We start from the raw sequence: 72,089 nt of genomic DNA, 5'->3' as shown, positions 1-72,089 counted from the left end.
CACATCCAAACAACGTTAATGGCGACCAGTCTGTGCGACCAAATACAACAGCTAACCTGACAAAATCAGGACGCAACGTTCGCTTTCCAACCAAATTTAGTGACTCATCACTTAGGGGGGAGTACTGTGGCAGCACCAAAAAATATAATAAAAAGAACTGTCAACAAGGCACAAAGGAGACAACAATATCCGCAGTTCCCGCCAGTAGTAGTTTGGACAAAGACAAAGCAGCACGTGAATAAAACGAAAAAACACAAATTTTAACTTTAAGAATATTTTATAATAACTAAGTATAAGAAATAAATAAACTTATCCATTACCAATACGGAGTGTTCAATTCGAAATAAAACCCAACATAACAAACCACTACAGATCATGTTACATTTATGAATGCAGTTGACTCATGTAGTTACAAATGCATGTGTAACATAATGCGCGAGCCAAGCGATAAAGCATGTATGGTCGTTGCACTAACATGACACAAATTCTTTAAGGAAGAGTAATATATTTATAATAAATATTATATATGACAAATGATAAACACCCATTATGTGTATGTAATGGTTTACTATGTTTACTTTTTATTTCTTATAATTATTTATTACAAACTATTATTAAAGTTAAGATTTAAGATTTTTGTTTATACATTTATTCACGTGTTGTTTTATATTTTTCCAAAACTACTACTGGCGGGAACTGCGGATATTGTTGTCTCCCTTCTGCATTGTTGACAGTTCTTTATTTTATATATTTTGGTGCTGCCACAGTACTCCCCCCTAAGTGATGGAGTCACTGAATTTGGTTGGAAAGCTAACGTTGCGTCCTGATTTTATCAGGTTAGCTGTTGTATTTGGTCGCACAGACTGGTCGCCATTAACGTTGTTTGGAGTGTGGTATACCATTGATTTGTTGTGGATGTCAATGTTTGTATCGGGACATATGAAAGCAGCTTTAAGACGATCTACGCTGACTGTTTGTTCTTTGTTTTCGATCAGTATTCTAAACGTCTTGTCATTTCGCTCTAGTATTTGGTAAGGACCATCGTAAGGTTGCGTCAATGGTGGTTTTACCTTGTCATTTCGTATAAATGCATGCGTGGCTGAGCTTAGAGCCGGTTGGATGTGGTAGCCTCGGTCTATATGACGCGATATCAACGTTGCCTTGACGCTCTGCATTTGTTCTCTTAGCTTGGTTATGAAATCGTGTTGATTTATATTTCTGTGGCTAGGGTTGCTTACTATTTCGCCATATATCATTTCAGCAGCAGAAGCTCCAATGTCTGGTTTAAAAGTCGTGCGTAGACCTAACAATACTATTGGTAAAACTTCTGCCCAAGAAGTTGTTTGGTGGCACATTAAGGCTGCTTTTAATGTGCGGTGAAATCGTTCCACCATTCCGTTACTTTGAGGATGGTAACTCGTAGTTCGTAAGTGTTTGCAACCGATAACTTCAGCTAGTTGGTTGAACAATGAAGATTCAAATTGTCTTCCTTGGTCTGTTGTGATACGTAAGGGTACGCCAATACGTGCGATCCATTGAGTAATCAGTGCGTTTGCGATGGTTTCCGCTGTTTGATCTGGGATCGGAATTACTTCTGGCCATCGGCTGAAACGGTCGATGATGGTTAATATATATGTGCAGTTGTTTGATAGTGGTAGCGGGCCGACGATGTCTATATTTATATGTTCGATTCTGTGTTCAGCGAGTTCATATTGACAAATAGGTGAACGGTTGTGACGTTGCACTTTAGAACGTTGGCATGGGATACATTGTCGGGCCCAGTTTCTAATATCAGCATTTATAGAAGGTCAAAAAAATTTTTCAGCTATCATTTTTGTTGTGCCCCGAATGCTGGGATGAGACAACCCATGCGTAGCTTTAAAGATATGTAGCCGGTATTTCTGCGGAATGTAAGGACGAATTCGCCCAGTTGAAACTTCGCAATAAATTTTATCTGATATTGTTGGTAAAGATAAAAGTTTGATTTCGATGGAATTGTTGTATTTGACATCTTGCAGTTGTGGGCAACATCGTTGTAATCCAATTATACAATCGTAGTCGATTTTTGGGATGCTAATACTATCTATCCGCGAGAGAAAATCTGCTGAGATGTTGTCTTTTCCGCTGACATGAACGATATTCGTTGTAAATTGACCTATATAATCAAGCTGACGGACTTGACGTGGTGAAGCCTTGTCGGACTTTTGCTGGAATGCGAAAGTGAGTGGCTTGTAGTCAGTTATTAACACGAATTCACGACCTTCTAACGTATGTCGAAAATGTTTTATGCCCTGATATGCGGCTAACAACTCACGATCGTATGTGCTGAATCGTTTTTGTGTATCTGTTAATCGTTTAGAGAAAAAACCGAGTGGTTGGAACATGCTGTCTATCACTTGATGAAGAACTGCGCCGAGAGCTTTATCCGAGGCGTCTACTTGTAATGCAAGCGTAGCAGTTTTTGACGAATGAACAAATAGTGTCGAGTTTGTTAGTTCATCTTTACATTTTTGGAAGATTGTTTTGTTCATTTCGGTCCAGCATAACAGTGTGTTGTCGTTCTTCTTGTTTCCTTTTATCATTTGTTGAAGTACAGTTTGAGAATCTACAGCGTTTGGTACGAATCTGCGATAAAAATTAAGTAATGCTAGAAATCTTCTTAATTCTTTTGTTTTTGTTGGAAGCGGGTACTCGATGATGCTCTTCACTCGATCTGGTAGAGGTTGAATACCCTTTTCACTTATGAGATAACCAAGAAATTTTACTGTGTTTTGAGCAAAAACGCATTTTGATACGTTTATTATTAAACCATGTTTTCTGAATCGTTCGAATACTTGTTGCAAGTGTTGCCTGTGCTCCTCTTCGTTTGCTGATGCAATAATGACGTCGTCAATATAGGCAAAGGCGAATTCGAGATCTCGTAATACTTCGTGAATGAAGCGTTGAAATGTTTGACCTGCATTGCAAAGTCCGAATGTCATGTTAGTAAATTCAAATAATCCAAATGGAGTTATGATCGCCGTTTTTGGAATATCCCCCGGTTCAACTGGTATCTGGTGATATGCCTTAATCAGGTCGATGGTTGAAAAAACTTTTTGGTTATATAACATGTGTGCAAAATCATATATATGAGGAACTGGGTAACGATCTGGGATGGTGATTGCATTTAGGCGACGGTAATCTCCACAAGGTCTCCAACTACCGTCTGGTTTTTTTACCATATGTAAGGGGCTAGCCCAATTGCTACTTGATGGACGGCATATTCCGGCTGTGACTAAGTTTTGGAATTCTTCTTTTGCTGCTGCTAGCTTGTCTGGAGGTAATCTACGTGATCTCTCACATATTGGTGGACCTTTTGTTAATATGTGGTGAGTGACTTTGGTCACCTGGCGATTTGTCAGTGTTGGTTTAGTGATGTCGATGTATTCTTTTAGTAGATCTGCAATTTTGCAAGATGTGTTCACAGTTGATATTTTTTGCACACTTACCTTACGTTCGCTTGCGGCTGAAAAAAAGTTTGTCGATGTGTCGATCAATCGTTTCATTTTTATGTCTACTATTAATCCGAAATGATTTAAAAAATCTGCACCGATGATTGAAGTGTTTACATCTGCGATAATAAATGGCCATGTGAAATTTCTTCGTAAGCCAAGAGCTAGAGTTATCTCTATTTCACCAAATGTTTTGATCGTAGAACCATTTGCTGCGTAGAGTATTCTTTCGTTGTTATTGTTTGTATTTGAATTTTTTTGTTTGGCGGCAATAAGTGAAACATCTGCACCCGTGTCAATTAGGAAGGATTTTTTTGTCTTATTGTCATAGACGAACAGTCTTGTAGATGTTTCGTTTACAACTTCCTCTGCCGCCGTAGACGAAGTCGGTTTTAGTTTTTTGTGCCATATGCGCATGACTGCTTGCAATTTTTTGCATTTGACCCATATGTTCTATGATACCAACAATTTGTACTGCTCTTTTCTTCACTATCATCATGACATTGCCGGTTTCTGGATGTTGAACGTGAACGTTGATTTGTTCTTGAGCGGTGTTCGGTTGATAATTTCGAGACCATTTTCGTAAGTCTGGTCACTTCTCGTTGAAGCTGTTCGACTTGTGCATCACGTTGAATATGAGCTGCTGCAGGGGCGTTAGCTGCATTGACATAAGTTCCTTGCATTGTTGAATTTATACGGATTGTTTCGGTTATGTTGTCTGCCAATTCCGTCATCTTAGGTAGTTCCACTTGAATTGTGGCTAGACATGTCTGTACTTCTACAGGAAGACGTTGTAACCATAACCCTTTCAGTAATTGTTCGTCTTGTTTGTTTCCACTAATGCGTTGCAATTCGTTTAAAAGATGAGATGGCTTTTGATCCCCAAGCTGTAAACCACTAACTAATTTTTGTATGCGTTTTTGTTCACTATCCGCAAAGTTTTTTATTATTGCTTGCTTGATAGCTTCGTACTTCTGAGTTGCTGGTGGATTCTGTATTGTGTTATAAATCTGTTCTAACAGCGATGCATCCAGTGCTGCGATAACTGTGCCAAACTTTTGAGTATCGCCCTTTATGTTGTTGACTTGGAACCAGTAGTCCAACTGTATAAACCAAAGGTCAATGTTGTTTTTTATTAATGTTGGCATCGGCAGCTTTATTGCAGTGATTGTTGCGTTTTCGTTGCTTGAGTTAGTGTCTTCGGTTATCTTTTGCTCTTGAGTAGCCATTTTTTATGTTCGGCGTCGGCTTGGTCACCAATGTAGTGGTTTACTATTTTTACTTTTTATTTCTTATAATTATTTATTACAAACTATTATTAAAGTTAAGATTTAAGATTTTTGTTTATACATTTATTCACGTGTTGTTTTATATTTTTCCAAAACTACTACTGACGGGAACTGCGGATATTGTTGTCTCCCATCTGCATTGTTGACAGTTCTTTATTTTATATTTTTTGGTGCTGCCACAAGTATGCTAGAATATTAATGGATTATTTATAGTACATAAGAAATTTGAAACATTGTTAATACATAAGTTTTAAACGGTATAAATGCCGGAATATTTTGCCTAATAAACCAGACTTAATTCTAAGATCAAAGAACACACTTGTCTTCTTAATGATTAATTGGTCTCTAGTTCTGTACGGCATAATAGCTGATAAGAACAATATCCTATACGGCATAACTGCTGAAAGGATCTAATAAGCGGCTGGAGAGCTAAGATAATAGTCAAAGTAATTTCATTAATAAATATATATATATATATGGTATATAAATTACATGGCAATCCTGCCATTATTCACAATATACATTACATGGTGATCCTGCCATTATCCATTACAATAAACATTACTGCTTAATATTAAAGCTTTAAGCAGCTTTTTCGTCTTCTCGTCACTTACGCTTTCTCTATTTAGTCAGCCATCACTTTCGCTCAGATGGAAAGAATCCGCCTGTTTAAGTGGAAACTTTATCGCTAATGGCAAGCACTTCTCCATATCAACACTTTATAACAATACCAAGATAACTCGTGTTGACAAGTATTTTCTGTCACTCGCCCGTAGGTATCTCACCCGGCTACATGACCTCCCCCCGTCGTCTCTACTCATTTCACCCTCCCAGAAGACCTTGTTCTAGCATTGCGCTGTAAGCCCCACCAGTACCTGACCCACTACTTCGATGAAGTGAACCATAACCTCTTCACTATACCCTTATATAACCACGGCTTTCGTGACCCTAGTCACAAAGTATATGAGTAAAGCCGTAATCCCTCCCCCTTCTGTATCGCCCCTACTACCAAGTTCATGCCTTTGCTTTCTGGCTTAGATGAGCCTAAGTATTAAGCCTATTTTCTCATTCTTCTCTCACGTGATTACTGAAATAAAGTTTCCACATTGCTGTGGAAGTCTTCTCCTTTCATTCCTAAGAGGTGGTTTTAGTGGGTTCAAGTCTCACACTGTGGCTTTCGAAAAAAAAAACAGTACAAAACAATAATCGAAACTGAAGGAATTGAGGTGATGATAATAGCAATACGTTATTTATTTTATTAAATAAATATTTTATATATCTTAGAGTTAAATATAATTTTTTGTTTTACTTCTTAATATTAAAATTCTTTTTAATTTTTAAAATTATACATTTTAATATTTTCATTCCCAAAATAATTTTTTTAATACATGAACTTCTTTAATAATTATTTGTAGCACATCTTTTCAAATTAACATCTTTAAAAAAAAAGAAATGAAAAAATTACTTTTATCACATCCGACGCTCACCAAAATTGTCGAATAAAGAGAAGTCTGCAGATTTCGATATACACAAGCAGACATGTATGCAGATTTAACAAATAATTAAAAAGTTTTAATTATACCGAATATATGTCACAGACCGGAATTTGGTACGCAAACTTGAATATACACAGTGTGATTTGGTAGCACTCATACTTGGTGTAGAGACATGTAGCATCATATATGTCATGCTTTATGTATAGCATATTATGTAAGAATACAATTCTCGATTATTGCTTTAACATAGTCTAGTTTTGAATATTTTAAAATTTTCAACGAATATTTTATATAATTTAGGTGAGGATAAAATAAGAGTAATCTTTTATATATATATTAAACCTTTTTCATTTATTTAGGCTTGTTTTATTTACTATGAAAATTTCACCTTAAAATTTCAGGTCTAAAATTACCTGGTACTTAATTGGTTAATATAACTGAAAACTCTTAAAGGCTATCCTTTAAAAGTTTATACTATCTAGCACATAAACTAGTAGTTTTATATTTGAAGGTTTAAGCTTTTTTGAATATGTTGATTTGGCAGACTAGCAGTTAAGCTGTTGTCATAATAAAAGGTGAGATTTTTGATTTGAATCTGATCGTTTATTATTAATGTTTCAATTTATATACAAAATTGCAATACACAATATTAATAAATCATGAAAATTAAAAAAATGCATTAATTTGCAGTATACAAAAAGCAAATAAACTACATAATTAACATATTAACCAAAACTGTATTAATTTATAAAATATTTATTGATTGTTTCACTTTAATAAGGCCAAACACTTTCGTCAGTTCATTAACCACAAATAAGCTGATATTGCAACATTGCAAAGCGTTGGCCTATAAACAAACAAGTAGCACTTGAATTGTGCAAGTAATAACTGTTAAAACTGCAAAATAAAAATACCAATAAAAATATAACTACCAAACCTAACTAAATAATGATAACATAAAAATCCAAGGCGTAAATCTAAGGTGTAAGCCTTAATAATTATGTAAACGACCAGCGCCAAGTTAGCAACGTTGCTGGAAAACACAGGGCTGTATTTTCAAAAAATTTTTAAAAATGATATTTTCTTTAACATAAGGAATTAAACTAAAACAAATGGCATTATTCTTATAGAGTTTTGAAAGATCTTTCGATTGGCATTTACCAATTTGAGACACGATGCGTATTTTTCAAATTATAGAGAAAATAAAATTGACCAAAATCGACTTTTTTTGAAAAAATTTATTTTTAGAAAAATCTAGAACAGGTTCAAGTTGCACGGAAATACATCTAATAGAGAATTAATCAGGCTATCAATAGCAAAAAAAATCATAAAAATCGAGTAGACCAATTTTGAGAAATTTGATGTCAAAGTCAAATTTTCAAACTCGTCAAATTTCAAGCTTTTTAAAAAATGTAAAACGCAAAAGTATGAAAAAAACTTTCACAAAACCGGATAAATAAGCACCATTTCAATATCTCAACTAAAACATCAAAATATTATTAAAATAAGTATAAATTTTGCACATGTTCCGATATAAGTGCATTTTATTTAAATTTCGAAGGAGGTACAACCTGCACGCTTAAAGTTCCTAAAACTAAATTGATCACTCTTTCAAACAAAACTAATTTCACAAAAATCGAGTAGAACGTTTTTTAATTATATATGTTTAAAAAAGTGGATTTTTTACGAAAAAAATGTATGTTAACTAACACCATTCTAATAACATATTAAGGTGAAAACCTGTACAAGGCTAAAAATTCACCACCATTGTAAAGTTTATTAAAGAACTCTGTTAAAAGTATCTATAGGCGGTTGTATTCTGTGGTAAGGGAATGATAATAAAATTTAATTTATATAATAATAATATTTTAAATTCAATATTTAAATTAAATTCAAAAATATATTGCATATAAATAAAAAAGAAAGATTTTCGTCTGTAAACTGCTAACATATACCGCCATATCGAACATTTTTCTATATATATTAGAAACAAAAATAAAAAGTAGTACAATGTTGCACGGTATTTTTTTAAATTGTTTATATTTTTCTAATATGAATTGATGTAAGAATTATCAAAATCGAGTAGCAAACAATAAAGATATTAACAAAAACAACTTTTGCAGCATATTCACGAATGCATTAAACTCTGTTACAGGCATTTGTTGTTGGTTATATTCTGTGTTAGGGGACACTATGAAAATTGAAATAATTATAAATTTTACGGAATGGTACACTGTTGCACGGTATTTTTTTAAAAAATAGACATATTCTAGAATATTTTGGTATATAAATCTTTAAAAATGAGTAGACAGATTTTCTAAAATTATCAAAAATATATTGCATATAAAAAAGAAAGATTTACGTCTGTAAACTGCTAACATAACATATACCGCCATATCATATCTTATGTTCTTCTGTATACTAAATACAAACAACGCATTTGCCTAATTTGAACATTGATATAGTTTGCGTTTATCTTTTGTACAGTAAAGTTGTGCGCAGGAAGCATAAATCTTAATAATGGTAAGTATAAATCAATAAAAAATATTTAAAAATTTATAAATTAAATTTAAAAAAGTAAGAATAAATATTTAAAATATAAATATTAAATTTTTAATGCTTTTATTTCAGAACCAAGATCTTCTAACGGCAGTATTAGTGGGATTGCTAGCACGCGGTGAGACTGTATGTAAATTTAATAATATAAATAATTTAATTTAAAACATATGTATATATAATATTATATTATTATTTATTTTAAATGTAATAATAAAATTGAACTTTTTTGTATCTCTCTTTAGCAACCGCAGCGTCAATGGCAACACCAGCGTCAACAGCAACAGCAGCGTCAACACTACCAACAAGGAAGTTGGCGTAAAGGACGCCGATGGCAAGGAGGAAACAACCGGCAATATGACGAAAACAGCTGATTGCGATGTGAAAACCGCCGTCGACAAGACGAAAACCGCCGGCGGCATGATGAAAACCTCCGACGGCAGGAGGAGAACCGCCGTCGGCATGAGGAAAACCTCCGTCGGCAGGAGGAGAGCCGAAGTGTGCTGACGCCGACAGTAGAAAACGGTGCTGCAGCAATAAATAATAGAAATGTAAGTTAAATCATATTTATTAAAATTTTTAAATAAATTAATAAAGTTTTTTTTTATATTTTCAGAGTAACCAAATAAATGAAAATGAAATGCGAATCAGATTAATTGAACTTGAGAAGGAAAATCGGGAACTGAAAAAAAAAATTAAATAATGCATTTCTTTTTCTATTTATTATAATGGTTTTTTTTTTCTAATTATTATGTTTTTTTCTTATTTATATAATGTGTTTTTGTTATTTTTATAATGCTTTTTATTATTATTATAATGTGTTTTCTAGTTATTATAATGTTCTTTACCTATTTTTTTAATGTTCTTCTTTTTTTTTTAATTATTATTACAATCTTTTGTCTTATTATCATAATATTTTTTTCTTATTTTTATTTTTTGTTATTTTTATAATGCTTTTTATTATTATTATAATGTGTTTTCTAGTTATTATAATGTTTTTTCTTCTATTTTTATAATGTTTTTCTTTTTTTTTAATTATTATTACAATCTTTTGTCTGATTATCATAATATTTTTTTCTTTATATAAATTATAATAAAATAATTTTGAACAAAATTAAATTATGGAATTTGTTATTTTATTATTTTAAGATATTAATATTCAGGTATTATTATATTCCTAATATAGTAATAACCAAATATGTATGTACATTAGGGTGCCATTAATTTTTGAAAGTCGGAAAATTGCCCGCGGCACCCCCCAGATCGGTTCATTTTACTAAAAAAAATAATCTGTGTGAAATTTTAGTTCAATTGGATAAGTGGAAATGGTGCCCCAAGAGCCTCAAAGATTGGAAAATAACGATTTTCCATAAAATTCATCTTTGATTGCTTATATCTCCGACATATTTAATTTTACATAAAAACTGTCTTCCTAAAAGTTATAGATCTACTAAAAATAAACAATTCACTCATACAAAGTTTTTCTGTATTTCTAATAGTAACAGAGTTCAATGCATTTGTGAATATGCTGCAAAAGTTGTTTTTGTTAATATCTTTATTGTTTGCTACTCGATTTTGATAATTCTTACATCAATTCATATTAGAAAAATATAAACAATTTAAAAAAATACCGTGCAACATTGTACTACTTTTTATTTTTGTTTTTAATATATATTGAAAAATGTTCGATATGGCGGTATATGTTAGCAGTTTACAGACGAAAATCTTTCTTTTTTATTTATATGCAATATATTTTTGAATTTAATTTAAATATTGAATTTAAAATATTATTATTATATAAATTAAATTTTATTATCATTCCCTTACCACAGAATACAACCGCCTATAGATACTTTTAACAGAGTTCTTTAATAAACTTTACAATGGTGGTGAATTTTTAGCCTTGTACAGGTTTTCACCTTAATATGTTATTAGAATGGTGTTAGTTAACATACATTTTTTTCGTAAAAAATCCACTTTTTTAAACATATATAATTAAAAAACGTTCTACTCGATTTTTGTGAAATTAGTTTTGTTTGAAAGAGTGATCAATTTAGTTTTAGGAACTTTAAGCGTGCAGGTTGTACCTCCTTCGAAATTTAAATAAAATGCACTTATATCGGAACATGTGCAAAATTTATACTTATTTTAATAATATTTTGATGTTTTAGTTGAGATATTGAAATGGTGCTTATTTATCCGGTTTTGTGAAAGTTTTTTTCATACTTTTGCGTTTTACATTTTTTAAAAAGCTTGAAATTTGACGAGTTTAGAAATTTGATTTTGACATAGAATTTCTCAAAATTGGTCTACTCGATTTTTATGATTTTTTTTGCTATTGATAGCCTGATTAATTCTCTATTAGATGTATTTCCGTGCAACTTGAACCTGTTCTAGATTTTTCTAAAAATAAATTTTTTCAAAAAAAGTCGATTTTGGTCAATTTTATTTTCTCTATAATTTGAAAAATACGCATCGTGTCTCAAATTGGTAAATGCCAATCGAAAGATCTTTCAAAACTCTATAAGAATAATGCCTTTTGTTTTAGTTTAATTCCCTATATGAACGAAAATATCAATTTTTAAAAATTTGTTGAAAATACAGCTCGGCGTTTTCCAGCAACGTTGCTAACTTGGTTTTAGCATGTAAACGCTATATAATTTTTAATATACTTATTTTATCATAAATATCAACTCTGTTCTGCACAAGAACGTTGCTACTTTAATAGAATCATTTCTGAAGACGGGTTGTTTAAATTTTATTAGAAAATTTTGTTTATATCATATCTATAAAAATGGTTGTGTGGATACGTATGCGTAATATTACAACTCTAGCTGTTGGGACCGCCGCTGGATTGTTCGCTTATTATTATCAACATTTTCAAAAGAAACAAAGTGTAGTCAACAATTCGTGGACAAATTCGAATGTACAATTGAGTGAAACTGCGTTATGGAACGTTGATTGGGATTGCAGAGAACCACACAGTCTCGTACGCCCGTTAAAAAATGAAACACCACAAGAACAAAATAGATATAACATAGATTTGGAAAGCATGAGAACAACTGCTACTCGCCATATTATCCTTGTTCGACATGGAGAGTATCTAGACACTGGTGAAAAAGATGTTACACACCATCTTACAGATCGCGGTAAAAAGCAATCTAAGTACACTGGAAAACGCTTAAAGGAATTGGATATTAAATGGGAGAAGATAGTTGTTTCTACAATGACACGAGCACAAGAAACTGCTGATGTTCTACTTAAAGAAATTGACTATAATCCAAAAGTTATAAAACACTGCAGTTTTATAAGAGAGGGTGCGCCAATACCACCCCAACCACCTGTTGGCCATTGGCGACCAGAAAAATCAGTGAGTTTTTGCTTCTAATTTAATAAATTGGATTTAAATAGTATTTTAATTGCAACATAATAGCAGTTTTACCGTGACGGAGCAAGAATTGAAGCAGGTTTCCGAAAGTATTTTCATCGAGCTTATCCCAGTGAAAAGGGCGAAACTTATACGTTAATTGTGGGCCATGGAAACGTTATTAGATATTTCGTATGCCGCGCACTTCAATTCCCAGCAGAGGCATGGCTTCGTATGAACATAAATCACGGTTCTATTACATGGTTAACCATTAATCCTTCAGGAAATGTATCTATTAGGTACTTAGGAGATACAGGATTTATGCCTCCTAAATACTTGACCAATAGAATTCCACGCGAAACGAAAAGCGTTTAATGAAATTTCTGTGCAAAACTGAATTCAACAAATTTCATTGATATGTAATACTTGTAATATGTAAGTTTAATTAAGCAATTTTAATTGGATAAAATAAAACGGTAAAATACCTTTTTTACATAATTTTTTTTAACCAACACTCATTACACACCATTCGCAGGTCATAAGTATTCGTAGGTTTTATAGTATTTTACTTGTTCGACTTATTTAGTCAGAAAATTAATATAATATTTCAGTGCAATACCACACAAATAACCAACAATCAACATTATTTTGAAAATGTGATTTGAACAAAGTTAAAATTAATATTGTTATTAAATTTAATACAATTATGTATCATTTTAGTGGATAATTCAAGTTGTGCCATCTGAACGAAGTGCCATTGATTACGTTTGATTGCCTAATCTGAGGTTATTTGGATTTTATTCTTTAGCGTTTCTAATTTATATGCAAATAGTCATTTACGCTAAAAACAAACAATAATGAAAATAAACAATTAATTTAAATTTTACTTTTTAAGTGAAAGACAATTTTATAATTAGAAGAATTTTTGAAACAATAATGAATTACAAAATTTTATTTTGTTTGGAGTATTGCTTAAACTTATCATCAGTGATATTTGGACATATTCGTTGGTTTCATAAGTCCGTAAGTAACTGTTGCACTGCAAATTCCAGGCTTAGATCTCAACGTGCCAAATTGATTAATCGTAGCTCTTTGCAATGCAAAAATGATGGACTTCAGAAACATATCGCGGATTGTTACGTGAATGTTGCCTTCGTCCAAGTACCGTTGCTAGTGAAAAGTTAGGTGAGCTACTACTTTCTATTCAACAAACAGGACTTAGTACCAATAGACTTATGGCCACTGATTGCTTAAGTAGATTCGCGCGAATTAAATCTGGTATCCGGATTTAAAAGGTTAAATATACACGCAAATATTTCGACTACTTTATCAGAAAAAGTACTGTTATATTTCTTGTTTTGTTCAAATTTGGTGATTAGAAGTCTAAATTATTGCTTTATTACTTTCAGTGCAAGTTGAGTCATTACAGGCAAAGGAAAAGAAATAGAGTTAAGCGTTAAAATTTTGGTAATTAAGCACTTCAAAGGAGGCAAATCCTATCGAGGAATAGAAAAATGATCAAATGTTAAATTTTTAAGTGTCCAAAATGTTAACAAATACAAACAAAATGATTCAGTGGAAAATATGCCTAGAAGCGGATGACCAAAAACACTCTCGTACAGGTGTTAGCTATCTCTTTGTAAAGATAGAATTTTTTACATTCAAATTTTATCATACATAATATTAATAAAAGCAGTGCCCCACTGTCAGCACAGCACCCCACACCATCACACATATAGACGGCACAGGTAATCACTCACCAGAATCAAATAGCACCAATGTATGGAATATATGGAAGTATGTTAAACACAAATTTTATTGACATTATATGCGATCTTCTGGTCTGGCGTGCCGCAGGCTTGCAAAGAAGTCTGAAGTAAAAACAAAACACGAATTGAATTATAAAAAAATTAATTTTTATTTTATTATTATGAATTTGAATTAGAGTACAAAATTCAACACAATAAATAAAACATTTAGCGTACAAAAATAGATTTAATAAATAATCATTCAACGACTTAAATGCTCACTGTTTACATTTTTTTTAACCCTGGACGCATAATGTACGTAAATTTGACGTACACGTTTTCGTTTTTTACAGTTATTTCATTTTTGTGTTCATATATTGGTCTCGCGCTCTTGATATGTTCAGTCGGGATCTAACTCTTGCGTAAGGTATATGATAAGTGTCGGTAAGTCATGACATAAGTTAGATATTGAGTCGTTGTACGTCATTTTTACGTATGATTATACTTTGTGTAATTTTTATGGCTAATAAAGTATTTTGAAAAACTTTTATTTCTTTCAAATTTCAGTAAAGTTTTAATAGAAATGAAATCAAAGAGATTTAATATTGTTGATATTACAAAAAGATGAAGAAAATGATCAGAAAGGTGGAAAATCTAGTTCTAGTCGAACATATTGTGCATTCTGTTCATATAAGAAAAAAAGAATGACAAACATTAGATGTAGTTCTTGTAAAAAGCCGATTTGTAGAGAGCACAATCGTGATACATGCTTTAAGTGTATTTCTGCATAGGATTAATTATTATTATATATGTAACTAAAATTAGCTGATTTGAACCAAAGTTCCTAATAATTTTAATTATTTTCGTAACATTTATGACGATCTCAATATGTCTTGCTATTTGTATAACTTTAATTTGTTTATTTTATAAGTATATACAGTGGCTCACAGCTTATTTGATGCAAGCAAAAATTTTTTGAAAAATGTTTATTTCAAAATATTTTGCAAAATTAAAAAAACAAAGTATGCAGAGTTATTGTTTATAGTGTGTTTATTCATTTTAAGAAAAAAAAAATCCAAAAATCTTCTTCCATTCCTTAGTAATGCATCAAAAACCAAAACCAAATGAAAAATTCATGTCACAGCTTAAATGATGCAGTTAAGAATACCGTTGTTTTTGTCGCCAAATTACACAGAAATTAAAATATTTTTATTCTGCGATCATTTGTAATCTAGTTTTTGAGCGAAAATATTATAAAAATTAAAGTGAGTGCATTTTGTTAACCATGGGACGGCGCACATCAATTGAAAAGCGTGATTTAGTGTTGGAGTACTTTAAAAAGGGAATTCCCCAGCAAAAATTGGTGAAATGGTAAATATAAGCTCTTCAACAGTTCAACACATAATTGAACGCTTCGTACATGAAAATCGCATAGAAAATAAGAGACGAAAGGCTCCCAATAAAATTTTTACAGAAAAAGAATCGAGGTATTTGGTAAACCAAATTCGAAAAAATCCAACAATTAGCGCTCCAAAGTTGACAAACATGGCCAAAATAGATTTTGGAAAAGTTTGTCATCCTGAAACCTTCCGCAGAATATTGAGAGAAGCAAATTTCAATGGAAGAATAGCTGTAAAGAAACCTTTCGTAAGTGCAAAAAATAGAATTAAAAGGTTGCAGTTTGCACGAGAGCATTTAAATAAGAGTCCAGCATTTTGGCGAAATGTACTTTTTGCAGACGAAGTCAAAATAAACTTATTTGGATCAGATGGAAGATCTTATGTATGGCGTGGAGTCAATTCTGAGCTCAAACCACAAAATGTACGTGCTATCGTAAAACACGGAGGTGGTAATGTTATGGTTTGGGTATGTATGTCATCAAATGGAGTAGGAAATTTGGTCTTCATCGAAGAATCTATGAATAAAAATATTTACTTAAAGCTTCTTCAAGAAAATTTGATTCAAAGTGCAACGAAATTGCAGATTGCAGATATTTTCGCTTTTACCAAGAAATCGACCCTAAGCACAAGTCAGCATTAGTACAAACGTGGTTGATATGGCAATGTCCACACATTGTCCAAACTCCTGCACAATCACCAGACTTGAACGTTATTGAAAATTTGTGGTCCGTTTTGAAGACAAATATCAGAAAACATGACATCCGCAACAAATTTGACTTAAGAAACGCTTTACAGCAAGAGTGGAGTAAAATTAGTCCAGATTATACCAAAAAACTGATTGATTCCATGCCAAAAAGGCTTCATGCTGTTATTACTAATAAGGGATATCCAACAAAGTACTAAGTACTTAGAATTAGTCCGGAAGTTTGTAAAAATATTAGTTTTTTTGATGTTGCATCATTTAAGCTGTGACATGAATTTTTCATTTGGTTTTGGTTTTTGATGCATTACTAAGGAATGGAAGAAGATTTTTGGATTTTTTTTTTCTTAAAATGAATAAACACACTATAAACAATAACTCTGCATACTTTGTTTTTTTAATTTTACAAAATATTTTGAAATAAACAACATTTTTCAAAAAATTTTTGCTTGCATCAAATAAGCTGTGAACCACTGTATAAATTTCATTAACTTTTTTGTTTCTATTATTATTTTTTGATTTATTCTAAGTAAAAATAAAAAAAAAATATAAAGAAATATTGAAAATTTACTCTTAATACATAATGTTGAAAAATGCAATTCCTTTTTAAGTGAAAATCATTGGCATATTATATTTATTATGTTTATTTAAAAAAATGTGTTTGAAAGTATTACTGTTTTGTTTTAATTTGAATAAATAAATACTTCTTTAAAAAACTTGTAAAAACTTGCAAACATTTAAGGTCGTGTGCGAGTTAGGCTAAGTTGCGTTCTAAATGAGGGAAATTCTAAGTTGTGCCGATAATGTAGTGATGTGTCGATACATGTTGATAAATGGCTAAATGTGTGCAGTGCAAAAAATCCCAAAAAATGTCCCATTTGGTTTAGCATCAATTTAGCCTAACTCGCACACGCCCTAAATTAATATAACGGCAAAATATAAACTCTGAAAATTGCACGTCATTTTTACGTATGATTATTCTTAACGTTAGTAGAATTATGATTATACGTTCAGGGTTAATCAACAAACAAAACACATCACACGCAACACTTCGTTATAATTTTTTTTATTATTTAACATGAAAGTTACTAAAATAATTAGATTGTATTAATTATCTACAATCCAACATTGAGAAAATATTTAATATATTTTTTATTATAAATACTACAATATAAACAAAACCACCACTGAAAACAAATTACAACATACCGGCACGTATACAGTATATCAAAAATAGTCCTGAGATATTGATACTTAGGTCGTGTGCGAGTTAGGCTAAGTTGCGTTCTAAATGAGGGAAATTCTAAGTTGTGTCGATAATGTATTGATGTGTCGATACGTGTTGATAAATGGCAAAATGTGTGCAGTACAAATAATCCCAAAAAATCTCCCATTTGGTTTAGCATCAACTTAGCCTAACTCGCACACGTCCTTAATTAGTTTTTGTTTTCTATTTTTTTTACTTCACTAACTAAGGTCGTGTGCGAGTTAGGCTAAGTTGATGCTAAACCAAATGGGAGATTTTTTGGGATTTTTTGCACTGCACACATTTAGCCATTGATCAACACGTATCGACACATCACTACATTATCGGCTCAACTTAGAATTTCCCTCATTTAGAACGCAACTTAGCCTAACTCGCACACGTCCTAAAATATCAAATTTTAAAAAGTAAATTGAAACTATATCGTTTGGAGTGGAATTTTGCAGGTACAAGTAATATAGTCGCCACTTGGGTTAAAGTGTGCCAAAGCTATGAGAAATATTTTAATAGTATGTAGGGCTATGTATAATATTTTAAATCCAGGTGAATCCGAGAGTAGATTAGCGCCAAAGTATAAAATGATCGTTAGGACTAACTTTCATAGCATATGCAGAATAGGCTATCATGACGAAAATGTGAAAAATACAAAAAATTTTGATTAGGGTTTATACCATGAAACTCATGGAAGAATATATATTTGTTGCTGCTTATATAACGCTGGGCCATAACGCGGAACAAACACTTATCAAGTGTTTTTAGTAGAAATTTTTTGCATTTTGCCCAAAATGTTGTAAAGTATTTCTTGTTCACTACTATGTTCTTTTCACAGCTAGATAAATATTGAGATGATGTTATAATTTTCCTAAAGTCAAAAATTGTGCTGTGCTACAATATCGGATCTACCAGAATGTTTAAGGTGAATAAAATGTTATTAAACGTAATGTCACATTTCCTGTTAAATTTCAAACATTATATTTTACAATTTGGGGCTTAATTTCAAGCAGAAGGGTTGGTGAATCCGCTTATTCAAAAATATTAAAGAAATTTAAAGTGTTATTTGAAAAGAAGTGCGAATATGTTTGGGTTATTAAAAGCAAAAGCCGCGGTTCAAATTTCGTTACCATAATTCAAAACAAAGCAAATATTGTTAGGATGTGGGATGTTAGAAACTCCAGAAAAATTGTTTATATTCAAACCCAAACTTCCAAATTAAATCTTTTCTTAAAAAAGACTGAATTTTGTACATATTTCCACCCTACATAAACTTCTAACTTGGATATGTAATTACAATAAATAAAGATATATATTTCAATAATAATATTAATAATATATGAATAATAATTACATAATTCATTCACTATTTATATTTTTTCTGTATTTAGTAGTTAATATTAATTTTTATTGAAACAGAAAATATAAATATTAAAAATCACCACCTTTCATTCATGAATTGAATGAACCAGTTTGTCAACGTAGCAGCGAACATCCACGCGCACAGCTAGCACAAGACAAGCCAAGCTCGCTGCAGAGCGGTTACCTCACAACGAAATGCAAGCAGCTAGGCAAAAAATGTTTTAATGTGCGTACAACTAATGAAGTGAGGGTAATTTCATTTAAATAAACAACAATTTCATATGAAAGATCACTTAGCGCCAGCACACCGAAGTGAGTAGCCACCTACTTCATAGCTAAGTCGCCAAGAAATTTTTATGCCAGTAGTATTCTGATACGATAGGCCAGAGAATATCTTTTATAGAATGGAAACTCCGCCCACCTCGATCAAAACTAAGAGAAATTACTTAAGAAAATTAATTTTTTATAACATTTTTGTCACACGTATTAAATAAGTGTGATTAAACCTGTAAGGACGGAAATTTTGACACCAAATTTCCGCCTACATAAAAACTAGGCACTGAATTAACACAGGTTATTTTAAACAATAAAAGAGGAAAATTGTAATTTTTGGTTAATTTAATTTTATTTATTTATAATAATTTGATAATTTTATTTTATATAACAAAAAATTATTTTTTATTGATATTTAAAGCGCATGTTAGAATAACAAACTGTCAAAACAAAACACGACGAAAACAAAGCGGCTTCACGGCAAAGATCATAAACACAGCGGTTACACTGCACAACCCAGTGGGTAAACGAATGGGAAAATTTTAAATACGCTAGAAGAAAGCTCCCGCGTTTGGGTTTTTAAGACAGCGAAATTATGAAGCAGGTACGAGTTTATGAGCATTTGTCAAGGTGGTATTACGCCAAAAATATATAAATAAAAATTATATATATCTATGAAACATATATATTCATAAGAAATAGAACTTTTAAAATTCTGCGTTGGTTTTACGGCAAAGGATAGGAAATTATATATGTCTATGAACCATATATACATCCATAAGAAATATATGTATAACTATTAAAATCCTGCGTTGGTTTTTTACGGCAAAGGGCACGAAATTATATATGTTTATGAACCATATATACATCCATAAGAAATATATGTATAACTATTAAAATCCTGCGTTGGTTTTACGGCAAAGGATACGAAATTATTATACACATATTTGAAGGAGTAAATAATTCGCACGGACATATTATGAATATTCCGTAGCGTAACCACAGAAGAACTACACGCCATCTCACGCGACCCGTCCGCAGAATCCTCGTTATTTATTCACAGAAACTCAGCGCTCGTCCATCGAATCTACGGCACAGCTAGGTATCGCCTGGATACACGAATATCTTTGAAGAAGAAAATATATAATAGTACATATTTTTTTTTATATATTTAATAATACATATTGAGTTTTGTTTTCCTTTTATTATATCTTTATTTTGTTACGAGTTTTATTAAATCAATTCTTCTATTTTTCACACGATTATCTAAATAATTTTGTTATGAATATTTACTGAAGCAATAAAGAAATAAACTATTAAAAATTTTAAACAATATCTTTCTTTTACGAAACTCTTCCTCGCGAATAAAAATTTATTGTAATGACTCTGGACGACGGCTGAGGATACCCCAACAAAAACTAAATATTTTTGAACGTCACCAAAAACTGTCATTACAAACCACACTTATGCCACTTTTACGCTCTTTCATGCTCTTTCAGGGCTGCTGCATAACTTTTTTTCAACTACTTACTGTACAAGTTTTTATTTAAGCAAATATGTAAATACTCATAAATGAATATAAGAATACATTACATATAATTTGAATATTATTAAATTAAATGGAATTATTTACAATAACATATAATTATGCAAAAAATTTTTTTGATTGTAATGGGGTATGTTACACAATTATTTATACACTATTCTTAGCTATTTATACATTTTTGATGTGCGGAAAATAGTTCAGAAGGATTTCATATAAAAGTTGAAAGCAATTAAAATCTATTTTAGCTTGAAATCGAAAAAATATCTTTTGAAATTGAATTCAGTATAATATCAAGGTTATAATGTTTTCCATTTAAATAGCTTTTTGGAGTAAAAATATTTATAAATTGGGTATATTATACAATGAAATTTAAAGTTATATGACATTAATCTATACTAGTGCTGTTCATATTCAAATTTACGAAGTATTCGAAGAATTCGAATAGTAAACGAAGTTTTTCACCACACTTAAACTTCGAAGACTTCGAGAACAAAAATTCACAAAAACTTCGAAGTTTTTTCCAACTTCGAAGACTTCGTTTATTATTCGAATATTCGAATACTTCGTAAATTCGAATATGAACAGCACTAGTATGTATTTCAAATCTTGTATTGAAAATGATTAGAATTAACATTTTTCTTATTAATATATATTTTATAAGTATATATCATATATATATATATTAATATTAATATTAATGTATATATATATATATTATATAATATATATAGAATAATATAATAGAATCTTATTTACGTTATGAGATTCTATATAATTGTAGCTGCGTTTCAGCAAACATGATCCGCTCAATTTTACATGCAAAACAAAAACAATGGGGTGAACCAGCAATTGATCTGGTTCACTTTCTGGTTCAATGTGGAATGTATGTAAAAGATAAAAGTGGAACGTATTTTAATGCAAATAAGGTTGGCAATGTGATGCAACGGTGCAGTAAAATTATAAACAAATCTACATTTATATTTATTTATTATTGATTTTATTTACTTATTATTTATTTTATGTACTTATTTATTTAATATGTCGTTATTATTTACTTCTTTGTTTAAAGTAATATTTTAACTATTACTATAATTAAAATTATTACTTTATTTATTTACGTTTTATTATTATTGAAAAAGTGTTGTTTGATAATTTATTAAAATCAATTAATTTGAAATAAATATATATAAATTAAGTTGAATACATTTATTTAATTAAAACAGAACAATACATAAGGAACCAGGCTCTCCAACATAAACGTTTATAAAAAAACCATTTTCATCGCAAACTACCTGCAAGATTAAGCCATAGTCATGCTTTCTTTTGAAATAAGCCTATTTGCTATGGTGTGGTGCGTTTACATTTACATGTGTACTGTCTATGCAACCAATACGAACGGGAATTTTTTCGAAGTTTCCACTTTTGCATTATTAGCAAGTGCGTATTTTATAAGTTAATTTTCAATTGATATACGCTAAACACTAGTTCTTTTAATTATTCTCCATACAGAAGCTCTTGGTGTGCCAAAACAAATACCAAATTCGCAAAAAGTATTCATATTTGCCATATACCACAAAAATATATAAAATTCCTTCATTGCTCTCGTCCGATTGTGATCATCACGGTTATTATGCATTCGCTGATTGGAATTTATTAACAAATCTATTAAAAAATGAAACATAATTAATATATAGCAATTGTATTTTTTATGCGCAAATACCAATCAAATAATCTTTAACGAAAAAATTATTGATCGTTTCCACAAAACTTCCACTATATCTATGCTGATACACTTCATCCTTTGAGCTTAATACACTTGGACTAGTGTTTGAAAAGAAAATGGAGGAGTCAGTTTTGCTCGATAATTCGAATAAAATCTGCAATTTCCATTTATTTACTATAGAATTAAATTTAAGTTTTTAAGTAAATACTAAATAAAAACTTACATTTCATACTTCAGACATTTCAACAAATTTTATTTATTTTCCATTTTTCAGATTTTTTGTATTCAAAATTTTCTCACTTATTTTTTTAGCGCCAAAATTATTCACATAAATCAAAAAATTTTGTACACAAACCCAGCTGGCATAATTCATGCGTTGCCAATTATTTTCAAACGTAATCCGTATCGTTTCAGCAAAGATGATTCAGATCATTGAGCGGATCATGTTTGCTGAAACGCAGCTTGTGTGTTTTAAAAAAAAATTATTTTTATTTTAACATTTATTTCTTTTATTTAAACATTTATATTTCTTAAAGCATGTTTTCTTATATAATTTTTATAATACTGTTATGTAATCGCCTGAGTGTTTATTCGTATCCCAGGATTTTGTAAAAATGAAACGAACTTTAAAAACTTGAAGAAACTTTACTTATTATATTTGTTGAATTACAAAGAACTAGTATTTACTAGGAGTCAATTTAGCTTCCTCAAAACAAATTCCAAAACTAACTTTTTATAAAAATATCAATTGACGTAATGTTTAAATAATATTTAAACATTTCATTGCTACTCTGATGAAATTCGTAACAATACGTTTTTATTTTTATAATTGAGAAAATAATTAAAATAATTAAAATTATATATAAAATAATTGAGTCATTGCTCAATGCAGTTGATGTTGTGGCTGCAGCTGCGTTGTTATTTATTGTTTCTTCTTTCGTTTGGGTTCCACACATTGTTTTTTTAAATTTTGAAGTTGCGTGATCAGATCTTCCTTAGTATTTCCTTCAGCAATTTTTATCAATCATTTTAGATTGCCTATTTCCTTTGCAGTTTTTCGCTTCTTGCCACCTCTTTTATTTTTCTTTTTAGGTGCTTCTATTACTATCTCCTTGGTCCTTCCTACTGGATGAAGCGTTTTATACTCATCCAAGGTTATTCGACGGACTTAGATTTGCTTCTATTGCCTGTTGCAGTGTTAGGACTGCTTTGTTAAATAGCTCATCGAATTGTTTTTGAGACATTCATAAGCAGGATTCATGCACGGTTCTGGTGTTTCTTTTTATATTTTTCAGTTCTGGAAGTTGTTCTGCTATTATTAATCGTTCCTGTTGTTCCTTGGAGTATTCTTCGTGATTGACCGTTTCATGTAGTTCTTCAAAACCTTTTAGGTGCACGCGTTCCAAATTTCCTAGTTGTAGAAAACTAGATACTGGTAGGCCGGTTGCTTCTTCTTGTTGTTCTGAACCTGGGAGCATATTATCAAGCCTACAGGAATATCATTTTAATTTAGCTATGTCAGTTGCAGGATTCGGAAATTCTTCAGGTTCGTCAGTTGGAGGATTCAGAAATTTTTCAATTTCGTCAATTGCAGGATTCAGAAATTCTTCAGGTTCGTTAGTTGCAGGATCGCCTTGTAATGTATATACTATATGAGTGTATGAATGAAGTTAATCTGACAGGATAAAGATTGTTATATCGATGATCGCAGAATTTAGAAGGATCTTTGAGTATTATCTTAGCTCTCCAGCCGCTTGTTCTATTCTCTCAGCAGTTATGCCGTATAGAATAGAGTTCTCCTCAGCTATTATGCCGTACAGAACATGTGACAAGTAATTAAAAAAGAAGACAAGTGTATTCCTTAAATCTAGAATTGAGTCTGTTTTATTAAATAAAATATTCCGGTATTTATACTGTGTAAAACTTAAATACTAACAATGTTTTATATTTCTTATATACTAGAAATAATTAATTGGTTACTTCTTTATCTTTAATATTTTAATATACAAAATAATTCTTTACTATTCTAACATATTTATAATAAGTGTTTAATTATATATCATATTTAATATTTTCATATTCGTATACCATATTTATATTCATAATAATTATATTACTCTTCCCTAAAGAATTTGGGTCATGCTAGTGCAACGACCACACATGCTTTATCACTTGGCTCGCGCATTATGTTACATACATATGTATTTGTAACTGTATGAGTCAAATGCATTCTAAATGTAACATGATCAAAGTTAAAGCGACAATTCGACAAAAATGTTTGTTTTGTCTACACAACAGATAATAAAAAGAAGGGCTTGTAAGGTATAAGTAAAATAATAAAAAGATAGAAACAGAATTTTCTTTACAGAACACTTACTAAAATCCTACCTGATGCGCCAAAATGTTGTTGTTCCCCTATGGTAGATGAAATAAAACGCATTTTATTGATTGATTATTTGATCGTTGAGATACCGCCAGATGTACACGTGTTACGGATGTATACTGCTGCCAATAACTGCAATCTGCTGCTGTTGGCTATACGTCACGGTATGCGTGGGATGTGGTGTGTATTCTGCAGGCCGCATGCAACAACGTCGCTATTAACGCACAGTAGCTTTTCGTCTGGTTGTTTGTTTGGTTGTTTTGTTGTGGAGTGTGGCGAGCCGCTGCTCTGCTAAACACTCGAACTGGACCGCACTTCAAGCACCTTATGCTGAACCACGTATAGTTTTGTGAATAAATTTCGAGAATTGAACTTGCCTTTTGCTTTTTTGAATTTTTTCCCGTTCGCTTGTACGTGTGGCCATTCCTTTTGTTCTTAGTTTTGTTTTCTGATATTGGTATATTGTGCTGAAATCGCGTTGCAAGAGTAATTTTCGCGTTTAACTACCAAAACTGTACGTTTTATACTTATTTATGACATTTATTTATTCTTCGCACAAGTTAGAGAAACTTGAAAATTCCAAAGTTCTCAATAAATTTTTACGTTTAGTTTTCTTCGACACAAAATTAGCACACGCACAACACACTGTGTAAGTGTGTTTGTTTATTTTTAAACATAAGTGAAATGTTTATTGTTAAATAATTGTTATAAAGAAACATTACTTATTATTTTTGGGGGCTCAACCGTCGAGCAAAAAACCTTATTAAAATATTGTACAGTGATTCGCAAATTACGAATACATAAAATGTGCCTTCGAACGAAAATGTTGTAAAAACGTGTAAACATAAAATACGAAGGGCAATTAAGTTGATTGACAGTTGTCAAAAGTTCATCGAAAAACTTGCAAATATTGACACAAAGAAAAAACAAAGCCGCAAGCTGAAATAAATAAAAAGAGCGCGGCAGAAATAGGCGCGCAAAATGTTGCAAAGAAAGAGAAGCAAGAACAACAATATTACATACATTCGCAGGCGTTCAGAAGGAGATCATTCAGTGTGCCGCAATGAGCAGAAACAGCAGTTGAAGCAGGAAAACCACGAACATCAAGCGAATAAAGCGAACACAAAGGAATAATAAAAAATTTGCAACAGCTTATTCAACTGTTAACACAAAAAATTTAAGCAGCTGAAATCAAACGAGCTGAGCCTAAAATAGCAGTTAAAAATTTTGCAAAAATTATTTTAGACTTTGATGGAGAAACAGTGCCGATGAGTCATTGGTTTGACAATTTCGAGCGCAATGTCGATGCATAGGTATTAAATGAGAAATAGGAGTATGTACAGGCGCGCGGGAAAATGGTGAAGACAGCGCAATTATTTTTTGAATCTACGTGAATTAATACATATGACGAAATGAAAGAACCACTGTTAACTGAATTTGAAAAAACATTAAGTAGCGCTGAAGTACATAAGATGTTAAGTGAGCGGAAAAAGAAGAGAGAAGAAGGTTTCCACGAATATGTATTAAATATGAGAAAAACTGCTATTCTGGGTCATGTGGAAGTAGAATAAGTTATTCGATATATATAGTTGATGGTCTATATATCAAAAATGAATACAAATTTTGTTTGTATAGCTGTAAAACATATCAAGAACTCAGAGAGAAATATGAAATATTCGAACGGGTAGGAGAAATCAACAAACCTGAGAAGTAACAGTTTAATGGTAACAAGAAAGGCATTCGCAGTTTTACAATAACCCATTGCTTTAATTGTGGATCAGGTAATCATAAACGAGCAGATTGTAAAATAGAAACAAAATATTTTAAATGTAATGGAGCAGGACATATATCCAAAAATTGTCCAAATAATACAAGAGACGTACATGTTGTCATCAAAAAAGACCGAATTAAAAAAAATTAAATTGAACAATGTGGAAGTCTCGTTGATACAGGGGCAGATGTGTCAACTGTAAAAAACAGCATTTATAAAAAATTGGTGAATGTGGACATGCAAAAGTGTCAATCGTGGTCTGGGTAAAAGAAATATTACGCCATTGGGTATTGTTACGGGCTTGGTTAAGGTTGATGATGATGAAGTTCAACAAAGTTTTGACGTGTTGTCAGATGATAAAATAGAGTACGACGCTTTGCTTGGTTTTGATTTTGCCTCCAAGTTTTGTGATACACTAAGGTTGATGATGATGAAGTTCAACAAAGTTTTGACGTGTTGTCAGATGATAAAATAGAGTACGACGCTTTGCTTGGTTTTGATTTTGCCTCCAAGTTTTGTGATACACTGAACGCGAATGGGTTTACGCTTTCACAGTTATCGGAACAGCAAGAGTGTGCTGAAATAAATCAGATAAGTATGATGAAATTTAAAGAAACTGATATATACATATGTTTCTTCGCAGTTCAAGCCATTAATACAGTCATCAATAAAGGAGTGTCGACCAATCCAGGCAGAAGTTGAATGCCCTGTGGTAAATAATACACCTTATATATTATTGATCAATAGATACTTCGTTTATTTTTTTAATTAAAAAGTCTTACAAATTTAAATTTCAACAAAACACAAAAAACCACATGTACACAATGAAGAATCAAGAATACCAAAAAAAAGTGTGCACACAAAAAGGCGGTGTTTCAATGAATTTTGCTTTTTATAACAAATGTATAAAAAGCTGCAATCACAATGCAATCTGTAACAACGAATAATGTGTATTTCGGTTCACGAACATTCTGGGCGACCCTGGAACAGCGTTTCAGAATATAGTTAAACAACAATCTTCGTAATGGGTCGCGTTATCTCCCCGTGGGCAGTGTGAAGTTTTACAACTCGAACGAGCCCATCTGAACCAGGGTGTATTTCAGTTACCTTAGCCATAAGCCACTTTGCTGGTGGTATGTTCGATTCCTTAATGACCACTATGCTGCTCACAGCTATATTTGGTTGCCGACGAAACCATTTCGGACGGTTTTGTAGGGATGTTAAGTATTCCTGATGCTATGTACGCCAAAATCCTTGAACCATATTTTGTATGTGCTGCCAGTAGTCTAATTTGTTGACGTTTACATGACTTAGATCGTCTTCTGGCACCAACGTGTACAGACGACCAATTAAAAAAATGAGAACGAGAAAGATAATTAGTATCCGAGTCTGATGTAGCGCTTAGGGGACGAGAATTCACAACCGCTTCAATTTGTGTCAGCAAGGTATTCATCTGCTCAAACGTAAGCACTGCATTGCCAATTATGCGACGTAGACGTAACTTGACTAAATTGCACTGCCGATTCCCAGATTCCACCCCAATGTAGCGCATTTGGTGGAATAGAACTCCATCGGATTCCGTCTTCTGCTAAAGATGCGGAAATGATTTCGTTCTGAGACTGTGACATAATTGCTTTATGTATCTCGTTCAACACATGAGAAGCACCAAGAAAATTCCTTCCATTATCGCTAAAGATTGAAGAACACTTTCCACGACGGGACGTGAAACGGCGAAGTGCTGCTAAGACACAATTAGTACTTAGGTCAGTAGCGAGTTCGAGATGTATGGCAGATGCAACAAGGCAAACAAATAAGCAAATATACCCCTTAGAGGTACGTGCATTTTTTCCGTTATATAATTTCAGTGTGAAGAGTCCAGCGTAATCACACCCTATATTTTCAAAGGGATGTGCTTGTCGAACCCGCACTGCTTGTAGATCAGTCATGAACTGTTGTGTTGTTAGCTGGCGTTGACGAAAGCATTTAAGACATTTATGAGTTGATCTCCTTATTAAATTTCGTGCTCCAAAAATTCAGTAGTTCTGGCGAACGTGAACGAAAAGTGCAGACACTCCTGGATGAAGATTTTTCTGATGCTCATCCAGTAGGATTAACGTGGAAATTCTATGTTCCTTTGGGAGTATAATCGGATGACGGGTGTTCGTGTCTAATGTTGAATTCGTTATTCTTCCACCTACACGTAAAAGTCCGGTATCATCAATAAATGGGGTAAGTTTGATTAAGGTAGATCCTCTGTTAAGCTCCTCGTTATTTCTTAATCGTAGCAACTCTTCCTTGTAGCAGTTTTATGCGAGTCGTGAGCAAGTTATTAAAGCTTCACTTATTTCGTAAAAAGTAGATTGCTCACGGCCTTACTGAACATATCGGGGGTGCGTTTTTCTACGAAACCGTACGATGTATGATACAACTCGCAATAATTTCTTCCATGTTGAGACCCTTTCTACCAGCTCTTCTAAACTATTATCCCTCGCTACTTCCATAGAGACTAGGTTTATCTTCTTCTGAATATGCGAGGAAATTGTCATCGTTATTATATAAAGACTTACCAGTAGTTACGTTCTCTAGCCAGAGAGGCCCTTTCCACCAAAGGTCAAAGTCTAATAATTCGTGCGCCATCATGCCCCGAAGCGCGCAATCAGCTGGATTTTCCATAGATTTAACATGTTTCCAACTACTTCGGGGATGAGTATCTTATATTTCTGCTTTGCGATTCGCGACAAACGTTTTTAATTTAATTGGTGGTTGCGATAACCATGCTAAAACCACAGTAGAGACACACCAAGCCTTTACGTTGATTCCCTTGTGAGGCAAAGGTTTTGTTATTGAATTTAACAGTTTCGTTAATAAAAGAGCGCTACATAACTCTAGTCGCGGCAAAGAAATTTGTTTCAACGGCAACAAGAGATGTTTTGCAGCAACAAGAGATGTCCGCATATCCCCATCGTTATTCTTGAATCGACAATAAACGGCTGCAGAATATGCTTTTGTTGAAGCATCCGAAAATCCATGTAAGTCAATGTAATTAAGGGAGTTACACACCCACCTTGGCAATGACAATTTTGAAACATTATTTAAGTCTTCACGATGTTTTAGCCAAACTTCAGCGAGATTAGAAGGGAGATGGTCGTCCGATTTCAAAGTAGTGAGCTATAATTCTTGGAAAAAGATCTTGAATTGAACAGTAACAGTAGCAAGAAGGCCCAATGGATCAAAAATCCGTGATACGTCTGATAGTACTTGTTGCTTTCTAATTTTGGAATTCCATCTAAGCAAATCTTATATTCAACTACGTCCTGGCATGGCTTCCAATAGATACCCAAAACCTTCGTCATATCATCTAGTTCATCACTCAAAAAACATTGATCAGACTGATCATAAAAATTAGTTCGTCACGTTTTTTTTCTAGTTAACTCACGGACTGCGAACCAGTAATGACGTCGTCAACGTAAAAATCTTCAGGAATGGTTTTCGCAGCAAGAGGGTATTTTCTTTGGTGATCCTTTGCAAGCTGTTCGAGGACCCTCACAAGTATCAGATTTCAAGTATCTTGAAATGAGCCATCAAAAACAAGCATGTAAAAATTGTGGCCATCACAGGTAACAACCTCATTAGGCTTAAGTTCCCGCATGTGTCCCAAACGAGTATATTCACGCATGAACTCAATATATTGCTTAAGAAGGTGGCTGTCTCTAAGTAGACGACGTTCAACCGCATTAAATTTTAATGTAGCCCCCGAATTTGATACATTTTTCCCTGAATGGAAGCTTTACAATATATTTACCATCAGAGTGTCGTGCATGTGTTTCAAAAAAATGAGACGATACTACATTATTCATGGATGCCTGAACTGATGTCACCACCCATCCGAATATTGTTGATATAGCAATATGATTACCAGAAGAGTCGAAAATTTTGTTAAAAGTAAATATTTTCCAAACTTGGTCAACACCAAGCAAAATATCAATCAGTGATGAGGAATTTTTTTTTTCCTTGAGTTGCTTCATAGTAGGAGTATTAATTTGTGACGTAGGAATCGCTGATGTAATCCTTGTAATTGTTTATATTATAATGTTTTATTTATTTTTATAATGTAATTGTTTCACTTTATAAAAATGTAATAGTTTTACTTTATAATGTTATTGTTTCACTTTATAAAAATGAAAGACATGTCGTGTAGAGTGTTCTTAAGAAACTGACTTTATTAAATTTTTATTCTTATCTCTAACATAATTTTTTACAACTAATTTCCAATAGAATCATATGTATCGATTGTATTGGTTGATACTTAAATTTACTTACGTCTAATTGGTTAATCCAAATTATTTACATACTGGTCATTCTAGTCATATATATTTCACAGTGGCACACATCTGGTGACCAACTGTATTGAGGACAAATCATATTGCATGCATTATCGCTTGCAATATAATCTGTGAAATACTTAACACAAATTCATGTACTGAGCATGCCACTATCCAAATTGTCAAATGCATATTGGAATAATTAAATATGCATACAAATGTTTTGTCATATAGAAATAACAAAACAGACGAGTCAAATTTCTGACTCATAAATTATTTCATTACTGACAATTTGGGTTTTTCGGTCATGCTTGATATTTGAGAGTTTTAGGTTGGCGTGACACATTAAATACGTCACACAACGTATGGTTAATATGCCACTACACCCTCACCCTTTAAGAAAAAATTTTATTTTTGAATATTGAACAATAGTTAGACAGGAAAATTTTTTTAAAATATTTGTTTATGTATTTATATATTTTTTGAATTGACCAAGACCATAAGTAGTAATATAATAATTTCAGTTATCTTATCTGTGTGTATAATATTTTTTTTTGGAAATATATGTATATCATAAGTGTTGTCAAATTAGACAAATTGTAATTTAGTTTTATTTTCTCTATGAAATAAAAAAAATATATATAAATTTGAAATATTTATATATGTAAATATAAAATATTGACATTGTATTGATAATAATATTTTATCTTAATCTATATTTTAATTAGTATCTAGATAGCTTGAATTGAGTAATTTGTGTAGATTGTATAATTTGTTTAAAAATGTTTAAAATGTTTAGCAAATATATTTTTATTCTCTTTTGAATAATTTTGTATTATTTTTGTGTAAAGTCTTTGTTTCATTACCAATGCTTATTATGACATTACTGCCTTCTATATTTATTACTTTATATGGACCTGTATACGGGTTTGTACATTTTCACTTATTTTGTGACTTAATTAACACTTCGTCACCTATTTTCAAAATAATCGGCCAACTATTTTTCTTAGATATTTCTTTTCTTTTTGTTTTAGCTTCTATGCTAAATTTTCTTGCTTGTTCAATTGATAACCTAAGTCGCACTTTTAACTCATTTGCATAATCGTCTAAGTTGAATATTCCCTGTTTATTTTCTATGTTTTCATTAGGTAATGCTGGTAGTTTACCAAATACTAATTCATGCGGGGTACAACCTGTCTCAACGTGTGGAGCAGTATTATAGGCGAATGTATAGTAAGGTAACCATTCGTCCCAGTCGTCATCATAAGCAAAGTTTAGCAAATATTTGTTAAGTACCCTATGGTTTCTTTCTATTGTTCCTACCGTTTCATGGTGGTATGGGGTTGAAAAAAATTGTTTTATTCCTAAAATTTCTGTAACTTTAGCTAGCAATTCATTTACGAATTCTGTTCCTCTATCAGATTTTAAAATCTTAAAGGAGCCGAATTTCAGTATGAGTTGTTCTACTAAAATTTTAGCTATTGTTTTGGCTTCTTTGTTTATGATTGGATATGCAATTATGAATCGACTTAATTCAAATTGCATTGTTAATATATATCTGTAACCATTGGATGGTCGTAATGGTCCAACAGTATCGATTTCTACTGTTTCGAAGGTTGTACTCGGAGTTGAAGTAATTTGAAATTCCTCACGGTTTTGTCGGATTTGTTTGTTCCTTTGACATTTTTCACAAGTGGTTACATAGTTATGAACCATCTGTTTCATCTTTTTCCATGTGTATTTTTGCTTCAATTTGGTAACAGTTTTGCGAACTCCTAAATGTCCGCTATGAGGATTGTCATGATATTCCTCAATTAATCTGAATCTTGTCATGATGTCAGCTATGTTTACTGGTTTCTTGTATAACAATATTTTTAATTTTTGTCGACTTTTACTTTTCATTTCACGTTTCAACTTATTAAACATTTCTTTGAGAGTTTTGGGTTGGCGTGACACATTAAATACCGCACACAACGTATTGTGTGTGGTCATGGTTAATATGCCACTACATCCTTTTCAAAACATGAACACTTATATCTAGTGTTTGATTTCATATAGAGTGTACAACAGCCACGTGTAGTCTCGGCCTTAACAGAAGAAATTCCAGAAACAGCAATTCGAGAAGGTCCGACCGATATAAGGGCCCGAGCACATCGTTCCGAAATATAACTTAATTCCGACGCACTATCAAGAAGAACACGCCATGTAACGTATCTATTTTGAGTGTTGCGAACGTCAATAAGTGCTATTGGTAACAGGTACCTACTGCCTTGATGACAAGTTAGAATGGTTACTGTTGGCGAAGATTCCAGATAAGTAGTGGGATTCAAATATCTGGACGAGAAACATTAGCAACAGTTGACCATAGCTTGGCAGAGGATAATGCAGCAGAATTACATGTGTATGATGAATGTCCCGATCTGAGGCAATTGAAACATAGCGAGTGACTTTTCACAAAAACGCTCATCAATAGGCATCGATAGAAGTGCATTTCATTTAGGTATAACATACTGTGCTCAGTTGAATTACATTTGACACATTTTTGTAACCCTTCGTCGACAGAAATCAGAATCATTCTGATTTGTCCTGAGGTCATAAATTTTAATTAGATTTATATTGGGTCATTTTTAATTCTTCACAGGGAAAATCAAAAATTCGAAAAATTCAGAGATGAATGGCGAAGCATCCTCTTGACTTTCATGTATCCATTTGTGATGAGATTGAGGATCAACCTTCGATAATAACGTATCCACGCTGTACTGTAAGCAACTTTCGTAACTGGAATATGTTTGATAAGAGCAGCAGCTTCATCCTTCAATAGAGATTTCAAGTAGTGAAATTTTTGCGTAAAAGAAAGATTCTGCTTTGAGTCAATAGAGCTGGTGAATAAATCTCTAAATGATGGCCAATCTGTATGTTTTCCCGAGAATTGCGGAATGTTACTTTTAGGTAACTCAGTTTCCTGAAATGATGAAACATTAGAAGTGGATGAAATTAGTTTTAAAAATGATGCTTGCTGTTCCACTAGCTTATTCATGATATCATTACCACCTTCAGGTCGCACCTTTGGTGCAAGGCCACGTTTTAACGCAAGCATGCAACCCTGAGTGGACAAGTACTTCTTCTTATATGTAGCGAAATCGGAATCAGGGTCGATGTAATCAGAAACATTTCGAAACGCGTACATCTCGTCTGCTAAATATCTTTTAATTTGTCAGTCCTAGTTACATTTTCATCGTACGACATATTTTCTGGAGGACTGGTGCGTAAGCAAGTGCTCAAGTAATTGAGCCTTTAAGCCGTCCACGCACGTGCACTAACCTCATCATTTCCTGTAGCATAACGAAAAAGGGTTTAATGATTCAAATGTAATCCGACTCGAAGGACCAATTTTTGGTAAAGAATACACCTTATTTATTATTGATCAATAGATACTTAATTTATTTTTTCAAATAAAAAGTCTTACAAATTTAAATTTTAACAAAACACAAAAAACCACATATACACAATGAAGAACCAAGAATACCAAAAAAAAGTGTGCACACAAAAAGGTGGTGTTTCAAAGCATTTTGGTTTTTATAACAAATGTATAAAAAGGTGCGATCACAATGTAATCTGTAACAATGAATAATGTGTGTTTTGGTTCACGAACACCCTGTTTTACTTAAAATTGTCCCGAATACACAAATGAAACTATTTCATCATCAGCCAAGCCGTTATTCACCTACTGAATGTGAAGCAGTGAAAAAGCCAGTAGACGACTGGTTGAATGGGACTGGCTGTCCCATTGACCCATTTGTTGAAAAAAGACGTGATGTTCAAATTTGAAGCAACCGAATTGAAAGCGGTAAATCAGTTGAAAAATGCCTTGACCAGTGAACCTGTTTTAAAAATTTGTTGTAGAAATGCACCAATTGAATTACATACAGATGCATCAAAATATGGTTTCGGGGCAAGATTTTTCCAAAGATTTGAAGGACAACTACATCATGTGGTGTTTTGGAGTAAAAAAACTACGTCACAGTTACATACTGGAGGTGAAGGCTGCCTACCTTGTAATAGAAAAATTTCGACATTACCTTCTATGTGTCTCGTTCAAGTTGCTTACAGATAGCTCTGCATTTACTCAGACAGTTAAGAAGAAAAATGTTCCATGCGGAGTAGCTCAATGGATATTACATCTCCAAGACTTCGAGCTTAAAATTGAACATTGAGCTGGGGAGAAGATGACGTATGTTGATTGCCTTAGCCTTTTTCCGATGGAGATTCTTACAATTTTAAGAAAACTGTGTGGGAAATACTGAAAACTAGACTGTATGATACATATGTAGTAAAAGGTGCAATGGTGTATAAAAGCGTAAGTGGTAAAGATCGGTTGGTTGTACTCAAAACAGCAACAAGAAACTGGGCAAAAAAGGGGGCTATTTACATTGCATTGAGAAAGAAGACAAACGATTACATGCAATACATACAGATCATCTGGGGCCCATGGATTCTACAGCAAAGCAGTACAAATTTATACGAGGGCGGTGTGATATGACCATATCACATGGTCATACCGGTGTATGACCATAGTCAGGACAACCCTTGTTCATGTGGAGTTTTAGTCGAAGCGCACTAAGCGCAGCCGTAGATTGAATGTGTATGTGCAGAGGTATCAATCCAAGTATAGCCTCAAGTGCTGCAGTTGGACTTGTCCTCATAGCACCAGTCATTAAGAGACACGCAAATCTCTGGAGCTTCATGCAAACAGCAATAGATCCAGCCTGTATGACCTTTTGTCACCAAACCAGGCAACCATATGTCATGATAGAACGTACTACTGCCTGATATATCCAAAATATAATCTTTGGGTTTAGGCCCCAAGTTTTACCTATACAGGCCCGTGATGTCCATAAAGCCCTTAATGCTTTGTTATATACTTTATTTAAGTTTGAACTCCAAGCGAGTTTACCATCTAGGACAACACCTAGGTACTTTGTTTCACTGGAGAGAGAAATATTAGTGTTTCCTAAATGTACGGGACCTATGTCTAGTTTACGTTTGAGTGTGAAAGGCACAACAACAGTTTTCTTCGGATTTATGGAGAGACCCTCACCTTCGCACCACGCTAAAATGCGTCGATGGTGTCCTACCAAGATCTCTGATACACTGCTACCATGCTTTCCCGATACTATTATAACTAGATCGTCTACATACCCAATGGCGTCCCAACCAATATTCTCCAATAAGAATAAAACTTTATCAACAACCACTGACCAGAGCAAAGGAGACAGTACTCCGCTCTGTGGGCAACCTTTTGCGGCCTCAACAGCTACAGACGTTCTACCAAAGTTGATGTAATTTTTCTGTTTTAAAGCATCGCCTCAATTCAGGAAATAACATTAAAATCAACATTTCTGTTAGTTAAGGCATTCGAGATCGAGCCATAACTCGTATTGTCGAACGCTCCTTCAATATCCAGAAATGCACAAAGCGCAATTTCTTTGTTTTTGTGGGCCTTTTCAATTTTGCTGACCAAGTTATGTAAGGCCAATTCGGTAGATTTCCCTTTGGAATAAGCGAATTGAGTTTTGTAAAGAGGTTGACTTTTAGACAATTCTGTACGAATATAGATATCTATGAGTCTTTCCATAGTTTTCAGAAGGAAGGATGAGAGACTAATCGGTCTATACGACTTAGCGTTATCACTTGGTCTATTACCATTTTTTGGTATAAATGCCACTTTCACTTCTCTCCAAGCTTCAGGTATATGCTTCCAGCATAGGCTTGCCCTAAAAAGCACCTTTAAAGGATTGATAAGAACGTCTATGCCATTTTGTATAAGTGCCGGGAAGATACCATCACTTCCTGGTGACTTGAAGGGACTGAAAGAATTAACTGCCCATCTGATTTTATCAATGTCAAAAATGATACCGACCTTATTCGATTGTCTGGTTGTTCATAACTTAACGTGCGCCTATCACATCACATAGGATCGATCCTGGAAAGTGCACATGAAGTAAATGTTGTAAAGTTTCCCTGACATTTGTTGTGTAGAGACCATCACTCTTTTTCAATAGACCAATGTCATTTGAAAGAGACTTTCTCAACACTTTATGAAGGCGAGCCATTTGCGGAGTATTGTCAACACTGTTACAGAAAGTTTTCCATGATTTTCGTTTAGATTTTCTAATCTCATTGTTGTAGGCAGTCAAGGATGTTTTATAGTCTACCCACACCTCTGATCGTTTCGCTAAATTTAAAAGCTTCCTAACCTCCCTGCGCATTTCTTCGAGGCTGTTGTTCCACCATGGCACATCCCGTCTGGATGTACGTGGTTCAACCCTACATGCATCTTAATGCGCCTGAGAGATAACAGAGTTTATTTGATCTGCTGCTAATTCAAGTTCATCAATATGACTGATTGAATTCAGTAATTGATCCTCCTTACTAGCTAAGGATAGTCTAAAGATTTCCCAGTTGATACACTTACGTGCAGCTGGCGAATTTTTATATAAAATCTGGCCCGGCAGTTCAAAAAGAATATGTTGGTGGTCAGATAAAAGAAACCTCCTTTGAGCCCCTCCAATTAACAACATAATTGGAGATAAATTCTAAATTCTTCTAATGGCATTAATAAAAGTGGGTTCAGAACCATTGTTCAATATGCTGATATTACTACTAAAGTATTCTAAAAGCATTTGCCCTCTTCTATTTATGTTAGTACTACCCCATAAGGTATTGATGCTCCACCCACAGGTGGCCACATCGAAAGCCTTTCTTGAATGGCAGCTCTACTAGTAGTTGGGGTCTCATTGGGAGTCACAGTAGATGTAAGTATTGATTGTGGGACCACGTGATCCACTTTCTGTCTCTCCGTCCTTGTGATCTGGAGTTTGTTTGGAACCTTTTGTTCCACAGGCCGTTGTTCTGGCTGCCCCTCATTTGTCATACAGCTTGACATGGCTGAAGCGATATGCAATTCTACCTCCACTCTGGACTAGTGAGTTTCAGGATGCATCGTCGACAGCAAAGACGATGTGGAGCAGTGAATCTTCTGCGGTCCGCTATAATACTTTCCAAGTGCTTGCTTTTATCCTGTTCTGGGCCCCAAGTTCCTACAGGCATAGCTGTTCCACCGTAGATTGGGGGGTTGTTCGGGTCTCATTCATACATTCACACATACTACACCATACATCCTTTTATAAAAATTTTAGACTACGGACAAAAACTATAGATTGTTTCATATCTTTATTCAAACCCAGGAAGTTTTCCTTCACCCCGCCTAGTTGCTGGCGACCAAAAAACCAGCAGAGACATGACCTAACTGCTTTGGGTTCATCGATCCTACAAACAACTAAACTTCCATTAAAGGCCGATCGATTGACTGACGAACTTAATGAGTATCATCAAAATGCAAAGCCTCATCTGCTCCCCGAGATGCTAAGATGTTATAGTAGCCATTCGGACCACGTCAGTCAGCCTATATAAAGTTACTACTACTAACATATTACACATGAAATTACTACTACCACTACATAAAATAACAACAACACAACTACGTGAAAACATAGACTACATGACAACACAAAACTACCTAAAGGTAGATCTTGGTTGTACACCTCGTTCTAGAAACTATAAAAATTCACAGTCATCTGACAAATGCCAGGTGGTTACGAATATTCACATTTATAGTCCGAGTTGTAGCTAGGCCCCTACACCACGTCAAGGTGGCTAGCATGTAGAGGATTTCGTGTGCTGATTAAGCATTACTTTTTACTTAAAAAATCTATCACTGAAACTAAGGAAAGACTTGATAAATACTATGGGGACTCGGCACCATCAATTTCAATGGTTAAAAAGCGGTTTACAGAGTTCCGTTGTGATCGTACCAGCACTAGTAACGCCGAATGTTTAGGTCGCCCAAAAGAAGTGATCACGTCGGAAATCGTTGATAAAATCCATGAAATGATATTAGATGATCGAAAAATGAGAGTGCTTGAGTTGGCTCATGCTGTAGGTATCTCAACTGAACGGGTACCTCATATTTTACACTAATATTTGGACATGAAAAAACTCTCCGCGAGATGGGTGCCGCGATTGCTCACACTCGACCATAAGCGCAATCGTGTGAAATTCAAAAAAGTGTTTAGCGATGCTCAGCCGTAATCCGAACAAATTTTTGTACCGTTTTATTATGATAGACGAAACATGGATCCATCACAACACGCCAGAGACCTAGGAACAATCGATACAATGGGTTGCTAGGGGTGAACGTGGGAAAAAGAAGGCCAAACAGAGTCTATATGTGATAGAGAAGCTGCGTTCACGTCAGCCGCGTTTGAAGAGTATGTTAAAGCCAATGCTATGCAACATGTTAAAATTACTACAGGTGTTGCGAGAGGCAATGGACAGGTTGAACGGGTCAATAGATTAGTTTTGTCTATAATCTTGAAGCTATGCGTTAAAGATTCATCGAAGTGGTACAAATTTGTTCCACAGGTACAAAGAGCCATAAACTCACACGTGCACAGTTCAACAAATAGGTCCCCGTTCGAGCTGATGTTTGGTTGCAGAATAAGTCAAGTGATACAATCATTTCATTGCTGGAGGAGGAGTTGATTGCCGATTTTTATAGTGAAAGGAAACAAATACGAGGGAATGCTAAAGAACAGATAGGTCGCGCACAAAAGGCATACGAAGAGAATTAAGATTGAAAACGTAAAAGTGAGACCGGCTATAAAGAGGGTGATTTGGTGGCAATAAAGCGAATCCAGTTCGTTGCAGGTAAAAAATAAGCAAGTAATTGGTCCGTATGAAATCATAAAAGTAAAGCGCAATGGTCGTTACGAAGTGACAAAGGCCACACAAGTTGAAGGCCCAATGATAACATCGACCAGTGGTGACAATATAAAACTATGGAGATACGTCGAGGCGAATGAGGACTTGCTGTCATCTGAGACAGATGACGATTATCAGGATGACCGAATATAAAGAAGTATAATATTACAGTGACATAGAAACCCCGAATAGAGTGCAGTGATAAAGAAAGGAAGGCAGGCAGTAAAGTAGTTGTCAGTTAGTTGGGCATCGAGAGCCAAGAAGTTAAGTTGTGACAGCAGAAAGGGAAAATCGAACTGCTCTTCGCCGCGTGTGCCTATACTACATATTATTTAACATTATTGTTAAACATTAATTATTAATCAACATTACATATTAAAACATATTAAATATATTTTATGGTATATATATGTATTATAAACACATTTTTAAATTACAATCGTTTTGTTGTTTTTTTTTTAAATATTTTGTTTTCCAATAACCTTCTAATGTACTTTCAGTAGTACGTATTTTCCTTTATTTATCTAAAATATAATTTCTTTTTCTAAAAAAAAATTTATTTGCATCTAAAATAATCCATTTCATTTCGTATTTATGTCATCTAGATCTCTTGTACTGTACCCGAATTTGCGACTCCGAATAATGTCTCCCGCGGCTTCAGTTACGAGTTCTATCATACATTTTTATCCCTTTTGTTTTTACCTAATTTTAATTTTATTTTATTATTATATTTTTTTTTTAAATTTTTATTATTCTGTGTATTGCTCCTGTGTGCTTTTTCCCTATTCAGTATTAAGGCAGTCTTATGGAATTCACCTTACTTCAAATTTGATTCTATAATAACAAAAAACAGTCATTATTATTGTACTTTCTCAATTAATTAATATTTGAATCTCGGATTTCCGGAAGCTTGTTGTTGGCATCCTAATTATTGGTCCAAGAGCATAATTAACTGTGTACTTAGAACGTTCACCTGAAATGTAAGCTGAAAAGAAAGGGAAGAAAATGGAACAAAAAAAAAGAAATAAACAGTAGCATTATAGAACCAGGTTTTTTAAACCCTATCGATTCTGTCAACAGTGTGCTGTTCTAAATCACCCTTTACTGGTACCTTTTCATTATTGGGTATTTTTTTCTAATTCGACTATAATTTTGATCTACCTCAAACGGCTGCCTATTGCTTTTGTTCTTAGTTTTGTATTCTGATATTGCTATATTGTACTGAAATCGCTTTGCAAGAGTAATTTACGCTGTAGTGGCATACTAACCATGACCACACACAATACGTTGTGTGCGGTATTTAATGTGTCACGCCAACCTAAAACTCTCAAATATCAAGCATGATCGAAAAACCCAAATCGTCAGTAATGAAATAATTTATGAGTCAGAAATTTGACTCGTCTGTTTTGTCATTTCTATATGACAAAACATTTGTATGCATATTTAATTATTCCAATATGCATTTGACAATTTGGATAGTGGCATGCTCAGTACATGAATTTGTGTTAAGTATTTCACAGATTATATTGCAAGCGATAATGCATGCAATATGATTTGTCCTCAATACAGTTGGTCACCAGATGTGTGCCACTGTGAAATATATATGACTAGAATGACCAGTATGTAAATAAATTATATTTGTAAAATATTATGTACGTCTAATTTGGATTAACCAATTAGACGTAAGTAAATTTAAGTATCAACCAATACAATCGATGCATAAGATTCTATTGGAAATTAGTTGTAAAAAATTATGTTAGAGATAAGAATAAAAATTTAATAAAATCAGTTTCTTAAGAACACTCTACACGACATGTCTTTCATTTTTATAAAGTGAAATAATTACATTATAAAGTAAAACTATTACATTTTTATAAAGTGAAACAATTACATTATAAGATAAACAATTACATCGCGTTTAACACCCAAAACTGTATGTTTTATATTTATTTATGACATTTATTTATTCTTCGCACAAGTTAGAGAACTTCGAAAATTATAAAGTTCTCAATAAATTTTTACGTTTGGTTTTCTTCGGCACAAAATTAGCACACGCACAACACACTGTGTAAGTGTGTTGTGCTTGCGCACACACTTAGTTTTATATAAAGAAGATTATGTTTTCACATATGTATGTATCATAAAATGTTTAATTCACAAATATATTAGTTTCCCATAAATATTATTCGTTTAGTTTGAACTTTTATGTTAATTTCATTGAAGATAGTTTGATTTCTTTTTCCTACTTTCGAATAGCTGAGCGACGATGCCAATATGCATCCATACTGTTCAGCGACCGATTTGGAGATTTGGCAACTCTAATAAAGTAAAGTATTAAAAGTTCTTTAGCGCGGGGTAATTTTTAAAATTTTTTGGTATAATAGTGATTAATTTGTGAGATCCGAAAATAAACTAACAGATATAAGTCTCATCTACCACGGTGCTATCGAGTTCAGTGCTTAAAGTGATTAAAACATTAAATGTTGTTTTCGATATAAAAGTAAGACTTCGCCAGGCAAAAACTACAGTTTCGTGTATAAATAAGCGTAAAGCATAAATATTCGCCTTTGTTATTATTTAAAACAAGCTTTCAATTTAAAACAGTGTTTCAAAGTAATTATTAAACTATTAAAAACTGAACGAATTTCATAAAGAACAGTATCTCAGAAAGGATTGGTGTCTTTACTTTACGTGATCTCGTTGTAAATTACCTAAAAGTAGGCAATAAATTAAATTAAAAAATTATAGTTAACAATAATTAATTTGTTTTAATAAAATATCAAAGACAATCAATTGTGCCAAAAATGAATCGCACACCACCGAACGTTCCAGCAGGCGTAAGTGTACCAACAGGCTGCGGTGCGAAAAGAATGTTAAAGGAAACATCGCCTGAACAACAGGAAAGTATGGTACTCAAAAATTCAGTGGGTAATATGCAGCTGTCAGATCTAATGAGTGTATTATCAAACCTATTAGATGATAAACTACAAAATGTGGCCACAAAAAAAGATCTGGAAGATATAAAAGCAAAGATGGGCAATATAAATCATAAAGTTGAAAATCTAGCTAAGGAGAATAGCGAACTCAAGAAGGAACTAGAGAAATTAAAGAGCGAGAGGGAACATGAGCAATTAGAAATAGACCGCCTTATAAGCCAAAGTAAAAGAAAAAATGTAATATTTAAAGGCTTAGAAAAAGCTAACAGTCCAAAAAAAGCAGTCGAAATGGTTTGTAATCATATATTAAAACTACCGGAGGTAAAAATCGCGTCAGCAAGAATTATCTACACAAGAAATGAAAGAATAAGCGTAGTGGCAGAAATGGGTGCTGAAGACATGGCAACAGAAGTTTTTAAAAGTGTCAAAAATTTATCAGGACATAAAATAACAATAGAGAGGGACTTAGATAAGAAAAGACTAGAATGCAAGAAAGCCCTACTGCAGTTGAAAGCGGATATCCTGAACGTAGACCGTAAGTACAAAGTATATGTAAAAAACGATGCAATCAAGATAGGCGAAAACTGGTGCACATTCAATAAGGAGTTCATCTTAATGTGTGGGGTTCAAAAGGCCGAAGACATCCTTAAGCATAAGTATGGTGATAATATTAAGAAATTTACTTTAGACTTTAAGAACCTATTAGAAAAGTCAAAAAACTAGAATTTAAAATAAGTAAACAAATAAAAGAAATAGATAAGCATAATTTAAGTATAGTATCGTATAATATCAACGGATTAGAAAATAAATTAATGTTTCCAGATTTTTTTAAATACATTAAGCGTTTTGATATATTCTTCTTGTTAGAAACCCATGTGAATGAAAATAAAGCAGAAAGTCTGAGTAAATATTTTGGCGGTTACAATTTAACATGGAAATATGCAACAAGAATTAATAATTATGGCAGATATAGTGGAGGTGTACTGCTAGCAATAAAAAAGGAATTGGCAAACCTACGAATTAATTGTTATACTAAAATAATTCAGGAATGTCATGTAATATATATAAAATTCGGACACACTCAAATAAATATAGTACCTTTATATATAAGAAGCGCAATCTGGTCCGACGAATTTAGTAAACTGGAGACAATATTCATGGAAAATGAAATTAAAAATCTTATTGTGATTGGAGACCTGAATGTCAGAATTGGTAAAATGCAAAACTACTTGGAAGAGGAATATATAGCGAACTTTACGGCTGGATTCGAAGAAAGGAAATCTAAAGACGAAGTGGAAAACTCTCGTGGACATAGATTTATACATTTATGCTGTGACAACGGACTTGTAATAGCGAATGGAATGACAAAAGGTGATGAGGAAGGAGAAATTACATTCTGTAGTGGAGTTGGAATGTCAGTAAATGATATCTGTGCAGTCTCCCTAGAAATACTTGAATTTATCGATAAGTTTGAAGTCGGAAACACACACTGGTCTGACCATTTTCCTATAGTCTTAACGTTAAGATTGACAGATATAGAAACGGTAAGAAAAAATACAAATTTACTTCCAAAATTGAAATGGAATAAACAGCAAGTAACAGCATATAAACAGCGAATAAGTGAAACCTTATTAAATGTAAAACAGAATAAAGATCTGCTAACTCTGACGGATATAACTTATGTAATTAAATCGGCCCATAAAGAAACACAAATTAGGGAACACTCCTTCGAGAAAAAACAAAATTGGTTTAACTGGAGATGTCATAAAGCGAGACAGGAAACATTCAAAAGCCTAGAAAAATTTAGACAAGTAAGTAGCAGCCAGAACAAAGAGATTTACTTAAAAGATAATAAGCACTATAAAGTTATATGTGCAGAAGCCAAACAGAGATACTACCAACAATTGGATGCTAAGATACAAAATGTAAAGACAAACAAAGACTGGTGGAACATTGCGAGAGAAATAAATGGAAATACAAGTTCAACGATTACAATGGAGGCAGAAATGCTGAAATTATACTTTAGTAATGTACTAAACCCGTCACAGACATCATTAGATATACAATATGCTCACGGTTATATGGAAGTTTATGATCTAGACAAAACTATAACACTAAGAGAAGTGAAAGAGTTTATTGAGCGAACAAAAAATTACAAAGCTCCGGGAGAAGACAGAATACCATACGAATTCATTAAATATGCACCTGATGACCTCCTATCAGAGATAACAATAACTTGTAATGACATGTTTAACAGCGGTATAGTTGATGAATCGTTTGTGAAAAGCATAATATACCCCATACATAAGAAAGGTGATGTAGGATTACCGTGCAACTATCGCGGAGTATCGTTTATGAATTGTATTGCAAAAATTATGATGGGTGTAGTAACAGACAGGCTAACAAATTGGACCGAAAGTAATAGAATAATAAACGAATTTCAGGCTGGGTTCCGGAAGAATTATTCTACAGTGGATAATATTTACAACTTGTCATCAATAGTACAGATAAATTTTAAAAACAATAAGAAAACATATGCCTTTTTTGTAGATTTTAAAGCAGCCTTCGATAAGGTCTCTCGAAAGGCGTTAATTTATAAGCTTCACGCAGCTGGAGTCTCAACTAAAATGGTCCATTTTATTGAAAATGTGTACTCGAACACTAAATGTGCAGTATGGACTGGAAAAGATCTATCGAATGAATTCTCAGCTGTAAGCGGAGTGAAACAAGGTTGTATATTATCACCGCACTTGTTTGTTCTTTATCTCAATGACTTACATGATTTTTTGGGAGGAAGCATACAGATAGAAGAACTAAACATTCGAACTTTAATGTATGCCGACGACATTGTGATACTGGCTGACGATATAACGACGCTGCAAAAAATGATTTATAAGTTGGAATCATACTGCCATAGTTGGAATTTAGAAATCAATCTAAGTAAGTCCGCAATTATGGTTTTTCGAAAAGGAGGTAGATTGGCAAATAAAGAAAAATGGTATCTCGGTGGTGAAGAAATAAGAATAGTGAATGAATACTGCTATCTAGGCGTGACATTGACTCCAACAATGAACTTTAGGAAGCATGTAGAGAGGAGAACTATTGCAGCTAAAAATAGTATAAATCTTACGTGGAACAACTTTCTTAGTAGGAACGGCATACCTATAAAAGCAAAATGGAATCTATTTCTAGCAATAAGTAGAGCAATACAATCATATGGTGCTCAAGTATGGGGCTGTACTCTGTTCGAAGAGGTGGTTAAACTACAATTATACTTCTTAAAGAAAATATTGAGAATGCCACAATTTACGCCAACATATATTTTAATGTTAGAGACGGGGCGGAAGATGGACATTTATATACCTTAAAATTGCACCTCAATTACATTTTCAGAACCATGTATATATATGGTACCGAAAGATTACCCAATCAATTGACCAAAAAATTGTTAAATCTTAACCTTTCTTGGGTGCAGGTTCTAAATGAGCTGGGAAATATTTGCGGCATAAATTGGAATCAACAAACAGCATCGCGAAATCTTTGGAAGGCAAATAATGAACTGCTGTTGACATTTCTGAAAGCTGATTTGAGGGAAAAATATATAAGTAAATCCCAACAAACTAACCGAATATATAAAGACTTAACACCATCACTAGGAAAGGAATATATAGCTGACATAACACATATTAAAAATATCACCTGGATACTCAAAGCAAGAAGTAGCATGATAGAGCTAAATGGAAACAGATTTGATATATATACGAGTAGATCTGCGCTCTGTAGTATGTGTAATTTAGATGAGACTGAAGATATTGTGCATTTTCTTGGTCGTTGTCCTATTCTACAAGAGTTCCGATTGGCTTGCTTTGGTAAAGCTATTCTATCTTATGAAGGCATTATAAATGTTTTAAACGGTTCGGAGGTAGAATGGGTAAGAGTAGCAGAATATGTAAAAAATTGTATAGCATATCGGTATTATTTAATATCACAATATAATAATTAATATATAGTTTGTGGCTCTTCTATCATTTATAATGTGTTTATACTAGTTTATTGTTATACTCACTATTGCAAAACTACTTTTAATACTACTATTACAATATAAGTCGACAGACGACATCGTGTCACAGTCGCTATTTTAATTATATTTATTTTTATATTTATTTATATATTAATTTAAGATACATCATATTGTAAAAATGAAATTTAAAATGAAAATAAATATACATACATACATACATACATACTGTTCAGCGACCGTCACACAACTCTACTGCACGCGCTTGGTGCAAATTTCACAAGCTACGTTCTTCTGGACACGTAATGTCGTGTCAGCAAATTCCTCCGATCACGTTGTGGGATTGTTGTCTTCAGCATAGTCCAATGCTACCGTTTCGTAGCATGATATTAAAATGAAAGGCCAATTTCATTTAAGCATTTACTGCTGTCGCTAAGAGTCAGCGATGTCAGCGACCGCCGACGGCCTCGCGCCCGCAGGGGCTTCGCAAAAAGTTACCGATTGTGGATTCTAAGCACTTAATAAATATTTTGAACAATTTGGTTTGATAATGGCATTAACCATATTCGAAGTATTCTCAAATGTTTATATAGTAATCAGATTCATGTTCACAGTTCCAGTCAGTATAGCTTCGACGAAAAGAAAGAAGCCAAGTTAAAATTGTTTAAAACGTACTAGAAAAGTATAATGATCAAAGAGAGACTATCTTTATTGGAAATTCCATAAACTGAAGCAAAAATAACAGCTGGCGCAAATTATGATATATGTTAATTTAAAAAAAATTGAGAGGTTAAAAGTAGGAAAATTCATTTATTTTAATTTGTGTTTATTTTAATTTGATTAGCAATAAAACTTTCAATCATGCTTTGTCGTATTAGAGAATGTAACTTATTTACTTTTACAACTGGGTTATAAAGGGGGCCTCTCAATTCTGATGTCGCCGACGTGCAGAGTTGGTCTAGCTCCGCCACTGGCTGACCAAACCGATTTTTCAACACCCTACCCACAACATCCCTTCCCCTTGCGGAGGAGCGTTGACGTTCTTCAAAAGAACTTGGTATTATTATTTAGTGATATAGTGACAGTTGGCGGCGAAGGTTGACAGCGTTTATATATTTTTCACTTTTTTTTTGTAAAGCTAAAATTACAATTAACAAACAGAGTTTTTCTTTAACATTCATTACAATACCATATAGAATTTCAAATACTATTATTTATTTTTACCTTTCTTTTTTATATTCTCTTTTAGTTCTTTAATTAATTGTTGCCTTTTGTTTTTTTGTTTCATAAATTTTTTTTTTATTATTACAATATAATGGCGTAATTGTAATTATTCTAAAGGTGTAGAGAAAAGACAAAGTACATTATTTTTTTTCAAATCAATTCCTAATAATTAGTGGATTAATTTTACAATAAGTTTTGAACTTATACGAATTAAACCTGTTTAGAGTATATGTGCTTTCTAACATACAGTAAAAGTAATCCTTTTTTTTTACTAAATTTCCTTATATAAATTGCTTAAAAATAAATAGTCGGAAACATTACGTGTTAACTTATGCAATTAATATTATATTTCTCTCTTTTTTATATATATTCTTATATGTGATAAAACTGATTCCTTAAGACATAGTTTATAAATTTATATAAATACAAAGCTAAAACATAAACCATATGCATAACGTAATTTTTTTTTTTGTATTAGTTTAACATACCAACTACACAGAAACTAGGCATAAAATATTTTTGCATAGATGCTTTTATTTACGCATTCAAAATCGGGGGAGGCTGTAACCCCTACAGGGCACGTCGCAGGTGGGGGATAGCGAAGCCTCCCAGTAATGAGTGGTAGGAGGGAAATGAAATACCTCCCGCGGACCAAACAAACAGGTGATGGTAATCTTCGTAATAAACCCCCACTGTAAGTTTTTCAAAGGTAGTATCGATAAAAGGTTACAGATGGTGAGAACAATCAGTTAATGAAATTGTTCAAAAGAGTGTCGAACAGATTATAAAATGACAATTACATGATTGTAATTAAAGCCGACAAAGTACGAGTTGGAGAACATACACGACGATTTAACGCTCCAAGTATAAATGAAGTCGCTGTTGTAATAGTTGGCGAACAGTTTGAAAAACGAGACATTAAAATTATTCGTGAAGATAAAACATGGCAAACAATTGAAGATACTCATCGTTCATATGATGCATTGCAATATCCCCTAATATTTTGGGAGGGAGAAGATGGATATCAAATCAATATTAAACAACGAAATCCATTAACTGGTGTGTAGTTTTGTAATGGATTGAATAGATTCCGTTTAGTAACTATTTAATAAATTATTTTCAGGTGAAGAAACAAACAAAAAAGTTAGCGCAATGAACTATTACTCATAACGTTTGATAATCCGAAACCATGAAGATAATCACATTTTAAAGTGCCGTCAATTATTTCATCAATACGTAGTCGATATGTACGCGAAAATTGAAAGCGAACAATTGCGATACATTCGATTCAACCAAACAAAATGGCGTGCAGAAGAGTATATACATCTACGCGATGCTGTTAATAATAATATAGATGGGAATTTGAACCTTAGTAATATTGGTAATGTGTTCATACTTCCATCTTCATGTACTGGTAGCCCACGTCATATGCAAGAATACATCCAAGATGCAATGACGTACGTGCGTGCATATGGTCGACCAGATTTATTTATAACATATACATGTAATCCGCAATGGGATGAAATAAAAAAATTGTTATTACCTGGACAAACGCCGATTCATCGTCCCGATATTACCGTACGGGTGTTTAAACAAAAATTAAAATCTTTGATTGATTTAATTGTAAAACACTCTGTATTTGGAGAAACACGTGGCTTGATGTATTCTATTGAGTGGCAAAAAAGAGATTTGCCACATGCTCATATTTTAATTTGGTGTGTTGAAAAAATCAGACCTGAAGAAATTGATAAAATAGTTTTTGCTGAAATTCCTGATCCAAATGTTGACAAAGAGCTATTTGAAATTGTGACAAAAAATATGATACATGGTCATGCGGAAATTTAAATATGACGTCACTTTGCATGGAAAATGGTAAATGCACACAAGGATTTGGAAAAGATTTTGTTAGAGATATGATAATTGGAATTGATGGCTATCCTATATATCGTCGAAGAAATTCGGAAAATGGAGGCCAATCCTTTTCACTAAAGTTGAGAAATATTGAATATGAAGTTGAAGTAGACAATAGATGGGTATTGCTATATTCGCCATTGTTATCCAAGATATTTAAAGCGCACATCAATGTAGAATTTTGTAGCTCCGTAAAATCAATAAAATACATTTGCAAATATGTTCATAAAGGTAGTCCATATCACAGTATTTGCAGTTCAAAACATAAACGAAAATGATGAAATAACACGCTACCAAATGGGCAGATATATCAGCAGTAACGAAGTCATATGGCGAATTTTTGGTTTTCAAATACACGAACGAGTTCCAGCTGTAATATATTTAAGTATACATCTTGAAAATGGTCAACGTGTTTATTTCAACGAACAAAATGCAATAGAAAGGGCATTAACAGCACCAAAAACTACTGTAGTGCCCATGACCTACATTAATATCATATGTGACAAGCCACTGTTCATTCAGACAAAATAAATGTGTCATAAATTATAATATGCACTTTTGTCGGTTTGACGCTTTGACTTTGATCATATTACTTAAAAGAAATATTTTGACTCATGCTGTTACAAATATGCATTTGTAATATAAGACATGATAAGCATGTATGGTCATTGCACTATTTCGACCTAAATTCTAGAAAGTACATTAACTCTTTAAAAACAATACATGACGTATTATTGTAATGCGTTAGAAGAGTATTTGTTTATAAAATATATGTAATAAAATAATTAATGTAATTTATGGGAGTAACCAATGCATTGATTGGTTACTCAAATCAATCAGAAGTAAATAATAATTGTTTAGTAAATAAGCTAGAATAAGTATAAATACCCATAATTTTTATAATAAAAATAGATTCAATTTAACTTAAGACAAGGTTACGTCTTTTATTTGAATCGTGTTCTATGCGGCATTTAGATGCTGAAAGAACAATAAGCGGCTGAAGAGCTTAGTAATACTCTCCTCTATACTGATAGGTCGTTTCCACTTACACTGGTCGATAAGTGATCCTTGAATTCTTTCAGGACTCAGACATCATTTGGTGATATTAATTGAGAAGACTCTATCTAACAATCCTGCTATTATATCTTGACGATCCTAACATCCTGCAACCATTACATAGCGAAGCATTAAGATCATCACCATAACATTACAATCACATTTTATAGCCATAACATGGCGATCCTGCAATTACCATAACATGGCGATCCTGCCCCCGACGGACCAAATCTTCTAAAGCAGTTCAATAGCAAAAAGCCTGCCCCCGACGGACCAAATCTTCTAAAGCAGTTCAATAGCAAAAAGCCTGCCCCCGACGGACCAAATCTTCTAAAGCAGTTGTTGTAAATCGTAATTTAAATGTAAATTAAATTCACATTGGTATATTAATATATTATTAATATATTAATGCTATATTGCAAATTGCAAACCGCCCCTGGGTTGGAAGCAACGGTTGTATGGCGTGATATTTGCACGCCAATTGTTTTGTTGCTAGTTGTTTACACCAAAATTGGAATAACATGTTTTGAATTTGGTGTAAAGGCTTGCGGGTTTTTATTTAGAGAGTAGTTAGTAGGTTTTTGATTTGGTGTTCAACGCGAGCAGACGTTTTGATCGTGAACTGCATGAATTAGAAAAAGTGTAAAAAATTCTCATTTGGACCTTCCAATAAAAAAAACGATTTGATCTTACATATTGAAATATGTGCATATATATATATTTATTTATTAAAAATTAATTAAGATTAGTAAAATTTCGGCGAATAATTTAGAACACAACATGAAAAGTTTGTTAATAAATAAGTTTAAAAAATTAACATAAAATAACTTATAATGTTCTATATAGAATAAAGTAATTTTGTGATTTGATATAGAATTAATTAAGTTAAATTTTATTTTAAATAAATGGTTTTACTTTAAGTAAATTTATTAAATGAAATTTTATTTTAAAAATATGTAAAACAAAGGATTTGTTATGAACAAGTTTTTCTGTAAATAATTAAATAAAGATATAAAAACACAACATTGGCGCAGCCGGTACACGTTTTTGTACTAAAAAGTTACAAAACGTGGTATATGTGAACTGTAAATAATTTAATATACTGTAAAAGTTATAAGAACTCATAAAAACATATTTGTTGTTTTTGTACTAAAAAGTTACAAAACGTGGCATATGTGAACTGTAAATAATTTAATATACTGCAAAAGTTATAAGAACTCATAAAAACATATTTGTTGTTTTTGTGTTAAAAAGTGACAAAACGTGGTATATGTGAACTGTAAATAATTTAATATACTACAAAAGTTATAAGAACTCATAAAAACATATTTATTGTTTATAATACAAAATTTTAATAGTGACCTAAAAACATTTAAATTAAATATTAATCGTAAAGAATTTTTCAATTACGAAGTACGGATTTATTATTGTACCAAGTACGAACACAATTTATACGGTTAGTGTCGTCACATTAAAGAAAAACAATTGCGCATTTATTTAATAAATAATAAATTGTAAATATATAAAATAATCTCCTACCTGAAAAAATGTGTTTTCGTTTATCGGATGGGTGGAAGTAGCAGTGAAGCTAATGACGATGTTATTGCAATAGTAACAACTGCAACAAAACAAATACCAACAACAACAACAGCAAATTTCACCAAATCAACAACAGCCGCGTCGTCGAATAAGCAGAACCAACAACAACAACAGAATGACAATAAAAAGGAAATACTCTTGAATGTGTATGATTTTGATTGAATTTATATTGATATTTATATTTATATTGAATTTATATATATTATCAATAGCTTATTATATTTACGAAATATACATATATATATGTATGAAATGTGTGAGGAGTAATAATTATATTCAAAGAGAAATATATAGAGGTAACGATATGGGTTTACTATTACATTAGTTCAATAATTTATAATTTTAAAAAATATATATATATATATGGAATATGTGAGAAGTAATGATCAGATAGACTACTACAATAATTTAATAGTTAATTGATGCATGAAATTTAAATAATTTTTCTACTACTTTTTCGCAATCACATTTTGACTGCGAGTATAACGCCGTATATCATATACAATTTCTTTTTCCTTCCTTCTTCTTTCCTTAGCGAATTGTGTAAAGAATATTTTAAATTTACAAATCCGTAATTTCATAGTTCAGAAGAACTCTTGGTTAGGCAAGCTGTATGGAGAATGGGGTGGAACAGTTAAAACAGGAGCTAACCACAGTGAATAGTTTTATAGAAAAGATATTGGTGAGAGATTGGGAGCAATTACGGGGGATAAATAAGGATAAAGAGTTTTTACAATTGACTAGGGATCACGTGCGGGGTTGTAGATTATCAAGAATTGAAGAGGTCGAATTTTTATGGGACCAGATAGAAAGGGTTGGTAGTATCAAGTTCGAGGAGAAGGATAAAATAATAAGTGATCTGCTAGAGTCAAACGAGGGTTGGCAGCACAAATGTAATAATCTATCTAGAAGATTAGAAGATTTAACAGAGTTATTATATGATTCAGAGACGCAAACTGCGTTGCTGGAGGGGGCACTAAATGACGTAGGGAAAAACGAAGAGGATATTTCTAAAATACTTGCAAGCGATATCGCAGGGGGGACTCGCCAATCGTGGAACGCGCGTTGAAAAAGAGGGGCTATTCAGAGAAGGAGATACAGAGCTTATTGGAGGCAAACGGGAAGGAGAATTGTTTCAGCCGTTGGCGCGAGCAAATAAAGAAATTGCAACGAAAACTAGAAGTTGATAGTTGTGATAATATTGGGGTTCCATCAATGCAGATGGAGGAAGAGCCAAGGCAAAGTGAGGAAAAAACGTCGCGATGGCATCAATTGTGTCAATTGTGGATACAGTAAACAAAGTGGTACCATATTTTGCAGGTGGCAATGGCTCCGACGTGCGATCAGAGGTCTACAAGTTCGTGGCGGGTTGCGAGTTGGCTCAGCAGGCACTGCCACACGCAGACTCTCTTAGTCTTACAACCTGCATTAAGCAAAGACTGGTAGGGTCAGCTTATGAAAGTATAGGAGGGAAGAGTTTCACGTCAGTAAATGATTTGTGTATGGCCGTTAAGAAAGCGTACCTAAAGAGACGATTTTTAGAGCAGATTCGTAATGATTTTAATCGATGCGCTCAGCGCACTACAGAATCTGTAACGTCTTTCGGGTCACGAATAGAGTCGTTACTGATCGAAGCAGAAGATATAATAAACGCACAATGGTCCGCGGATAAAACAGTGTCACAGGTGGCCGAATATTGGCGTTTAGCTAACAGATGTTTCATTAAAGGGTTGAAGGACAAAAACTTGAGACATAGGTTCGTCGGTGCGGAGGATGGCGCGTTATGTCAACTTATAGAAATTGGGGAGTCAGCGGAAGATTTGTTTGGTGATAACGTGATGAATGTAAATGTATCCAGTGAGGACCATAAAGTGGTATTAAAGTGTAATTTTTGTGGAGTAGGAGGGCATGGATGGGCAGATTGCTCCATAAGGCGAAACACACCGTACTGCACACTATGTGGGGAGTATTGACATGAACAAGGTCCTAGGTGCAGAGAGAGTGGTGATAGTAAGTCAAATGGTACAGTTGGGCGAAGTAAGGGTTGTAGTTATTGCAAGAAGTCAGGACACGTTGCAGACGATTGTTTTAAAAGGCTCGAAACCTTGTTTTGTCAGGTGTGTAGAGTTAGGGGACACAACATGAATAGGTTTTGTCGCTATAACTCGGATAGATTCGCAAGAGACAGTGGAGGCCAAGGCAGATATGTGGCAATGTCTCAGGTTAAGTGTTTTAAATGCAGCCAGGTAGGGCATATGGCTAGAGACTGTGGAGGGGAACCACCCAGTTCAAGAAACGCAAACCGGCCCAGTCTAGGCCGATAGACTGGGATACCGGATGCGACCCCTGTAAAATTCGGCCAGACATCGTTTGTGGAACGGAGAAATTTTTCAAGGAACAAGGAAGTAAAGTATGGAGGCAAAAAACTAAAGGAGAGACAGCGGTTATAATAGATAAAATAAATTTACACGGGATATCGAGGAGAACATATACGTTACCACTAAATTTTAAAAAGGCCTTCAAATATGTTTAGACGGAAGGTAAACACATGTTAGGGATTTTACTATGTATGACATTTTATACAATTGCTCGGGCTGTAAGGGATATATGGGCAAAGACGCACATATATACAAGAGACGGTGACGAAGCTAATTCACGAAGTAAGAGTGATAAGGGAATTAACTTTAACGCTTACTCAAGGTCTTCACAGCACTGCGACGATGCTTATATAGAATTTCCATGTGATGTAGCGAGAGGGAAGAAATTACTCCTATTGGTGGATTCGGGATCGGATACCAGTTTGGTTAAATCCGAAGCTTTGGCGGTAGAGGTGGGAATAGATAGAACACAGCAAAAAGAGCTCGTAGGAGCATTTGGAGGAAGAATTATGACAGAGGGGACGGTGATCGCTACAAATAATAACGAACCAGGTCTACAGTTAAATCTACATGTCGTGCCGGAGGGGAGTGAGATGCCGGCAGACGGGTTGCTGGGTAGAGATGAATTGTGGAATCAGTCAATGATTGATGCGCGAGCTAAATCGTTAAGTTTTTTTCATAATCAGACCAGAATAACGACTTTACCGCTTATAAAGAATGGAGTTGAGAGTAGGATTTGTATTGCAGAGGCAGTGACAATCCCTCCCAGGTCCACAATGATAGTGCGAGTCAAAGCAGATATTCCGGACGGAGATATGGTGGTTGACAAAGCGGAAATTCTTTCTCAAGTCTACATTGGAGGTACGTTAACTACTTTCAGGGAGGGGGTTGGTGTGGTACATGTCCTGAACGGGAATGAATACCAGGTGCGATTGGGGTTGGAGCATGGTTCGAGGGCCTGGAGACTGGAGGTTTGGAGCCTGGTAGATAATGAAGCTACCCTGGTAGGAGAAATACATACTAGCAAGGCTAACCTACGGCCCCATCATAGTGAATCAGGGCGTCTTCAGCAGATATTTGATGAAATTGTCTTTAGCAGCTATTGTAATCCAGAAGAAAGGGAGTCGCTAGAGAGTATAGTCAGGGAATTTCCGGAAGTATTTCACCTGGAGGGCGAGGACCTATCTTATACTACGGTATTGAAACACAAAATACCGATGGGTCCTGGAACAATTCCAGTGAATACTAAGCAATACAGGTTTTCCGAGGCCCACAAAAATGATATAAAGAGACAAGTAGACGAGATGGTGGAGAAGGGAATTGTAGCTCCAAGTATATCACCATGGAACTCGCCCATCCTACTGGTGTCTCAGAAAAGCGACAAGGACGGCAACCAGAAGTGGAGACTGGTCGTTGATTTCCGGAGGATAAATGAGAGAACCCAAAAGCAGGTGTTCCCTATTCCCAGAATAGACGAAATATTGGATCAGCTGGGAAATTGCAGGTACTTCAGCACTTTAGACCTGGCTAGCGGATACCATCAAGTATTAGTGGACTCCAGGGACCGGGAGAAAACGGCTTTCAGTACGCAGACAGGTCACTTTGAATTTGTTCGTATGCCGTTTGGTCTATCGGGGGCCCCCGCGACTTTTCAGCGGGTGATGAACAGCATTTTGACGGGCCTCCAAGGTATGGACTGTTTTGTGTACCTAGCTGACATCGTTATTCATGGACGGAATTTGATAGAGCACGAAGAGCGGTTACGGAAGGTATTCGGTGTACTTAGGAAACATAGATTAAAGCTACAAACTGGGAAGTGCCAATTCTTGAGACGGGAAGTGGTTTACTTGAGACATAAGTGTTCAGAAAAGAGGGTTGAACCTGACCCAGAAAAGGTGAAATGCGTCCAAGATATACCCGCACCAAGAAACGTAAAGGAGTTACAAGCATTCCTTGGTCTAATTAATTATTATAGGAAATTTATACCAAGAGCATCTGAAATATCTCTTCCATTAAATCATTTATTACGGAAGAATGTCAAATTCCAGTGGTCCGAACAATGTGAAGCCGCGATGAAACAACTTAAGGCTGCGGTAACTAATCCCCCAGTACTTCAGTTTCCGGATTTCTCCCAACCTTTTAATCTTACAACAGACGCAAGTAACGCTGCGCTAGGTGCGGTATTATCACAAGGGGAATTAGGTAAGGATTTACCGGTGTACTACGCAAGTCGTGCATTGAATCCGGCCGCGAGGAGGTATTCTACCATTGAAAAAGAATACCTAGCGATAGTATGGGCGGCTAGAAATTTTCGCTCGTACCTCTTGGGAAACATTTTAAGGTTTACACTGATCATAAACCTTTGAGAGGCATGGCTAATTTAAAGGATCAAGGTTCGAGATTAGGGAGATTTAGTTTAAAGTTGCTAGAATACGATGTCGAGGTTTTTTATAAGCCCGGAAAGACTAATAAAAATGCGGATGCCTTGAGTAGACTTCCAATAGCGGTTATAACAAGGGGTAAAACAAAAGAGGCGGAACTCGCAAAAAACTCAAATACCATTTCAGTAAAAAACCAAGAGGAAATAGATAATTCGATAACACATATCCATGAAGATTTTGCAGTGTACTTAACAAATAAAAAAGACGTTCAAGAAGTTTTGAAAAAATTTCATGATTCACCAATAGGAGGTCATAAAGGGGTAACTAAAACTTATTTCCGAATAAGAAAGCAGTTCAAGTGGGCAGGCATGCAAAAGCAAATAAAAGAATACATAACAGCTTGTCATAAATGTCAAAAGAACAAAAGCTCAAAAGTGGAGAGATTACCACTGATTCTAACTGACACGCCCACAGACCGTTTGATAAAGTATTCATGGATATAATAGGTCCATTACCAACTACGGAAAGTGGGAATAAACTCATCTTAATTTTTCAAGATGATTTCTCAAAATATCTAATATGTACTGCATTACCAGATGCAGAAGCCTCAACAGTGGCGAGAAAGTTTTTTAATGAAATTATCGCAAAGTTTAATATTCCAAAAGTTTTAATTACGGATAATGGAACGAATTTTACATCAAAACTTTTCAAAGAAACATGTAAAATTCTAGGTATTAAAAAACTTCAAACTACACCCTACCATCCACAGGCAAACAGAGCTCTAGAACGTAGTCATAGACCTTTAGCAGAGTTCCTGAGGAATTTTGTGAAAGAAGATGGGTCAAATTGGGATGAGTGGTTACATCATGCAATGCATGTACATAATAATACAATGCATACAACCACTAAGCAAACACCTACTAAAACGCTATTTGGTTTTGAATTCGAGATACCAATAAGTTTAAAGCGAAAGCCAACTCCAGTTTATAATTATGACGATTATTCCAAATTATTAAAATACCAAATACAACGGTCATATGAATTAGTATGGAAGAACCATAAAATAGCTAAAGAAAAAGCAAAAGAGTACTATGATAAAGGAACTAAAAATAGAATGTTCAAAATAGGGGAAAAGGTGTGGTTGAAAAACCCAAGTAGAAAAAATAAATTTTCGCCTATATGGGAAGGTCCTTTCCAAGTTACAGAAATACCTACTCCCGTAAACACGAAAATAATTATAAAGGGTAGAGAAAACATTTTTCACAATAATCTTTTAAAACTACATAACTAAGAATTATAGTCCTAAGAATTATAGTATTCAACAAATTTTAAAGATATTTTATTTACAGTTATTTTTTTTACATTTCCATAGGAAAACGTTAAACGCAGTTGGAGGTTTATTAGTAGGGTAATTAATAACTCTTCGGGCCGAAGAGTTTTCCTGGAAAAGGGGAGGGATGTTGTGAATCGTAATTTAAATGTAAATTAAATTCACATTGGTATATTAATATATTATTAATATATTAATGCTATATTGCAAATTGCAAACCGCCCCTGGGTTGGAAGCAACGGTTGTATGTCGTGATATTTGCACGCCAATTGTTTTGTTGCTAGTTGTTTACACCAAAATTGGAAAAACATGTTTTGAATTTGGTGTAAAGGCTTGCGGGTTTTTATTTAGAGAGTAGGTATTAGGTTTTTGATTTGGTGTTCAACGCGAGCAGACGTTTTGATTGTGAACTGCATGAATTAGAAAAAGTATAAAAAATTCTCATTTGGACCTTCCAATAAAAAAAACGATTTGATATTACATATTGAAATATGTGCATATATAAGTGACATTAAGCTCTCTCCCAACATCATTAAATTGAACAAAAAAGAACTTGCTGCGCTAAGCAGGTAAAACCTTTTTTTAGTCAGTAGAAGTTAAGCTTGCATCGTGCAAAGTACTAATAAAGTTTTCATTTAAAAAATAAAAAAATCGTTTTTATTGAAAATTGTCACTGGCGCAGTCGGTAGGATCAGTGAAAATGATCCTTTAAGAACTTACAAACAATTAAATATAAAAAAAAATTCTTCTTGTAAAATAAGAAAAAACAAACAAACGAAATTTTGCAAATGTTCGTGATATTTTAAGTGCCGTAGACACAAAAAAAAAACAAAAAAAATTAATTTAAAATTTTAATTAAAATTTAATTTAATTTAATAATTAAAATTTAAATATTGTAATTTGAATTATAATTGAATTCAATTCGATTCTCCAAACAAACAAAAACTGTAACTTATAAAAAAGTTTCTTTTTTTTTAAATAAAAAAAACAAACTGAAATTTTGCAAATGTTCGTGATATTTTAAGTGCTGTGGACACAAAACAAATACAAAAACAAAAACTATCAAAAAAAAAAAAAATATTTAATGCAACAGTTAAACCTTGAAACGAAGTAACAGGAATTTAACTTTAACTGTAGAAGCTGATCAAGAACCTAGTAAAGAGAAAAAATTATATTCAGAGAAGTAGAATATTAAACCTTTTTTTTTAAAAAAAAAAAATAATAACAATTTTTAAAAACGAACTTTGCGTTTCTAATTGTGAAGCTTTAAAGTTTTAAATTTAAACTTGAAATTTATTAAAATAAAACAAAACAGCAGTAAAGACTTAGAATAACAATTTTTAAAACGAACTTTGCATTTCTAATTGTGAAGCTTTAAAGTTTTAAATTTAAACTTAAAATTTATTAAAATAAAACAAACCAGCAGTAAAGACTTAGAATAACAATTTTTTTTCCTACATGTTTAAAAGTAATTAAGAAAAATTACACAAATCAAGAACAATTAATTAGTTATTATCTTTAATCAATTCTGTTTTTTAATATTAATAACTGTTTTAAAAATATGGTTTATTATTATATAAATTGATGAATCCGACGAAAAGATTATAAAATAAAAAAAGGAAATACAAAAAAAAAAAATAAGATAAATCAAAAGTACAAAATATTCCTAATTTTTGTGCAATTACGGCAGAGTTCGCTACCAAAATTTTCCACAAAACGTATACAACAATTTTTAGAGGATCTAACATTGTCACCATCTAAAATCAGTTGTCCAAAATGACCGAAGAAAAAACGAGTGTTAACACCATGATTGAAGGAAGAGAAAGAAGAGATAGAACGGTGGCAGGTGTAAAACTGATCGCTCCATTTGATGGCGACAATAAATACCTGGCACTGCATATCGATAGCATCAATGCAATCATACCAGAGTCTTCATCTCTTACGGGCGAAGAAAAACCATTTTACTTTCAGTGCGTAATTAGCACTCTTCGTGGAGAAGCCCTGAATTTAGTAAGAAGAGAGCAACCAACTTGTTGGGAGGAGTTGAAGGCACATTTGATTGATGAGTTTACGGATTCCAGTCCACTCACAACGCAACTACTATTAGTAAGTAATATCAAATTTAAAGGTAAAGTTAGAGAATTTTGCGAAGAAATTAATTCCGAAATATGTAAAGTTAGGGATAATATTAAATTAAAAGAAACCAACATAACAAATATTAACTTCTTGCTCAATGAACTAAAAATGTTAAGTGTAAAAACACTGAAAAAGGGACTACCCTACCACTTAACGGCTCTAATTAATGCGAACATGGCTGCAGACGTTAACTCTGCTATAAAAATTTTAAAGGAGAATGATGAATATAACAATATTGTAGTTGGGAAAAATATTCATCATAACCAACAATCAGGTTCTCAACTCAATAACGTTAGAAACTCGCATCAAAATGCATGCAGTATTGATCATTATGGTAATAGTTCCTATAATATACCATATAAGAACCCTAATAAATATCACGGTTCGCGAAACCAAAACTTTAATAGAGCTCCGGAGGCTGATAACGAAAATTTTCGGTTAGAAGCCCCGGACTCTTACCAAAAATAAAATTAAAATTACAAAATCAAACCTTTGAATTTCTTATTGATACAGGTTCATCAGTAAGCCTTGTTCAACCCAATATCTTAAAATCTCCAATATTAAAAGTAAAACCAATAACAGTAGCAACAATAACAGGGCAAATTACATTAAACAATATTCAAGAGGTTTATTATGATAAAGGAAAAAATTATTTGAAATTTTATGTGTGTGACCTCTCTAAAAATTACGATGGCCTTCTAGGTTTCGATGTACTTCAACAGCTTCAAGCGAAAATTGACGTTGTTCATAAAAATGTTATATTAAACAATATTACTTATAAATTTAAAAATAATTTCGATAATGAAATTAAAGAACTTCACTTCAATAGCAATGCTTATGAACCGAAATTTAGACTAAATCATTTAAATGATGAAGAATTAAGCGAAATAAATAAGATATTAAATAAGTTTGAAAATTTATGGTATAAAGTAGGCGATAAATTAACATTTACTAATAAAATCAAACATCGAATCAACACAACTCATGATGATCCTATATATGTTAAGTCCTACAGATACCCTGAAGTCCACAAATCAGAAGTCGATACACAAATAAAAGAAATGTTAGATCAGGGGATTATTTGTCACAGTAAATCGCCTTATTCTGCACCAATTTGGGTGGTGCCTAAGAAGTTAGATGCTTCAAAAATTCAGAAATGGCGAATCGTAATCGATTACCGTAAATTGAATGATATAACTATTAGTGATAAATATCCGATACCCTTAATGGATGAAATACTTGACAAACTTGGCAGGTGTTTATATTTTAGTACAATTGATCTTACAAAAGGATTCCATCAGATAGAAATGGATCCAAAGGATAGAATGAAAACAGCCTTTTCAACTAGAAATGGTCATTTTGAATTTTTGCGTATGCTATTTGGGCTAAAAAACGCTCCGTCCACGTTTCAAAGATTGATGAATACAATCTTGGATGGATTAATTGGGAAGGAATGTTTAGTATATTTAGATGACATAATTGTTTTCAGTACTTCACTCCAGGAGCACATTGAAGCTCTCGATAGAGTCTTTAGCAGATTAAGTGAAGCTAATTTAAAAATCCAATTGGATAAAAGCGAGTTTCTTAAGAAAGAAGCCGAATTCTTAGGGCATATTGTAACCTCAGAGGGAATCAGGCCAAATCCAAATAAAATCGAAGCTATTTTAAAATATCCACTACCGAAAAATGAAAAAGAAATTAAACAATTCTTGGGACTAGCAGGGTTCTATAGAAAATTTATAAAAGATTTTTCTAAGATAACAAAACCCCTAACTCATTGCTTAAAAAAAGGCAACAAAGTCAATATAACTGATAGGGAATATAACAAAGCGTTTGATACAATCAAAATCTTAATAACAAAAGACCCTGTTTTGGTCTACCCAGATTATAAAAAAGATTTTACACTTACAACAGATGCTTCAAATACTGCACTGGGTGCAGTTTTAAGTCAACAAGGTCGGCCAGTTTGCTTTGCTAGTCGCACCCTGAATGAGCATGAATCACACTATTCTACCACAGAAAAAGAACTGCTCGCTGTTGTTTGGGCCACAAAGTACTTTCGTCCATACCTCTTTGGCAGGAAGTTTGTTGTAAATAGTGATCATCGCCCACTTCAGTGGCTTCACAACTTAAAAGAACCCAACTCTAAACTGCAAAGGTGGAAATGGAAACTAAATGAATATGATTTCACTGTGAAGTATATTCCAGGGAGAGAAAATCATGTGGCAGATTCTCTGTCACGTATTCAAATTGAAGAATGTAATTTTGATGAAATTCCATCTGATATTGCCACCATTCATTCTACATCAGATAGTCAAAACTTTATCCCAATTGCGGAAAGACCACTCAATGTCTTTAAAAGACAGTTGAGATTAATAAGATCTAATGAAAATAGTACACATGTAGAGCATATATTCAAAAATTGTGTTACCACAATTAAATATATAGAATTAAATACTGAACAAACAAAAGACATTATAAAGTCATTTTTACTAACTAATACCATGGCTATTTTTATGCCAAATAATGAAGACTTTTTAAGATTTCAAAATATTTTCAAAACCTTGGTTTGCAATAGACGTCATAAGATTCTGAGAGCAAGTAAGGAACTGGAAAATATCCCTAATTACACCGACTTTAAAACTAAAATTCTTGAAATCCACTTAGAAGGACTTCATCAAGGAATTGAAAAAATTATATATCAATTCAAGAAAAGATATTATTTTCCTAACTATTTTAAAGAAATTACTAAAATCATCAATGAATGTGATTTGTGCAATCGATGCAAATATGACCACGTTGCAAACAAAATGCCATTTAAAATCACTCCTCCAGTTTACGAAATTAGAGAAAAATATGTGATAGATTTCTGGGAATGGGAAAAAAAACATTTTCTAACATGTATAGATTTGTACTCAAAATTCAGTACAATTGAAGAAGTACAAGCATTAAATTGGCTAGAAACAAAGAGAGCTCTTATTAAAATATTTAACACAATGGGACCTCCTAAAGTATTGAAAATTGACCAAGATCAAGGCATTAATAACGTCAATATCAAAGAATGGTGTAATGAATTAAATATTAAAATAGAAGTTTGTACTGGAAAAACCGGTATAGCAGACATTGAACGTTTCCATAAAACCTTGAATGAAAAACTTAGAATAATTAACACCTCAGATGACAGGGAACTAAAATATGTTCAATTCGAACAATCCGTTTTCACATATAATCACACCATAATACATTCTACTACTGGTCAAACTCCATATAACATATTTTTTAACCGATTACCTCCAGAATTTGACTCACAACTCATTAAAGAAAATAGAATTAACAATTTAAATAAAACACGAAAAGAAAATTCGATAAATATTGGTTTAATCAACGCTGAAAATGTGAGAAAACGTCTTGATAAAACAAAAAATCCATTTAAGCAAGTAGCATTAGTTCGAGCTGATAGTTACAATGAACACTTTTTAGTTAAATTCAAAAACAAGAATATAAGAAAATATAAAAGTCAATTTAAACGAAAAAAAAAATTTTAAAATAGTCACAAATGAAATTGTATTGTATAAATTTATATCGATTAAAACGAATACTGTTATTATAATCATCTCTTATAAAATATATTTGTAAACTATTAAAATGGATTAAAAAAAATTAAAATAGATTATATTAATATAATTAACGTATATTTTAAAAAAAAAAAAAGAAGAAGAAAATTTGAAGAAATTAATGTCATAAATGAAATTGTATTTTTTTTTATTATTTTTATATATTGTATTGTATAAATTTATATCAATTAAAACAGATATTATTATTACAACTATCCTTTATAAAATATAATATAAAATATTATAAAATATATGAAATATTATGTGTATTTAACGCAATAGGAATATTGCTTATTTTTAAGGTGGGAGGAGTGACATTAAGCTCTCTCCCAACATCATTAAATTGAACAAAAAAGAACTTGCTGCGCTAAGCAGGTAAAACCTTTTTTTAGTCAGTAGAAGTTAAGCTTGCATCGTGCAAAGTACTAATAAAGTTTTCATTTAAAAAATAAAAAAATCGTTTTTATTGAAAATTGTCACTTATATATATTTATTTATTAAAAATTAATTAAGATTAGTAAAATTTCGGCGAATAATTTAGAACACAACATGAAAAGTTTGTTAATAAATAAGTTTAAAAAATTAACATAAAATAACTTATAATGTTCTATATAGAATAAAGTAATTTTGTGATTTGATATAGAATTAATTAAGTTAAATTTTATTTTAAATAAATGGTTTTACTTTAAGTAAATTTATTAAATGAAATTTTATTTTAAAAATATGTAAAACAAAGGATTTGTTATGAACAAGTTTTTCTGTAAATAATTAAATAAAGATATAAAAACACAACAGAGTTCAATAGCAAAAAGCCTGCCCAATTAACTAAAGCTGTTTAATAATCATCTTCTAATTCTACAATTAGAATTAGAGATATTCAATTATAGTTATTTTACAATAACGAATGGAAAGTTATAATTGTTTTGTTTGTGGTAAAAGTTTCCACACAAAAAAATGCTTAATAAACATTTGAATACACACCAGTACATTATCGATTATGCAAACGATTTAATTTTTAAATTTAAAAAAAAAAAAAAAAAATAAATAAAACTGGAAATGTCACAACAGGAGATTAAGAAATATTAATGTATAATGCTATATATATAAAAAAAAATTTTTTTTATAAATAAATAAAAACTTATAATGTATTCTAGAAGCGATATTTTAATAATAAAAAACATAGAAACAACTGCTATAATATTGATAGCAATAATTATAACAATAATAATATTATTATATGTATTAATAAAAATATTTAAATTTAGATAAAATTTTAAATGGATTTGACAGATTTAAAATATATATTATCTAATCTAAAGAAAAATTCGAAAAGAACTTATACTGATAAATATATTAGGATAACTAAGAATTATATAAAACAAATTTGGTTAGAAATAGAAGAAAATACTGACATAAAACAGTTACAATTAGTAAGAACGAAGTTTGACACAATAGTAGAGGAAATAAATAAATATTTAAAAAACAAACCAGAGCAGATTAGCGAGAGTACAATATCAAAACTTGATAAAATGGCTAATTTTGACATGTTAACAGCTTCAAAAATAATTCCTGAATTTAATGGAAATGTAAAAATTTTATCTAACTTTACCGGTACTTTGCAATTCTACTCAGGTTCATTGAAGGATGAAGTAGAGAGAACCATTCTACTAAATTTTGTAAGATCAACTAAACTTTCTGATTGAGTTAAAAATAAATTGGTTGCAATTGAGGAAGATGACACAATAAAAAATTTCATTAAGAAGCTAAACACAATTTACAAACCAAAAGCCAATCCCTTAATCATACAAAACAATCTTACTCGAATGCGTCAAGGCATACAAATGATTGCTCAATATGCTTTAAAAATAGAAGAACAAATAGCAATGCTTAATCAAATATACATTTCAGAGCAAGGAGATGAGAATAGAGATGTCATACTAAAACTGACAGATGAATTAGGCCTCAGTACATTCACAAATGGGCTGAATGAGAAGATAAGAAATGTGGTTATAGCAGCCAGGATATCGACATTATCTGAAGCCATACAGATTGCAACAGATGTTGAGACACAAAACAGAAGTCTGATGCAAAATACATACAGAAACTTTAACTATAAATCAAACAACCAGGGATATAGATCAAGAAATGACAGAAGTCATGGAAACAATGACTCAACGAGGTTTGCAAACAAGTACAGCAATCAACGAAGCAACTACAATAGTCAAACAAGAAATTTCAATAATTTTCAACAAAAAAACGGGAACACCCCCGGTCACAATACTCCGGGGAACGTAAACTCAAATATCAACAAGAACATTCGAAAGTATTAAATTTTACTTCGGCAAAAAACATTTCTAACTGTATAACAATAAAAACTTCAATTAGCAATTAGTTTATTACTTTACTAATAGATACGGGCGCCGAAATATTAATATTAAAGAGAGATTTATTAGAAAATAAAAATTTAAAAATAGATACTTCGAAAAATTGCAAATTAAATGACATTTGTAATAGTAGAATATCTACAGAAGGATTATTAAAAACAAAATTATTTTTAAATGAGAAAAGTATATCTTATGAATTCAATATCGTTAAACCCAATATCAATCTGCCAACTGACGGCATATTAGGTAGAGATTTCTTATTAAAGCATAACTGCAAGATAGATTATGAAACATGTACATTAACGATGCCTTATCAGGAGGATGAAATAATCTTACCTATAAATATAAATACAAAAAATTTGGCATATATAACACTGCCCCCTAGAGCAAAAGTAGTTCAACCTATAAAATTAGATATAAATGAAGATAGTATAATTTGTGGTAAAGAGATAATGAAAGGAGTATTTATAGCTAATTCCGTAATACCAGGAATAGGTATAAAACACATTCGAATATTAAATACAAGAGAAACACCAGTAGTCATAAAAAATGCAAAAATTGAAATAAAAAAATTAGAAGATTATAACATATTAAATTATAACAGAGCGTCCCTATATGCTAATAGATTTGATAGAATAAAGAAGTTATTGAAACTCCCATGTTTAGATCAAAAAGCAGAAAATTCGATATTAAACATTTGTGAAGACTTCCAGGAAATATTTCATTTAGAAGGAGAAACTCTAACAATTAATAATTTTTATGAGCAGCATATATCAACTACAGATAAAACACCAGTTTACATAAAAAATTACAGAACTCCGAATACGCAATTACATGTAGTGAATAAACAGGTAGATAAATTACTAAAAGAAGACATAGTAGAACCGTCAACAAGTCCTTATAATTCACCAATCTTATTAGTTCTGAAAAAGAATAAAGATGGACAAGAGAAATAGAGATTAGTAATAGATTTCAGACAGCTGAATAACAAAGTAGTAGATGATAAATTTCCACTAACTCGTTTAGCAGACGTTCTAGATATATTAGGTAAAGCGAAATATTTTTCTACACTTGATATGACTAGTAGTTTTCATCAGATTCCACTTAACAATAAATCGAAACATTTAACTGCGTTCTCAACCAATACAGGTCATTTTCATTTTAAAAGATTACCTTTTGGCTTAAAAATTTCAACTAATAGTTTTCAAAGAATGCTAACTTTAGCATTAACTGGTTTGGATTCGTCCGCATTTTTATATGTAGATGACATAATAATATTCGGTTCAAATTTAAAAAATCAAAATGAAAATCTAATAAAAATATTTAGTAGACTACAAGAACATAATCTTAAATTAAACCCTGAAAAATGTGATTTTTTACAACCAGAAGTTGTATATCTTGGACATTTAATAACAGCGCAAGGTGTATGCACTGATCCAAGCAAACATGAAGTGATCCGAAATTACCCGAAACCTAGAAATTCTGATGAAGTTCGAAGATTTGTTGCCATGTGCAATTATTATCGAAGGTTTATACAAGATTTTGCTGAAATAGCTAGACCTCTCAATAACTTACTAAAGAAGAATCAAATATTCTGCTGGTCGGAAGATTGTGATAAATCTTTTGAAAGTTTGAGAACAAAGTTAATTTCACCACCTATCTTAAGTTACACAGATTTCTGAAAAACATTTATATTAACGACAGATGCCTCTAATTATGCATTAGGAGCAGTTTTGTCACAAGGAGAAATAGGAAATGATAAGCCAATAGCTTATGCTAGTAAAACTCTAAACAAGCATGAAATAAACAAGCCTGTAATAGAGAAAGAACTTCTTGCAATTCATTGGGGAATTAATTATTTTAGACCATACTTATATGGACGAAATTTTACGGTATATACTGATCACAGACCACTAGTTAGTCTTTTTACACACAAGAATCCATCCTCAAAACTAATAAGGATTAGGATAGATTTAATGGATTACAACTTCAACATTATATTTAAACAAAGGAAAATGAATACGAACGCAGATGCACTATCTAGGATTCAATTAGATTCAAAGCAACTAATTGAAATGATACCCAAAAACATAAATGTATTAACTAGAACAATGAGCAAAAATATTAAAGCACATAAAGAAAGTAAAAAGCAAACCTTGAATGCTAACACGGAAATTGATCATCTCCACATGTGGAACGCGACATCAAAAACAGATGTAAGATTTGTAAAGAAACTTGAATTTAAAAAGGTAAACCATTCTGCAAATGGAATTGAAGAAAATGCACTTGAACATAAGAATAAAAAGTTCAATAGAAACAGTGCAAAATATATTAAAGGTGGAAAAGTACTTGAACATAAAAATAAAAAGTTCAATGAAAATAGTGCAATAAATATTATAGCAGCAAATAAGATAGTTGTCGAATTTAACGAGAAATCATTATCGGAGATAAAATTGATTCTGAAGAAGTTATTATTCAAGTTGAACAACTTAAAAATTACAAAGCTAGCGCTGGCGGAAAACGATGAAATATTAAATAAAATAAACTTTCAAGAACTGAAAGAAATATTTAATAAGCTGCAGAAAGAATTAAAATTAAAAGAAAGTCAAGACATAATTAAAAGTAATATCATATTAAGTAAGAATTATACGAATACTACATATTGGAAATATTAAATAATAATATTTTACTAGATACGAATCCACATATTAAATAATAATTACATTTATAGCAATATAAAAAAAAATATATATATAAAATTATTAATTTAAGAAATATGATATATGAAAAATTAATCACTTGTAATTATATAAAATCGTTGTAGTGCAAATTACTTAAATATTCAATTCAATTAATTTACACTTTTCTAAAGGGGTAGGGTGTAGTGTCCATGACCTACATTAATATCATATGTGACAAGCCACTGTTCATTCAGACAAAATAAATGTGTCATAAATTATAATATGCACTTTTGTCGGTTTGACGCTTTGACTTTGATCATATTACTTAAAAGAAATATTTTGACTCATGCTGTTACAAATATGCATTTGTAACATAAGACATGATAAGCATGTATGGTCATTGCACTATTCCGACCTAAATTCTAGAAAGTACATTAACTCTTTAAAAACAATATATGACGTATTATTGTAATGCTTTAGAAAAGTATTTGTTTATAAAATATATGTAATAAAATAATTAATGTAATTTATGGGAGTAACCAAGGCATTGATTGGTTACTCAAATCAATCAGAAGTAAATAATAATTGTTTAGTAAATAAGCTAGAATACGTATAAATACCCATAATTTTTATAATAAAAATAGATTCAATTTAACTTAAGACAAGGTTACGTCTTTTATTTGAATCGTGTTCTATGCGGCATTTAGATGCTGAAAGAACAATAAGCGGCTGAAGAGCTTAGTAATACTCTCCTCTATACTGATAGGTCGTTTCCACTTACACTGGTCGATAAGTGATCCTTGAATTCTTTCAGGACTCAGACATCATTTGGTGATATTAATTGAGAAGACTCTATCTAACAATCCTGCTATTATATCTTGACGATCCTAACATCCTGCAACCATTACATGGCGAAGCATTAAGATCATCACCATAACATTACAATTACATTTTGTAACTATAACACTACATTAACCGAGTTCTTTGAATTGAAAAAACAACAAAATATTTTTGGGCAATACGCAAGAACTTTACTTTATTCGGAAGTTCCAACATATTTCACATGGAACAAAACTTTAAAAAAGTGGCAGTCACGTAAACGAGGTGTTGCAGTCAATGGTTATCCAGGATTATTTTCGGCAAACACACTGGATCGTTTACATAATGTTTATCCAAAACAACGAGACTGCTTTTGATAAATGTACGCGGTCCAACATCGTATGAGTATTTGAGAACTGTCAATGGTCAGCTATACAATACATATCATGATGCATGTAGAGAATTGCAATTGCTGGAAAGCGATAATCATTGGAGCATCACGCTCCGGGATGCAGTATTAAGTTCTTTTCCACATCAAATTCGTCAATTATTCACCATATTGTTGACAACATGTTTTCCAAATAATCCCAAAGAATTGTGGGAAAAATATAAATGCTCAATGAGCAAATATACTACATAGACATAGAACAACAAATCATGACTTAAGTATTCAATTCAATCGTGAAATTTATAACGAAGCTTTGATTATGATCGAAGACTTATGTTTACTTATATGAAATCAACCACTTAAATTATTAGGATTGTATTCGCCAAATCGTTTGGCAACCGATCTATTTAACAATGATATGCAGCGCGAACTTCAGAATAGCTCTGAGGATTTGGTTGAATTTGTTACAAGAAGCGAACAAATGTTAACGCACCAACAAAAGCTCATTTATTATCAGGTTTCGAACGCAATTGCGGCAAAAGAAGGCGGCTTTTTTTTCTTGGATGCACCAGGTGGAACTGGAAAAACTTTCTTAATTTCAGTCATTCTTGCAAAGGTTAGGATGCAAGGTAATATCGCTTTAGCACTAACATCATCTGGAAGCGCTGCGACATTGTTAGATGGTGGTAGAACAGCCCATTGGGCACTAAAGTTGCCACTAAACATACATTCATGTGAAAAAGCAGTATGCAATATAAAAAAACATTCCAATATGGCTAAAGTACTTCGAAAATGTCACATCATTGTTTGGGATGAATGCACAACGGCACATAAGTATACATTGAAAGCATTAAATCGAACACTTAAAGATTTAAATGCCAACGATAGACTTCTTGGAGGAGCTTTAATTTTATTGGCAGGTGATTTTAGACAAAAATTGCCAGTTATTCCACGTTCAACTTATGCTGATGAAATCAATGCTTGCCTTAAATCATCTATTTTGTGGCGGTGTCCATATATTGCGAATTACCGAAAACATGCGTGTTGGACTACAGAGAGATTTAGCTGCAGAACTGTTTGCCAAACAATTGCTGGATATTGTTAATAGCAAAGCAAGTCTTCATGAAAATACGCACTTTATTAAATTGCCAGAAAATTTTTGTAAAATTGTTAATTCGAAAGAGGAATTAATAGAAAGCGTATTTCCTCACATATATCAAAATTATTAGAACCATCAATGGCTTCAAAGTAGAGCGATTCTGGCTGCCAAGAACTTAGATGTCGATGAAATCAATTCAAAAATTCAAGCTATGCTACCTGGTAATTTAATTTCGTTACAATCCATCGACACAGTGGTAGATGAAAACGAGATTGTGAATTATCCCACTGAGTTCTTAAATTCGTTTGATTTGCCAGGACTACCACCACACAATTTACTTTTAAATGTTGGTTCACCAATCATTTTATTACACAATCTAAACCCACCAAAATTATGTAATGGAACAAGATTAGTAATTTAAAGGATTATGGGGAACTTAATTGAATCAACAATATTAAGTGGAAAATTCAGAGGAGAAAATATATTGCTTCCACGCATACCAATTATACCAACCGATGTTCCAATTCAATTCAAACGATTGCAATTTCCAATTCGTTTAGCATTTGCGATGACAATTAATAAATCTCAAGGTCAAACATTAAAAGTATGTGGACTGAATTTGGAATATCC

At 32.6% G+C, this 72,089-nt stretch overlaps 5 protein-coding genes across 6 annotated transcripts in view; all 5 read left to right on the top strand.

Annotated features, from left to right (window-relative positions):
- Window positions 1–11,537: 11,537 nt before the first annotated feature.
- Window positions 11,538–12,697, top strand: LOC119668075 (serine/threonine-protein phosphatase Pgam5, mitochondrial). 2 transcript variants are annotated; one of them, XM_038077460.1, is made up of 2 exons: window positions 11,538–12,202; window positions 12,269–12,697. In XM_038077460.1, the coding sequence occupies exons 1-2, from the start codon at window positions 11,627–11,629 to the stop codon at window positions 12,572–12,574; spliced, it is 882 nt and encodes a 293-aa protein (XP_037933388.1). In that variant the 5' UTR covers window positions 11,538–11,626; the 3' UTR covers window positions 12,575–12,697. The 2 variants fall into 2 exon arrangements, with proteins under 2 accessions (XP_037933388.1, XP_037933387.1); XM_038077459.1 differs by having other exon boundaries at window positions 11,539–12,202; window positions 12,266–12,697.
- Window positions 12,698–26,502: 13,805 nt separating this feature from the next.
- On the top strand, window positions 26,503–27,062 carry LOC119665731. Its single transcript, XM_038074968.1, has 3 exons — window positions 26,503–26,670; window positions 26,781–26,955; window positions 27,004–27,062. Exons 1-3 carry the CDS (start codon window positions 26,590–26,592, stop codon window positions 27,060–27,062), a joined length of 315 nt encoding a protein of 104 aa, XP_037930896.1. The 5' UTR covers window positions 26,503–26,589.
- Window positions 27,063–43,658: 16,596 nt separating this feature from the next.
- LOC119665730 lies at window positions 43,659–48,750 on the top strand. The gene is made up of 4 exons (XM_038074966.1): window positions 43,659–44,859; window positions 44,992–45,769; window positions 45,835–46,310; window positions 48,500–48,750. The coding sequence occupies exons 1-4, from the start codon at window positions 43,659–43,661 to the stop codon at window positions 48,748–48,750; spliced, it is 2,706 nt and encodes a 901-aa protein (XP_037930894.1).
- Window positions 48,751–48,928: 178 nt separating this feature from the next.
- LOC119665729 lies at window positions 48,929–49,528 on the top strand. The gene has a single exon (XM_038074965.1). The coding sequence runs from the start codon at window positions 48,929–48,931 to the stop codon at window positions 49,526–49,528; it is 600 nt and encodes a 199-aa protein (XP_037930893.1).
- Window positions 49,529–71,861: 22,333 nt separating this feature from the next.
- LOC119665728 (ATP-dependent DNA helicase PIF1-like) overlaps window positions 71,862–72,089 on the top strand; it is a 349-nt gene continuing 121 nt past the window's right edge. Inside the window, exon 1 of the mRNA XM_038074964.1 lies at window positions 71,862–72,089. This exon is cut by the window's right edge and continues 121 nt beyond it. Coding sequence (XP_037930892.1) covers window positions 71,887–72,089 — 203 coding nt within the window. The 5' untranslated portion in view covers window positions 71,862–71,886.

This window comes from Teleopsis dalmanni, chromosome 1 (genome assembly GCF_002237135.1).
Source record: "Teleopsis dalmanni isolate 2A chromosome 1, ASM223713v2, whole genome shotgun sequence".
In the NCBI taxonomy this organism is placed as follows: Eukaryota; Metazoa; Arthropoda; class Insecta; order Diptera; family Diopsidae; genus Teleopsis; species Teleopsis dalmanni.
Note: the sequence above shows the minus strand (reverse complement) of the source record. Positions and strands in the feature narration are given on the sequence as shown.

What these genes read in the sequence shown, in the direction of transcription:
- LOC119668075 (XM_038077459.1), top strand. Translation starts at nt 11,627, where the DNA reads ATGGTTGTGTGGATACGTATGCGTAATATTACAACTCTAGCTGTTGGG. An exon ending in ATTGGCGACCAGAAAAATCA is followed by an intron (nt 12,203 to 12,265) that starts GTGAGTTTTTGC and finishes GCAACATAATAG; the next exon opens with CAGTTTTACCGTGACGGAGC.
- LOC119665731 (XM_038074968.1), top strand. Translation starts at nt 26,590, where the DNA reads ATGTGGACATGCAAAAGTGTCAATCGTGGTCTGGGTAAAAGAAATATT. An exon ending in TTGTTACGGGCTTGGTTAAG is followed by an intron (nt 26,671 to 26,780) that starts GTTGATGATGAT and finishes TGATACACTAAG; the next exon opens with GTTGATGATGATGAAGTTCA. An exon ending in TGCTGAAATAAATCAGATAA is followed by an intron (nt 26,956 to 27,003) that starts GTATGATGAAAT and finishes GTTTCTTCGCAG; the next exon opens with TTCAAGCCATTAATACAGTC.
- LOC119665730 (XM_038074966.1), top strand. Translation starts at nt 43,659, where the DNA reads ATGCAAAACTACTTGGAAGAGGAATATATAGCGAACTTTACGGCTGGA. An exon ending in GCTAACAAATTGGACCGAAA is followed by an intron (nt 44,860 to 44,991) that starts GTAATAGAATAA and finishes CCTTTTTTGTAG; the next exon opens with ATTTTAAAGCAGCCTTCGAT. An exon ending in ACGCCAACATATATTTTAAT is followed by an intron (nt 45,770 to 45,834) that starts GTTAGAGACGGG and finishes TTACATTTTCAG; the next exon opens with AACCATGTATATATATGGTA.
- LOC119665729 (XM_038074965.1), top strand. Translation starts at nt 48,929, where the DNA reads ATGTACGCGAAAATTGAAAGCGAACAATTGCGATACATTCGATTCAAC.